Raw genomic sequence first — 72,089 nt, 5'->3', positions numbered from 1 at the left:
CCTCCCTCCCTCCCTCTCTTCCTTCTTCCCTTCTTCTTCCTCCCTCCCCTTCCTTCCTTCCTTTTCTTTCCCCCTTTCTTTCACCTTCTTCTAACTTTCCTTCCATCTATCTATCCATTCTCCTCCTTCCCTCCCTCCCTCCCTCTCCTTTTTAGGGAAGCCCTGATAGCAATTTCTAATCAACAGTGGAACACTTCCTTCCTTCCTTCCTTCCTTCCTTCCTTCCTTCCTTCCTTCCTTCCTTCCTTCCTTCCTTCCTTCCTTCCTTCCTTCTTTCCTTCGTTTTCACTCTCCCTCCCTCCATTTTCCTTTCCCTTTCCCCTTCCTTCTTTCCTTCCATCCTTCCATCCACCCATCCATTCTTCCCTCCCTCCTTTTTTGGGAAAGCCCTGATAGCAACATCCAATCAGCAATGGAACACCTCCCTTTCCTGGCAGCTGGGATGGGGCACCACTCAATGCTCAAGAGTTGAGGCGTGTGTTTGGAGCAGATCTGTTCAAAGAACTCCCATTAAACTCCATTTTTTCCCTCCTTCCCTCTCGCCTTAAGCTGTCCCAGAGGCCATTCCGGAAGATGAGTGGAATTTGCTGTACGTCGCTGTCACTCGAGCCAAGAAGCGTCTTGTCATGTCCAGATTTCTTGCCGATATCCTAAAAGTCACTAAGGTGAATTCAAGCCCTTCACAATGCAGGCGGTCCTCGACTTACGACCACTCATTTAGCAAAGTTACAATGGTGCTGAAAAAAAAAAACCGTGACTTATGCCCTGTTTTCCACATTAAGCAAACTGTTCCGGCATCCCCGTGGTCACACGATCCAAATTCAGACGCTTGGCAACTGACTCATAACAGATAACAGATCATCAGAATTGGGAGGGATCTTGTAGGCCCGTGATGGCGAACCTATGGCACAAGTGCCACAGGTGGCACACAGAGCCATTTGTGCGGGCACGCGAACCCCAGCCAAATTTTCCTGCACTGCGCATACGCGCACCTCCTGGCTGATTTTCGGCCCCTTTGAGGCCTTTTTCGGCCTCCCTGAGGCTCAAGGGAAGCCTCTGGTGGTTCGGGAGGCCGAAAAACGGGTCTTCTGGAAATACCGGAAGTGCCCATTTTCAGCCTCTGGAGTCCGGGGAGGCCGTTTTCCCCTTCCCAGGGGTTTGAGGGAAGCCTCTCCCGTCTTTGGAGGCCGAAAAACGGGCCCGTTTCGGCACTTCCGGTATACTGCCAAAACAGGCCCATTTTTCGGCCTCCCGAGGCTGCAGAGGCTTCCCTCGAGCCTCCGGATGGGTGAAAAAGGCCTCAAACGGACCGAAAAATCAGCTGGGAGGTGCGCGCATGCCCATTGCAAGTAAGGGGGTGGGGCGGGGATGTTATGGCGCGAGGCGGGGGCGGGGCTCATTAGGCACGTGCTTTCGGCCCACCACAACAAAAAGGTTCGCCGTCAACTGTTGTAGGTCATCTAGTCCAACCCCCCCACCCCCGTCCAAGCAGGAGACCCTACACCATTTCTGACAAATGGCAGCCCAGCCTCCAGCGATGAATCTCATCTTTATGACTGAGTCACAGGATGTGACCTTCTGGCTGGCCAACTCAACAGGGAAGCCAGGTTCACTGAACAACTGTGTTCCTAGCTTGAAGATTCACTTAACGACCGTGTCAAGGGAGGGGGGGGGTCAAACGGAGACAAAAACTCAATGTCTCGCTTAAGCGACCGAAAATTTGGGACTCTGAATTGCGGCCGTAAGTTGAGGACTGCCTGTGTTCCAGTGCTCAGGAAGGAGCCTCTCTTGTTTCCTAGCTGGCTAAACATTTCTGTGTTTTGTTTTTGTTTTTGTCCTCCCCTCCCTCCCGCAAGGAATACTACGTACGCTTTGAATTAACTGAGGAAGTTTGCAAGAATATGTCGCTTTGGTGTTCAGAACAGCTCTGCTGCAACTCCATCCCAGCGGATTCTGTGCTCATCCCAAAAAGGATAAATTTTGTTTACGTACGTATCTTGGTTTAGTAAGCAACTGGCTCAGTAACACAGAGTCATCTAGACAGATAGAATAGAATTCTTTATTGGCCAAGTGTGACTAGACACACGAGGCATTTGTCTTGGTGCAAATACTCTCAGTCTATACAAAAGAAAAGAGACATTTGTCAAGAGTCAAGCATCATCAGATACAACACTTAATAATGATAGTCATAGGATACAATAAGCAATCAAATCATACTAGGTGTCAGGATTCCGTTACCCCCATTAGAATAGAATAGAAAAACAAAGAATAGAATAGAAAATAAAAAGAATAGGCTAGAAAATAGAAAGAATAGAATAGAAAATAGAAAGAATAGACTAGAATAGAAAATAGAAGGAATTAGAATAGAAAATAGAATAAAATAGAATGCAGAATATAATAGAATAGAATAGAAATAAAACTAGAATAGAATAGAAAAGAAATAAAACTAGAGTAAAATAGCAATGCAATGGAATAGAATAGAAATAAAACTTAGAATAGAATAGAAATAAAACATAGAATAGAATTAGAATTAGAATTAGAATAGAATAGAATAGAATAGAATAGAATAGAATAGAATAGAATTCTTTATTGGCCAAGTGGACACACAAGGAATTTGTCTTTGGTGCAAATGTTCTCAGTATACATAAAAGAAAAGATCCATCAGGTACAACACTAAATGATAGTCATAGGGAACAATAAGCAATCAAATCATACCAGGTGTCAGGATTCCAGCAGTTACCCCAATTAGAATAGAATGGAAAATAGAATTAGAATAGAAAATAGAATAAAATAGAACGCAGAATAGAATAGAATAGAAATAAAACTAGAATAGAATAGAAAAAAGAAATAAAACTAGAGTAGAGTAGAATAGATTAGGAATAGAATAGAATATTGAGAATAGAATAGGAAATAGGAATAGAATAGAATAGAATAGAATAGAATAGAATAGAATAGAATAGAATAGAATAGAATAAAAACTAGAGTAGAATTGAATAGAATAGAAATCTTTTATTGGTCAAGTGTGATTGGACACACAAGGAATTTGTCTTGGTGCAAAAGCTCTCAGTGTACATAAAGGAAAGATACATTTGTCAGAGTCAAGAATAGACAACAGAATAGAATAGAATAGAATAGAATAGAATAGAATAGAATAGAATAGAATAGAATAGAATAGAATAGAATTCTTTATTGGCCAAGTGTGATTGGACACACAAGGAATTTGTCTTGGTGCAAAAGCTCTCAGTGTATATAAAAGAAAAGATACATTTGTCAAGAGTCAAGAATCATCAGGTACAACACTTAATAATAGTCATAGGGTGCAATAAGAATAGAATAGAATAGAATAGAATAGAATAGAATAGAATAGAATAGAATAGAATAGAATAGAATAGAATAGAATTCTTCATTGGCTAAGTATGACATAATTCCTTGGACACCCAAGGAATTTGTCTTTGGTGCAAATGCTCTCAGTGTGCATAAAAGAAAAGATACACCCATCAAGAGTCAAGAATCATCAGGTACAACACTTAATAATAGTCATAGGGAACAATAAGCAATCAAATCATACTAGGTGTCAGGCAGTTTCCCCCATTGAAATCATGAGTCTCGAGCCAAACTTCCAAAACTTCAAAAGGATTTATTGGGAGTTAACATGCCGGCACTGCCTGGGGGACTCTGAGACACCTCATTCATTGTCACCCTTGACCCTGGTTTCCCCCCTCACCCCCTGGGTGTATCATAATTCATATCCTCCAATGGGACACATCCATAGCCCAGAGTCATCAATCAGGCTCTCCAGTTAGAATTTTGCCCGGCATAAATTCCAGTCACCTAATTACTATCTTTGAAAACATTTATGGAATGCATTTTAAATTTCCAAGCTGCCGCATTTGTCTTCCAAACCCCTTCCCCCCCACCCTTTCTATAAAACGACCATATATATATTTTATGAGTGTCTGACACTAGGAAACAGTCAATATCAATCGTTAGGATACAAGCAACAAGGCTGCAGTCACACAGTCATAAGTGGGAGGAGGTGAAAGAAAGATGGTGTCAGGCTGAGCTCCATTCAAAATCCAAGAAAGAAATACTTAGACTCTTTTAGTTAGAGCAAAGATATCTTTTACTGGAAATGAAGTGGTAGCTACAATAGAATTCTGAATCTGAGAAATTAGGCGCGTAAATCGCATATACAAAGTGATGGAAATGATCCCACCCCCAATAGTTCAAATGATTCTTCCAATTAAAAGTTGTGAATATGATCATGTGGACATCTTCAGGTGGTGATGAGGCCTCTGTCCGTTGACCTTGGCATACTTTGATAAAAGTTTGCAGCTGCACAGAGAAAAAAAAGCTAAGCAAGAAATAGAAACCTAAGCAAGAATGCGCTCTCCCCCTCAGTTTATACAATGCCAGTTTGTACCACCTCCAGCTCGCTTCCCATACTTAATCCCCCTCCTCCCCCGTTACTTATGGCAGCTGAAAGATGCGAAGCAAAGGTAGATCTTGAAGGCTGACAGATGGGAGGATTAATAGTAATAGTAATGCAGACTTAGTAAATAGTTTGACAATGTTGAGGGAATTATATATACAATATGCAATAATCTAGTAAGGCCCACACCTGGAATCCTGCATCCAGTTTGGGTCAGCCGGTTACAACAAAAATGTGGAGACTTTGGAAAAAGTGCAAAGAAGAGCAACTAAGATGGTTAAAAGCCTGGAGACTAAAACATACGAAGAACAGTTGCAGGAATTGGGTTTGGGCAGTTGTGGAGAAAAGAAGGACCAAGGGTGACAAGATAGCAGTATTCCAGTATTGGAGGGGCTGCCCCAAAAGAAGGGGTTTCTTTCTCCCCTTCTCAACTTCCTTATGTTCATGGTTGTTCTGGGATAAAAATGTTGGCTGAAACTTATGGAGAGGAACAGTTTCTTCAACCCTGGACCTCGTGTTCTTCCTCCACCTCCTCTTCCTCCCACTCTGCAAACCCCATTTCCTTCTAGCAGGGATGATGTTACCTACTGTGGGTGGTGCAACATCTGCAAGAAAACTGCCAAGTTCAGAGACCACCAAGGACCCCATAGTTGTTCTCCTCCTCCTCCTCCTCCTCCTCCTCCTCCTCCTCCCTCCTCCTCCTCCTCCTCCTCCTCCTCCTCCTCCTCCTCCTCCTCCTCCTCCCTCCTCCTCCTCCTCCTCCATAACTCCATTCCCTTCTAACACTGATGAATGTTACCCAGTTGGATCCTCTGCAAGAAAATGCCAAGCTCAGAGACCACCAGGACCCCATAGTTCTCCTCCTCCTCCTCCTCCTCCCTCCTCCTCCTCCTCCTCCTCCTCCCCCTCCTCCTCCTCCATAACTCCATTCCCTTCTAACACTGATGAATGTTACCCAGTTGGGTCATGAAACATCTGCAAGAAAATCGCCAAGCTCAGAGACCACCAAGGACCCCATAGTTCTCCTCCTCCTCCTCCTCCTCCTCCTCCTCCTCCTCCTCCTCCTCCTCCTCCTCCTCCCCCCCTCCTCCTCCTCCTCCATAACTCCATTCCCTTCTAACACTAATGAATGTTACCCAGTTGGGTCATGAAACATCTGCAAGAAAATTGCCAAGCTCAGAGACCACCAAGGACCCCATAGTTCTCCTCCTCCTCCTCCTCCTCCTCCTCCTCCTCCCTCCATAAACTCCATTCCCTTCTAGCACTGATGAATGTTACCCAGTTGGGTCATGAAACATCTGCAAGAAAATCGCCAAGGTCAGAGACCACCAAGGACCCCATAGTTCTCCTCCTCCTCACTTTCTCCTCCTCCACTTCAGCAACCCCTTCCTTCTGGCACTGATGATGTTACCTGTTTGGGTCATGAATCATCTGCAAGAAAACCACCAAGCTCGAAGAGCACCGAGCACCTCACAGTTCAACCCTATAGAAGATTTTCTTCTATAGCTACTCCAGAGTCAGGACGGTGCTGTTTAGAGCCACGTCCCACAAACACTGGTGGGTAGAGATCATCGTCATCTTCCTAACCTCACTGTTTTCTGTTTTGTTCCCCCTCCCTCAACTTCTTTCTGGCAGGCCGACGGCACCAAAACCCCCGAGGGATTACTTTGCCATTCTTGCGCAGCGTGGACTCTTGGACCCATTGCACGGCTCATAGGATCTCCCACGACGGGGCAGGACGCTGCCTGTCCCCCGGAAAACATTGAGGTTCCATCCGTGGCTCGCATCCTCCTCGAAAGCCTTTTGAGTTCTTAAGGAAGGAAGGAAGAAAAGAAAGAAAGAGAAAGAAAAGAAAGAAAGAAAGAAAGAAAAAGAAAGGAAGGAAGTAGAAAAGAAAGATTGCACTGGATGTTTTTTAAGAAAAAGCAAAGCAAAGCAAAGAATTGTAAAAAAAAGAGGACTCAATAAGTCCACGACCATGAGAGCACCAGATTTTTGTTGCCAAGCGAGACGGGTGTTACGTGAATTTGGACCCCTTTTTATGACCCTTCTCCTGAGTGTAAAGTGAATCAGCGCTGTTGTTCAGTGAGGAACTTTGCTTGTCGGAAGGTCGCCAAAGAGGATCACTGACCGTGGGACACATTCGCGACCGTCATAAATATGAGCCAGTTGCCAAGCATCGGAATTCTGATCACATGACCAGAGGGGCTGCTGTAACTGTGCGATGTGAAAAACAATCGTCCTCCCTTTTTTTCCCCAGTGCCGTTGTAACTTTGAACGGTCACTGAATCATCCTCATAATCCCTTGCATCGGGGTGGAGTCTGGGCAACTGAATGGAGCTCAGTGTTTGAATGGCCAGATGCCCTTCCTGTCACCAGTACAGAGTTTTGTTCGGCAGATCTCTTCTCATCGTGCCCAGAGAGAAAAATATCTGCCTCTACCTAGGATCGAACTCACAGCCTCCTGACTGTGAGGCCAGAGCTCCACCCTCTAGGCCACCGCACCACTTTGAACAATCACAAAACAGGGGTGGGATTCAAAAATCCCAGCAACCAGTTAGCTGCCCAGTTGCTAGGTGGGCGTGGCCTAGTGAAACTTCCGGGAGGGCTGTTTTTTTGCCTTCCCCAGAGTCCGGAGGCTTCCCTCGGGCCTCCGGGAGGGCAAAAATGGCTTCCCCCCCGAGCTCTGGAGGCCCTCCGGAAGCCGGAAACAGGCCCGTTTCTGGACTTCTGGAAAGCCCGTTTTTCACGCCCTGAGAACCTCCATGCAGACTTACCCACCTTGAAAATGGGCTGCATGGAGACTGGGAGGAGAGGGGCATGGTGGGCGGGGCCAGCCGGTCATTTCAAATACCGCTTTGGGTGAACCAGATGCAAATTTAACATTCAGTTCGTCCGAACTGGGCTAAACCGTTAGAATCCCACCCCTGTCACTAAACGAACTGTTTTAAGTTGAGGCTGCCTGTAGATTTAACTGATCAGACCAGAGGTGGTATTCAGCTGGTTCTTACCGGTTCTACAGAACTGGTAGCAGAAATTTTGAGTAGTTCGGAGAACCGGAAAATCCCACCTCTGACTGGCCCCGCCAACCCCATCTCTTCTCCGCCTCCCATTGAGTCCCAGCTGATCACCTGGGTTTTCTTTGGTTGCCCTGCACAGGAGAACGGAGCTGGAAAGCAGGTTAGTGGGGTGGGGGAGGGAACAGGAATTTTGCAGTAACCTTCCCCCAGGAACGGGGAGGGAATGGAGATTTTACAGCAGAGCTCTCCAAACTTGGCAACTTTAAGAGTTATGGACTTCAACTCCCAGAATTCTCCAGCCAGCTGCCTGGAGAATTCTGGGAGTTGAAGTCCACAAGCATTAAAGAGTAATGAGTTGAAGTCCAGAACTTCATGAGTTGAAGTCCAAGAGTTGTGGACTTCAACTCCCAGAATTCTGGGAGTTGAAGTCCACAACTCTTTTTTAAAAAAAACAAATTTTATTGATTTTACAATTAAAAACAAATCAACAACACATACACGAATAGAAGAACAAAAGAAAAGAAAAGGAAAAGGAAAAGAAAGGAGAAAAAAAGAAAAAGGAAAAATGAACACTTAAAAACATTCTCATTTTCAACAGTTTGTAAGATCTTTTCTCTTCTTGACTTATGCCATATACGCACATCACATCCATATATATGTTTATATATCACTGGTATAGATTTGTCTTATTCTTTTTTACCTTACGATATAAAGTCTATCTTTGATCTAACCATTTATACCAGCAATTCCAATTGTTAAAATATATTGAAGAATCTTTATTTTTTAAGGCTAGAGTTAGTTTGTCCATTTCTGCACAATCTGAGATTTTTTGGATGATCATCTGTTCTGTAGGTATGTGAGGTAGTTTCCAACATTGAGCAAACGCTAGTCTGGCCGCTGTTAATATGTGTATTGTTATGTACTTCACTTTTTTAGGTAGCTGTTTATCGAAAATCCCTAACAGGAAGGACTCTGGTTTATACTCAATCTGTTCTTTTGTTATATCTTCTAGCCACTTTCTAATTCTCTGCCAGTATTTTTGGGTTTCTTTAGAAGACCACCACATATGAAAAAAGGTTCCATCTATTCTTTTACATTTCCAACATTTCGGGCTCATGTTGGGGCGCATCTTCGCTAATCCCGAGGGAGGAAGGTGCCATCTGTAAAACATTTTATAAGCGTTTTCTTTATATGCTGCCGATTTGGTGATCTTATTGTTTCTACTCCAGATCTTTTCCCATTCTATTAATGTGATATTCTGTCCTACGTTCCTACTCCAGGCTATCATATTCCCTTTAACTGTCTCTTCTAACTCTACTTCTAATAGATAGTTGTAAAATTTAGTTATATTTTTCTTGTCTGATCCTAGTAAAATTTTGTCTAATTGCTGGAGTTTATTGTTAATTCCGAATTCTTTTCTATCCTGTTTGTATCTACTATGAATTTGGAGATATACCCACTGATCTATTTTAAATCCCCGCTCTTGCAGCTCTTGTCGCGTTTTCAAATTTCCTTGTGCATCCAATCTTTATATTTGATCATTTTGCTAATGTCCAGATTGTTTGGATGAATCAATGCCTCCATTGTCGATAACCAAATCGGTACTTTTAGATAGTGTTTTTTCCGTATTTTTTCCAATTGGTTAATAGTGAATCTCTAATTAAATGTCTGTGGAAATATGTCTGGTTGACTTTCCCTACCTCCCATAAAAGGCGTACCACCCCTCTGCAAATCGTGGCCTTCTAATAATAACGTTTCTTTTATTGATTAAATTCACCCAATCTTTATAACCATACTAGAGAGGCTGCCATATAATATAATTCCCAATTTGGAAGTGCCAGTCCTCCTCTGCTCTTCAAATCCTGCAATGCCTTTAAATTTATTCTAGATTTTTTTCCTTGCCAAATAAATTTAAGTTATTTTGTTCTTCAAAAAATTTTCTGTGTAGTTTGATTGGAATAGTCTGAAATAAGTATAAAAATTTTGGTAGAATATTCATTTTGATAGAAGCAATCCTGCCCAATAGTGAAAGTTGCAGCCTACCCCATGATTCTTTGTCATAATTATTCTCTTTAAGTGTCTTACAATGTGGTGTTAGCCATATTCCTAAATATATCAATCTCTTTTCTTTCTTTCTTTTTAATTTATAAGATAACCATCTCCCTGGTTTATTAGCATGCTCAAAGTAAATTTGTTTAGTCGTTTTCAAATTTATTATCATTTTCTCTTGTTCAATTAAATTCAAATTATGTTTAACTGTTATTATCTGATTTTGTACTCTTTGATCTTTAGGGGTCTTTTGTAATTGGGTTTCTAATTCCTTAATTTGTTGTTGTAATTTATTTTGTTGAGCATATTTTTCTTTATTTCTCATAGCATTATAAGAGATTGTTATACCTCTTATTACTGCCTTCAATGTATCCCAAATGTTTTGTTTCGAGGTTACATCATTATCATTTTCCTTTAAAAGATAGTTTAATTCCTCCTTAAGTTTATTAGTATACTTTTTTTCTCTTATTAATTGGGTGTTTAATGTCCATCTTTTCTTTGGTTTTTCCCTACCTTTCCAAGTTATTTGAATTGGGTTGTGATCTGCCCATTCATTTGGTAAAATTTCGATTCCTTTTATTTCGTTTGCTATTTCCCCATTCATTCACGCCATATCGATTCTTGTCCATGTTTGATGCGGGTTAGAGTAAAATGTGAATTGTTTTTCTTCGGGGTATAGTCTTCTCCATAAGTCCACCAAATTTAACCCTTTCATCATTTCCTTACATGTCTTAGGAAACTCTCTTTCCCCCTTTTTATTCTTCCTCGCATTACTATGGTCCTTTTGGTAATCAGCAATAGAGTTAAAATCTCCTATAATACAGATATTCCTTTTTTCAAATCCTATTATTTTTTGATGTAAATATTTAAAAAACTCTTTCTGATCTTCATTTGGGGCATAAATTACTACTAATAGAATTGAAATAGTGTTAATCGAGATCTGTAAAACCAAAGTTCTTCCTTCCGGGTCTGACCAAACTAAATCTGCTTTCAGATCATCTTTCACGTATATTGCAATCCCTTTCTTTTTTTTCATATCAGCTGGTGCAGTAAATAGCTTCCCCAGTTTCGGGCAGTCTAAGTATCTTTCATCTACTTTCCTTATGTGAGTTTCTTGTAAGCATATTATGTCAGCATTTTGTTTAATTAATTTGGTTATTATCCTTTTCCTTTTTGTCGTCGAATTTAAACCATTTATGTTAATGGATAGAAGTTTCTTTTCTTCATCCATTTAATTAGTTCTGTTTCGCTCTTTGTCTTGTGATAATTCCGATCTATCCTTGTGCTTGCTGGGGACTAGTTTCTTCTCTCTCCTGAGGTGGGTAAACGCTCCCTTGCTTTCTTGAGGGTCCTTCTTTTTTATTTCTATGGTGACTTTGGTCTTCCTGTAAATTTCTTTCCAATTCCTCCTTACTACTTTGATCTCCCATACCTACTAGTTGTTCATAAAAGTCTTGAGCCCTTTCCATAGAGTCTATTTTGATTTTCCTTTCTTTCCATGAAACTAACATCCCCTCTGGGATTAACCATTTAAATAGAGTTCTTTTCTGATTTAGATAAGTAGCTAGAAATTTATAGTCTCGTCTTATTTCCCTTACTTTCCTTGGGATTTGCTTAAGGATCAAAATTTCTTTGCCTTTATACATAATTGTTCCGTCTCTGGACATCCTAAATATTATATCTCAGACACTCCTTCTCGCAAAACGAATGTGGACCTCTCTTGGGCATTTATGACGTCTCGCATAGTTGGTGCTGACCCTGTAGACTTCATCAAATTCCCTAAGTATATCATCTTTGTCCTTTCCCAGTAGTTCAGCCAATATTTCTGCCATTAGTTGCTCCAGGTCTTCTTCCTTGGATTCCTAACATTCTGGAATCTCGGGTATGCAGCTGCCTTGTCCATTTCTAGGTAGACCAATGAGTCTTCCATTTCTTTGCTCACATTTATTTAGTTCTTCGTCTACCCTTTCCAATTTCTTTTCCGTTCGTTCCGTCCTTGTCTCTACTTCTTTTATCGTTGCTTCGTTTTTTTCCAGGGCCTGTTGTAGTGTTCCAATTTTGTCCTCTACTTTAAGAATGTCCGCTTTCATCTCAGCTTTTAATTTCCCCATCTCTTCTTTTAATTCACTAATATCCGCTCTTGTTTCATTATGATTTTTTATTATTATTTCTTGAAGTTTTGTCATTGATTCTTGTAGGGTTAGCAAAGTTGATTGAATATTAGCATTTGAGACATTAGTTTGTTTTTCCCCTGGTAGCGATTCTTCTATGGTTTTTTGAACTGTAGGCGAAGCTGTTGCCAGGGTGGTTGTTAAAGTCGGGGTAGCCTTCCTTCCAGTTTTCAGGGCCATGGTCATTGTAGAAGTCATTTCTTTTAATATTTGTTTCTATAGTTGGATTATATTAGTTATGTTGTCCCAAATTACCATTCAGTAATATAACCCCTATATTAGAATTCCGGTATCTAATTGCTTAGTCCACCTAACTCAGGGGTGGGCAAACTACGGCCCGTGGGCCACATCCGGCCCGTTGGTCTGTCCAATCCGGCCCGCCCCTGAAAAAAAATCGCTGGGCGTGGCGTATTGCCCTGTGCCGCGTGGCCCCCAAAGCTGCAAAACAGTGCGGAGCCCTCTCGGGGTAGGAAAGAAAAGAAGAACTTTGCAAAGGCCTCGGCTGGGTGTTCGAAATCACCTTCGAGTGCGACCTCTCCGAAGGTGAGTCCCCGCCGATCCCCCTTTTTTTTCTGGGGCTTCCAGCCTTAAACTTTGCAAAGGCAAAGTTTGCAGGTGGGAGCGTCTTCCGGCCGAGGAGCAGGAAGGGTTCTGCCCGGCAGGCGGGCGGGCTGCTTGGAGCCACCTAAAGCTAGGCCGCTGCTGGTGGAGCCTTGCCCTGCCTTGGTGCCCGCTTTCCCGGCTTGGCGGTCCTGCTCGGGTGGCACTTTAAAAGCCTGCTCCCAGCACCCGAGCAACTTCCCAGCAACTTGCGGCTTCCTTTTTCTCGTGGGCGCTCGCGCCTGGCCCCGAGCCGCGGGCGGAGGGGAAACCCGAGCACCGCCGGTCGCCTCCTCCAAGCAGCCTGCCCGCCCCACCGGGCGGAACCTTCCTGCTCCTCAGCGGGAAGACGCTCCCGCCTGCAAACTTTGCCTGTGCAAAGTTTAAGCCTGAAGCCCCGGAAACCCGAGCAACTTCCCAGCAACTTTGGCTTCCTTTAACTCGCGGGCGCTCGCACCTGGCCCCGAGCCGCGCGGCGGAGGGGAAGCCCGGCGGGCGGGCGAGCTGCTTGGAGGAGGCAACCCGGCGATGCTCCGGCAGCAGCAACAGGCAGTTCCGCCCGGGCTCCGCTCAGGTGTCCGGCTGGGGCTGTCAGGAGTTGCTACCGCACGGCTCTGCGCGGCTCCAGTCCCGCGTTGCCTTGGGAAGGAAAAGGCAAAACCAGGAGCCGCTGAGCCTGAGCCTCCGGTGCCACTGCTGCCGTTGCAAAGCACCGCCGCGGCTCTTTTTGTCTTTCCCTTCCCGAGGCAACGCGGACTGGAGCCGCCATGCGGAGCCAGCGCCGGCGGTAGCAACTCCTGACTCAGGGGGCCTCCGAGGGGATAAGAGGGGGGGGAAAGGGGGGGCGATTCCCAAAAAATCTTGTGCTGACCCGGCCCGTCTGTCAAATTTTAAAAGTCAATGCAGCCCCCGAGCCAAAAAGTTTGCCCACCCCTGACCTAACTACTAAGTAGTTGAGTTCTGTACTCTTAACTAGTAACTAAAATATATAAATATATGTTATTTTTAATCCTCAATCCTCAATCACGTATATAATTTTATACAATCTATGTTCAAATACTATGCAACACTATACAACACTATATAACGTTCCATATAATAAATATATATAATAAATAGTATATCAAATCTAACCAAGTTTAGGTTTTGTAAGATTATAGGTATTGTAAATATATATGTATTTTTATCTAACCTTATCTAACCCTATTTGAGTATTAGATATTCTAAGTATTCTTAGTTACCAGTATTCTTGAACCTAAACAGTATTATTTCTTTCCCCAATAAATTGGTTATAATCACACACTAAATTATACTATTATAGCATTAAATATTTAATATTAAGTCTTATACTTATTGATTAAATAGTTCTTAACCTTCTTGCTATTTTCCCTATCAAACTGGTCGAAGTATGGCTATCCCTAATATTGTAAATTAATCAAAATAATTAAATCAGTTATCTAGCAGTTCAGTATAACAATCAGTATTCCTTTCCACAATAGATAAATTTATAGTCGTTATAAAGAGAAAGTGAAAGGAGAGAAAGAGTTCGTCATTACACCAAAAAAATCAGTAAATAGTAGATAAGGCAAAAAGTTAAACAGAATTATACCAAGAGAAAAAAAGAAAAGAAAAGAAAGAGGGGAGAACAATAAGAAGACGGGATTTTAGAGTCAGTTTTTAGTCCACCGTTTCTAGGATTCTGCACTTTTTCTTCAAACACACCGGAAGCAGGGAGGTAAAAAGTGCTGAATAATAACTGCCAGCAATCAGTCTCTGATTGTCTTTTTTTGTAAATGTTCCTAAGTTCAATACATTGATTTCCTTCACATGCGACCCCCACTTCAGTTAGTATAGAATAAGATAAGAGTTCTCCTCAGGATCGGTTAAACGGTCTGTTAAACGGATAATGTCTGATATATTGTTGCGATGACTTCGGAGTTTCTGTGTATCTCATCTGGCACCGCGTTACCTCTTCTTCACCAGCCTCGCTCCTCTTCACGTCTTTGCTTTAATAAGGTTTATCCTAGAAAGTCCATCAAAATTAACAGTCCACTCCAGTATTCAAAATTCCCCACCACTTTCCGACTCTTCCCAACAGTGTTTTCCTAACCTCGTAGTCTTCCCCTTTCGTTCGTTGTAATCCACACTTTCACTTCGGTCTGCCGAACCTTTTCGCCCACGCTTGTCTAGCCTTCGCTTTTTAGCCGCTTTTCTTTCAGTCTTCCGACAGACACTAGCACGAAAAATCACTTGCCGATCTTCCTCTCCACCGTTAAGCTCTTCCTGCCACCTTTTTATCCACCGATCTATTTATAAGATAGCCATCTTCCTGGCTTGTTGGCGTGTTCAAAATAGATTTGTCTGGTTAAGTTCAAATGCATAGTCATTTTCTCTTGATCAATTAAATTCAGTTTGTGTTTGGCTATACTTATCTGATTTTGCAGTTTGGATTCTTTTGGGTTATTTTGTAGAAGGGTTTCTAGCTCCTTAATTCTTTGTTGTAATTTGTTTTGTTGGGAATATTTTTCCTTGTTTCTCTTGGTATTATAAGAGATTGTTGTGCCTCTTATAACCGCCTTCATCGTATCCCAGACATTTTGTTTCGTGGTTTCTCCATTATCATTTTCTTTAATAAAAAATTCAATTCCTCCTTTAATTTATTAATGTATTCTTTCTCTCTTATTAATTGAGTGTTTAAGGTCCATCTTTTCTTTGGTTTTACCCTGCCCTTCCATATTACCTGTATTGGATTATGGTCTGCCCATTCATTAGGCAAAATTTCCACTTCTTTTGTCTCGTTTGCTATTTCCCCACTCATCCATGCCATATCAATCCGTGTCCATGTTTGGTGGGGATTTGAATAAAATGTAAATTGTCTTTTTCAGGATGTAATCTTCTCCATATATCTGTCAGGTTTAGCTCTTTCATCATTTCCCTACAAATCTTGGGGAGCTCTCTTTCCCCTTTTTATTCTTCCCGCATTACTGTGATCATTTTGAAATCAGCAATGGAGTTGGTCCCCTACCATACAAATATTTCTTTTTGCAATTCAACCAATTTTCCATATAGGTGTTTAAAAACTCTTTTTGGTCTCCATTTGGGGCATATATTACTACTAAAAGAATTGGAATATCATTAATCCAGATCTGCAAACCCAGAGTCCTTCCTTCTAAGTCCGACCATATTAGCTCAGATTTCAAATCCTCTTTCACATATACTGCGATTCCCTTCTTTTTCTCCTCATCTGCTGGTGTGGTAAATAACTTTCCTAATTTCGGGCATTCTAAATATTTTTCATCCTTCTTCTTTATATGGGTTTCTTGCAGGCACGTTATATCTGCATTATGTTTAATTAATTTAGATAATATCCTTTTTCTCTTAATTGTTGAATTTAAACCATTTATGTTTATTGATAGTAATTTTTTTCTTCTCCCATCTATTTAGTTTTGTTTTACTCTTTGTCGTGTAACAATTCCTCTCTTTCTTGCGCTTGTGTTGATGTAGTTCCTTCTGTCTTTTGTTGTGGATAGGTATTTTCTTGGTTTCCTACCGTTCCAGTTCTATTTTTATGTCCACTGTATTCTTGAAACTTTGTGTCCAATTTCTCCCTACTACTTTGCTCCTGTGGGCCCACCATCCGTTCGTAAAAATCCTGGGCTTTTTCCATAGTATCTATTTTGATTTTCCTCTCTTTCCACGACACTAACATTCCTTCTGGAATAAGCCATTTAAATGTGATTCTTTTTTATTTAAATATGCTGCCAAAAATTTATAGTCACGCCTTTGTTCCCTTATTCTCCTCGGTATCTGTTTAAGAATCACAATTTCTTTCTCTTTGTAGGTTATTGTTTTATCTCTTGAGGTTCTGTATATCATGTCTCGAACACATCTTCTAGTGAATCGTATGTGTACTTCCTGGAACATTTGTATGCCTTGCATAGTTTGTATTGACCCGGTAGACTTCATCAAACTCTTTTTGAATTTCATCTTTATCCATCTTCAATAAACCGCCAGTATTTCTGCCATCAAGTATTCCAGGTCTTCTTCTTTTGATTCTGCCACATTTTGGAATCTTAGGTAAGTTGCTGCCTTGTCCATTTCTAGGAGGACAAGGAGTCCTCCATTTCTTTGCTCATGCTTTTGAGATCTTCATCCACCCTTTCTAATTCCCTTTCCGTTCGTTCGGTTCTTTTCTCTACTTTTTTATTATAACTTCGCTTTTCTCCAAGGCCTGCTGCAACACCCCCACTTTATCCTCTACTTTGAAATGTCCGCTTTCATTTCTATCTTTAGTTTCCCCATTTCTTCCTTCAATTCATTGATATCTGCCCTTGTTTCACTGTGGTTTTTAATCATTGTTTCTTGCAATCTTGTCAATGAGTCCTGTAAAGTTAGGAACATAGCTTGGATATTCGCATTCGAGATGCTAGTTGACTGTTGGTAGTGTTTCCTCTATTGTTTTTTGTGCCATGGGTGAAGTTGTTGCCAAAGTGGTCACTATTGTGGGATTAACCTTCCTACCAGATTTCAAAGCAGTGGTGGTTGTAGTAGTCATTTCCTTTAAAATTTGTTTTTGTTGTTGTACAATACTAAATATATTATTCCAAATTGGCATTCAGTATTCTTAGTTCTGTAACTAAAATTGACCAAGATCTATCAATCTATTAAGTAGCTATATTCTTAACTAATTAGTAAAGTGTATATATTTTCCTCTAGTTTAACTTCAATATAAAGTAACCTTAACTACAAAATATATTACATTCACAGATAAACCCACACAATGAAATATAATATTGGTCTAGAGAGCTCTAAGATTGTTAAATAACTAATGCTTAATATTCTTACTGTCTCCCCTATATTCCCATTCAAATTATAACAATCTCTATTAATAATAACTTAACTAAATTAATTAATCCGATATTTTAACACTCTAATATTTCATTACTAAATGTACATATTTATCAAGAGGAAATCAGAGGAGAAAAAAAAAAAGCAAGCATATTTCAACGTAGCATACCATCAACAAGTAAGAAAGAAGAGAGGCTATTTTAGTAAGTATGTACACACAGAAAAGGGTAGAGGAAAAGAAAAAGAAAATTCCAAAGACAAGAGTTTTTGTTTCCGCTTTTCACTTTGGAAGCTTCCACTTCGAGCACACCGGAAATGGCAATGAAGATTTGCTGAGTAACAGCAGCCAGTAAGCAATGTTCCCACTCGTTTAAAGACTTCCTCTTTTACTTATATTTTAGTGTTCTTTAAATCAATTGTTCTGATCTCCTTCGAGTAGAAAAGGAACTGTCTCCTCTGCTAGGACCTGTTCTCAATTTTCCCAGAGTTTATAGATTAGATTGTGTCCCTTCAGACAGTTAGATCTGTTACTTTGTTGTAGACACTTCAGCGTTCTGGATACCGCCTATGGCGCTGCTCTGTCTTTCCCCTGATCGGCTTCGTTCTGCTTCTGGCTCCGATTTAATAGCTTCAATCCAAATGTTAGTGATAATAGAGTCTTTTAATCGCCCCCTGCTGGTCTTCAGACTTCCAAAATTCTCTTTACTTCTTTTTATTTCCGACTCTCTTCTGCCTGCCAAGCTCTTTCACTTTCACTAGACCAATTCTTTTGTAGCCGCTTTCTCTTAGAGCTCACAGCTGGCATTCGCACAGCATTTAACAGGCTGAAATCAGTCTATTGTCAGTCAAATCTCTTCTCTGCCACTGTCTTTAACTGCGACTCTCTTTCCCCACGAGCTTGCAAACTTTCACTTACTCTTTTCTTCCCATCGGTGGCAGTCCGGACTTCGAGCCTCCATTGTTAGGAGGCTGTTCTTGATCGTTGGGCTCTGGAGGGCTTCCTCTTCATTGCAGGGGGTTGCTTTCCCACACTGCAGCCCGAGGTTCCCCACACCGGCACGGGTCTCTCCAAGACTCGAGCACCCCAAAGATCGCACCAAACTCAAGAAAAGGGAGGCTAGAATCACGAGCGGATTTCTGCCCCTCTGACCGTCCTTGCCTTGCCACCGGAAGTCTCTTTATCCACCGATCTTACGAACTGTCACTTACTCGCTTTTCACATCGGAGGCAATCCGGACTTTGGAGCCGCCATTGACAGGAGGCTGTCTCTTGCACTCTGGAGGTCTTCTCTTCGCTGCCGGGGGGTTGCCTTCCCCACACTGCAGCCCGAGTTTCCCCCACACCGACACGAATCTCTCCGGGATTCGAGTACCCTCTGGGGATCGCACCAACCGCAAGAAGAGATAAGCTGAAACCGCAGACGGGCTTCTGCACCTCTACACGTCCTTATCCTGCCACCGGAAATCAGTTGAAGAATTCTGGGAGTTGAAGTCCACAAGCAGTAAAGAGTAATGAGTTGAAATCCACAACTTCATGAGTTGAGGAATTCTGGGAGTTGAAGTCCACAAGCATTAAAGAGTAATGAGTTGAAGTCCACAACTTCATGAGTTGAAGTCCAAGAGTTGTGGACTTCAACTCCCAGAATTCCGGGAGTTGAAGTCCACATCTCTTAAAAGTTGCCAAGTTTGTGGACCCCTGTTTTACAGTATCCTTCCCCTGCCATGCCCACCAAGCCACGCCCACCAAGCCAAGCCACACCCACAGAACCAGAGTTTAAAAAAATTTGAATCCCACCACTGGATCAGTCCTTGAATTCTGGTGGAAATGTGTTTGGGTTTTTAGCCCCTCCCCTTATCAGCCGTTGGCTTTCCATGCTGTGTTCCGAAAGGAAAATAGAAAGGATATCAATGTTTATTTCTGGTTCTCTTTTGGTCTTCCATTGTGAGAGGCTGTTTCAATGCTGGTGCTGCTAAAAGTTTTTTTTTTTTTTAACTGCTTTTTTAACATTTTGTAAAGTTTTTATAGATTTAAGCCCTTCCAGCAGCCTTGCGTGGCTGCATTTTTTTTATAAAGTGAGTTTTTTGTTTTTTAAAAAAAAACTTTTTTGCAAGAAGAGTAATTTCTCCCAAATTATTGTGCCTAGAAAGGGAAGGAAACCCTCGACCTTTTTCCGATGTCTCTTTCGCCCTTTCTCGTTCGTTCTTCAGGAAGAATGCAATGTTTGCAGTAATTTTGTTTTTAGTGTGTTTTCAATAAAAATAGTTCTGGTTGGACGGGTACTGGGCATGCTTTACAATATTTTAAAAGACTCTGACCATAAAAAATAAAATAAAACGGTAACGGAAGTGAGTCACGATGGTATGACGGTTCTTCATGAAATATGGATGGATGGATGGATGATAGAGATGATAGATGAGAGGGAGGGAGAGAGAGAGAGATGACAGAGATGCTAGAGATACCCTAGAATAAATGATAGATAGATAGATGGTGGATAGAGATGATAGACAGATAGAGTAGATACGTAGGTGGATAGGTAGAGAGAGAGAGAGAGAGATAGGTAGATAGGATAGAAAAACAGGGAAGGTAGGTATGTAGGTGGATAGATAGATAGATAGATAGATAGATGATAGAATAGATATAGATGATAGATAGAATAGATATAGATGATAGAATAGATAGATGATAGATAGGATAGATATAGATGATAGAATAGATAGATAGATAGTAGGTAGATAGATAGATGGTAGGTAGGTAGGTAGATAGATAGATAGATAGATAGATAGATAGATAGATAGATAGATAGATAGATAGATAGAGGGAGGATAGAGTGTCAGGATTCCGGAAGTAAATCATGAGTCTCAAGACAAAACTCCCAAAACTTCAAAGGATTTATTGGAAGTCAACATGTTGGCATGACCTGGCCATAGCCGACTCTGAGACACGTAATTCACTGTCACCCTTGACTCTGCTTTCCCCCACAACCCTCTGGGTATATCATATAATTCATATTCTCCAACGAAACACGTCCATAGCCAAGAGTCATCAATCATGCTCTCCAATTAGATTTTTGTGCAACAGAAGCTTCAGTCATCTAATTAGTCTCTGAAGAAAATATGAATGGAATGTACTTTTGATTCTGCACTGCTGCCTGCTCTTTGAAATTCCCCCCTTTCTTTCTGTTGGCAACTATAAAACATGTATAGGAAATGTTTTATGAGTTCACATTGAGATGATAGATAGATAGATAGATAGATAGATAGATAGATAGATAGATAGATAGATAGATAGATAGATAGATAGAAAAAAAGAAAGAGATGATAGATGGACATAGAGACAGAAAGAAATAGGTAGGTAGGTAGATTAGATACTTAGGTAGGTAGGTAGATGGATGATAGAGATAGATGGATGGATGGATGGATGATAGGTAGGTAGGTAGATTAGATATTTAGGTAGGTAGATGGATGATAGATTAGATAGATGATAGGTAGGTAGATACGTAGATACATAGATCGATATGGATGGAGAGATGAGATGATGGATGAATGGATGGCTAGGGATAGATAGATAGATAGATAGATAGATAGATAGATAGATAGATAGATAGATAATAGAGATAGATGATAGGTAGATACGTAGATACATAGATTGATATGGATGGAGAGATGAGATGATGGATAGATGATGGATGAATGGATGGCTAGATAGATAGATAGATAGATAGATAGATAGATAGATATGGATAATACATGATGGATAGATGGAGGATGGATGGATGGCTAAAAAGATGCATGGCTAGAGAGATGAATAGATGGAGATGGATAGATTAAATAGATAGTGATAGATATAGATGATACATGATAGATGATGGATGGATGATATAGAGTGGATGGATGGACAGATATACACAAAGTGCATGGACAAAATTCAGAATCCATTGGCCACTAGATGGCAGGACAGATATATAAAAGGGAAGATTGTGTTACACACACATACACACACACACACATACACACAGAGAGAGACAAAATTATTTCTTTTTGAAAAAAATATATTTGGAAGTGCTCCATCCCTTTGTAGAGTTTTTTTTTTAAACACAGTTCAAAGTCCAGCTTGTTATCCAGCTGATTTCAAGGAAGCCTCAAGGAAGCCTCAGCGGCAAAAGAGGCGTGCAGTTAGTTCTTCCTGGACAGTTTTGGCTTTTTAACCTCTCGGTTGCCTTTATAGCCCTGGGATTTTGCAGCAGTGCCTCCCTCCCCCCATCCAGTGAACTGGATCTGATCCTGCCGAAGTTTTCCAAACTCAGCCAATACCAACTTGGCACTGCCAAACTCTCAGCTTACAAGGATGATACTCTTGGTTACAATCCCCTGTTGAGGGGACCTCGTGAAAACTATTTTTTTTTTTGGCTTTCTCACTTCCCTCTCTCCATAAAAAAATAGTAAAAAATACTATTAATTCTTAACAGTATCAAGAAGTAGCTTGATACCGGTCCTTCACTACGAAACTATGTGATGGGGCTTAGTTTTTGGGGAGGAAAAAAATTCTGCCTCTGCCTACCAGCATCCATCGGTATTCATCTGGCTAGCATCCTGTCAGTGTGTGAGAGAGTGGAGGGCTGTTTGGAAACTGAAACAGTATTTGCTGTGTGAGCAAGGAGACAGCAAGGAGCCTGGGCGTGGCTTAGCTCAACTGTTCTGTACTAAAGCTGCTTGCTGCTGTGAAACAGACTGAAACTGAAAGTCCTCTCCTCTGCTTGTGTTTTGTATTTGGAAGAGATTTCTTTTCAGGTGGGGAGGGAGAACAGAACTCCTTAGCATCAGAGCGTGTTAATAATAATAATATAGGAAATACTAATGCTCTGATGGTCATTTCGAAAAATCCTTTCTTAGCGAACACCTAGAAGCCAAGAGGAACATACGTGCCGAATTTCAAGTTTACGGTTCTGGAGATTTTGTGATGATGCGTGAGGGGTCTTTCGCTTTTATATATAGATACAGAATATAGATACAGATAGATGACCATGAGAGTAATAGTTATAACCAGGATGTATACCATGATGCATTTTTACATCAAGGGACTTCATATAGCCAGTACACAGATGTTGTAAAATTGGAAACGTGATGAATGTATAATAAAAACGTTAAAAGAAAAATTACAAGCAGGTGGGTTGCTTTATTGCCTCTGGACCCAAGTGTCTAAGAATTTTTCGGGTTGATCTACTACTCAATATAGAAAGTTAAAGTTAATAATCAATTCCTGGGATGTTCCTTGCAGATTTAACCCCATTGTGCAGTTCTCTTCAGGTTGGGAGTGGGAGTAGAACTCCTTAGCATCAGAGGCTGTTAATAATAATAATAATAATAATATAGGAAATACTCTAAAAGCTCTGATGGTTATTTGGAAAAATCCTTTCTTAGTGAGCCCCAAGAAGCCAAGAGGAAAATACGTGCCCAATTTCAAGTTTGTAGGCTTTACAGTTCTGGAGATTTTGTAATGATGCGTGAGGGGTAATTCACTTTTATATATATAGATTTATTATATATTTCAGACACCTCTCCATATTTTCTTCCTATTTTTACAGAGAAATAGGGAACACTCAAATGTATTTTGTTAAGATAGTTAACTCTGGGGAGTCCTCGACTTACGACCACAATTGAGCCTAAAATTTCTGTCTCTAAGCAAGACAGTTGTCAGTTTTGCCTCAGCTTTATAACCTTTCTGGCCCCAGCTATTAAGCAACATGGCTTTTTCACACTTATGACCGTCGCAGCAATTCCCACAATCACGTGATCAAAATTCAAGGTGTTTGGCAACCGACTCGTATTTATGACGGTTGCAGTGTCCTGGAGGTCAGGCTGTCCCCTTTTGTGACCTCCTGACGAGCAAAGGGAATGGGGAAGCCGGATTCACTGAATGACCGTGTCCCTAAACTTAACTGCAGCAGTGATTCACTTAACAACTGGGGCAGGGACTGTCGTAAAAAGGGGGCAAAATTCACCCAACAGGCATCTCGCTGAGCAACAGACATTGTGGGCTCCATTGTGATTGTTCAATTGAGGATTAACCACGGTTAACTATCTTATGGCTGTGTTTCGCTGGCTGGGGAATTCTGGGAGTTGAAGTGTACTAGTCTTAAAGCTGTATTACACAAGAGGCATAACAGCTTGCCGGCTCATTTATGCAAGAGCTGAAATGGCAACACAACAACACAACACAAATGGCTTTGGCACAAACCAATGTCAGCTGCTTCATGCAGGCCACGAAGCAGCTGACATTTTATTTTATTTTATTTTATTCATAAATACTTTTTGAATATAGCGTTTTGTCTGGATATATTATTTACAAAAAGAAAGAGAAAGAGAGAAAGAAAGAGAGAGAAAGAAAGAGAGAGAGAGAAAGAAAGAAAGAAAGAGAGAGAGAGAGAAAGAAGAAAGAAAGAGAGAGAGAGAGAGAGAGAGAGAAGGAAGGAAGGAAGGAAGGAAGGAAGGAAGAGAAGGAAGGAAGAGAAGAGAAGAGAAGAGAAGAGAAGAGAAGAGAAGAGAAAGAGAAGAATAGCTGACACTGTAAAAAATATTGTCCATTTACTAATAATATAATAACACCTAAATTAACAGCTCTGGTAATACTACAGTTCCCATATAATACAGTTTCAATTTTTTGTATTTAACTCATTCATATTTTTTAATATTTATAGCAATTATAGTTGTATATCTTCCCTGTTTTTAATAAGAATGTTCATTGTTTTTCTACCCCTTGTTTTAAGCCACTCATAAAATCTACTCCATATCAAACAGTATTCCAAGTCTTTCATTTCCTTTTAAAGTTGATCTGTCCATATAGCCTGTTTTTCCAAGCCAAGAAGCTGAGATCGGAGGCCTCGCAGGGAAGGGCCTACGATGAGCTTCCTCAAAGCCAAGATTGTGGGTTTGTTCAACCAACCAACCAACCGACCAACTCTTGTTGGTAGTGGGGTGTCCAGGAAGACACCCCTGTTCCCAACCCAATATAATCTTCAAAGAGAACCTCAAAAAGTGGCAAGCTGTTCCACTGATTAATTGTCCTGACTAAATTGTCAGGAAATATCTCCTTATTTCCAGGTTGCTACTCTAGATGAATTTCCACCCCTTGCTTCTTCTCCTGCTTTCTGGTGCTTTGGAGAAATAGGTGGATCTTCCTACAAAGAAGAGGGAGTCAACATATTCCCCAAAGTACCTGAAAGGCAGGACAAGAATCAAGGGGTGGAAACTCATCAAGGAGAAAAGCAACCTAGAAATAAGGAGATATTTCCTGACAATTAGTCGGGACAATTAATCAGTGGAACAGCTTGCCACCAGAAGTTGTGGATGCTCCATCCCTGGATGTTGTAATGACGAGGCAGTCGAGTTGTTTGATCATGAACAACTGAATCATGATGATCTTTATTGGAGTCTAGTCTTGCATTTATACACATTTTTAGTTATCCTCCATCACTGGTTAACTTTGGTTACTGCTTAACTTTCATTACTGTTTAGCACAGTAATCCATACAATTAATTATCTCTAGTTAAAGTCTAACATATGTTTACTTCCTCTCTCTAATCGTCCTTTAGATTAGTGACTTTGTTTACCTGAGTTGTATTTGCTTGGAAACATTCTTTATCGGAGGTTTGCCATCCGAGATTGGAACATTCCTGCAATTACAACTCTATACCTGGAGGTTTTTAAGAAGAGGTTGGGTAACCATTTGTCTGAAGTGGGGTAGGGTTTCCTGCCAAAACAGGGGGATGGGACTAGAATAGAATAACAGAGTTGGAAGGGACCTTGGAGGTCTTCCAGTCCAACCCCCTGCTTAGGCAGGAAACCCTACATCATTGCAGACAAATGATTATCCAAGTTTTTAAGAAAAGTTCCAGTGTTGGAGCATTTACAACTTCTGGAGGTTAAGTTGTTCCACTGGTTAATTTTTCTCACTGTTAGAAAATTTCTCCTAGTTCTAGGTTGCTTCTCTCCCTGATTAGTTTACACCCGTTGCTTCTTGTCCTGCCCTCAGGTGCTTTGCGGAATAGCTTGACTCCCTCTTCTTTGGGGCAGCCCCTCAAATATTGGAACACTGCTATCATGGCACCCCTAGTCCTCCTTTTCATCAAACTAGACATACCCAATTCCTGCAACCATTCTTCATATGTTTTAGCCTCCAGCCCCTAATCATCCTGGTTGCTCTTCTCTGCACTCTTTCCAGAATCTCAACATTCTTGTTACATCATGACGACTAAAACTGAATGCAGTATTCCAAGTGTGGCCTTTACCAAGGCCTTATAAAGTGGTATTATGAACACTTAACGTGGTCCTGATTCTATCCCTCTGTTTATGCAGCCTAGGACTGCGTTGGCTTTTTTTTTTGGCAGCTGCAGCACAAGGCTGGCTCCTATTTAAGGAATTGTCTACTAGGACAATTCCGAGGTCCCTTCCAACTCTGTTGTTCTGTTAGATGGCTCTTTGCAGTAACAAGGACTCTAATTTCCCCCCCTCCCCCTTTAAAACTGCATGGGTCACTTTCCAAATGTTTTCTTTTCAAATGTCTTCGTGTGCGTGAGGGTTGTGAGGGTGGGTTTTGAGACAAACCAGAAGTTTGCAAACTTACTTTAGAAAGCCAGTTTGGTGCTTCTCCGATTCTTCCAAAATCTCAAAACTAACTGGAATCTTGATGATGTGGGAGAGTGCCTCCCCCCACCCCAAAAAATAAACTAAAATAAACCCAGCTTTTTTCTCCCCTCTTAATAAACAAACTTAATACATACACTGGCTTTCGCAAACTAAACAAATTGCATGCCATTTCAAACATACTTTTTCACCATGTCAGATTTCAGTCCTTCCTTCCAGCTTCTTTCTGTCTATTCACTTCCCCCCTCTGGATATTCAGCTCCCCCTTTAAATCCACTTTTCCTCCTACAGGGGAGTTTTTGACTTATGACCACAATTGAGCTCAGCATTTCTGTCGCTAAGCGAGACACTGGTGAAGCGAGCTATGCCCCATTTTTCGACCTTCGAATCATTGCAGTTGGTCACCCGGTTGTTAACACTGGGCCATATCTAACAAAATGAAAAGCAATGTAGAGAAAAGTAAAGTCATACACTTAGGCAAGGAAAACCCAAAGGATCCATATAGATTGGGTGAAACACTATCATTAAGTGTTGTACGTGATGATTCTTGATTCTTAACGAATGTATCTTTTCTTTTATGTATACTGAAAGTATTTACACCAAGACAAATTCCTCGTGTATCCAATCACTTGGCCAATAAAAAAGAATTCAATTCAATTCACTCTACTCTACTCTACTCTACTCTACTCTACTCTACTCTACTCTACTCTACTCTACTCTACTCTATTCCATCACGGAGTGGAGTGCTGCCTTTGGAGATTGTGGAGTCTGGCAGCAGTGAGGAAGAGGTCCCCGAGGAGCCTGTGCCCCGTGTGCGTGCACGCAGGGCTGCTTGAAGGAAAGAGCAGCTGCACCAACAGGGCGACTCGGGAGTAAGGCTGCAAGGGAATGGCCCCTCCCTCCAGAGAAAAAAGCCAGCTGAGAAACCGGAGTTCTTTGCAGGAAGTTTTTGCACTCAAGCCTTGTGGACGTTTGGGATATCTTGGTTTGTGTTTGGAGACTCTTTGTGTTTGAAATATTTCTTAGCAACTTTATCTAGTGTTCTTGGCAGCCTTGCACCACCTTGGCAAGGCTCGTTCTTATCAGAGACAATCAGTTTGAAACAGCCTTTTCACCAGGAAGGAACGGAATTCGTAAAGAATCATTAAAAGGTTTTGCGTCTGGTGTTTTATTTTATTTATTTTATTTATTTGATTTGTCAATCGCTTACAAGATACTAGGTATAATTATAAACATCAGTAAGAATGCAGGAAATAGGTATGAATAAATGGGGACAATAGGACAGGGATGGTAGGCATGATGGTGCGCTTATGCACGCCCCTTACAGACTTCTTAGGAATGGGTATTCTCTCCCTTCCTTTCTCTCCTCCCTCCATTCTTTTCTCTCCTTCCTTCCTTCCTTCCTTCCTTCCTTCCTTCCTTCCCCTTCCCTGTTCTCCTTACTTCCTTCTTTCCTTCCTTCTTTTATTTCTTGTTTCTTTTATTTATTTGACTTGTCCATCGCTTACAAGATAATAGATGTAAGTATAAACATGAGTAAGAATACAGGGAATAGGTACGAATAAATGGGGACAATAGGACAGGGACTGTAGGCAAGATGGTGCACTTATGCACGCCCCTCACAGACCTCTTAGAAATGGGGTGAGGTCAATAGTGGATAGTTTGAGGTTAAAGGAGTGGGAGGGTTAGAGGATGCAACAACAGAGTCAGGGAGTGCATTCCAGGCATTGACCACTCTGTTGCTGAAGTCGTACTTTCTGCAATCGAGTTTGGAGCGGTTTAGGTTGAGTTTGTATCTGTTGTGTACTCTTGTGTTGTTGCGGTTGAAGCTGAAGTAGTCATTGACTGGTAGATCATTGTAGCACATAATTTTACATACTACGCTTAGGTCCAACCGTAGGCGGTGTAGTTCTAGGTTGTCCAAGCCCAAAATCTCAAGCCTGGTGGTGTAGGGCAGGGATCCCAACCTTTTCGATGCCGCGCCCGGTTCCGACATCAGCTGGGCGCCGCGCCCGGTACCGGCGCAACTGGGCGCCGCCATCTTTTATGAAAAGGCGCTTCGTGCGCCACCGAGCGCGCAGCTCATAAAAGATGCGGCGCGCTGCTTTGGTGAGCTTTTTCGGAAATGGCTTTCTACCCGGAAAAGCTCACGAAGCTGCGCCGCCATCTTTTATGACGAAACAGCGCTTCGTGAACTTCTCGGAAGCGCTTTTTACCAAAAAAGATGGCGGCGCCAGCAACCAGCGCCCAGTAAGGGTTGTTCGCTGGACCGGTACCGTCCGCGGACCGGCGGTTGGGGACCCTGGTGTAGGGTATTCTGTTGCGAGCAGAGGAGTGTAGTAATACTTCTGGACTCGCTCGATTGTATTCATGTCTGATATGCGGCCTTTGTTTCCTTGGCACCAGGTTTGGGTCAGAACAGACAGGAGATCCTACACCATGACATACAAATGGCTTTCCAATCTTTTCTTTAAAACCTCCAGGGATGGAGCATCCGCAACTTCTGGAGGGAAATCATTCCACCGATTCATTGTTTAGGAAATTTCTCCTTAGTTTCAATTTGCTTCTCTCTTTGATGAGTTTCGTCCTGCTTTCAAACACCTTTGGAGAACCAAGCTTCCTGGCTGTGTGTATCAATTCCCTTTAATTTATTTCTCTCCTTGATTGGCAGATTTTTTTAAAAGGGGTTTCTATGGATTGAATCTTCTCTCTGTTGGTTGTTCAGAGGTTCCTGGATTCTCCCTCTGCAAATATTGGACTCTTTGACATTTTTAAGTTTCCCATTTAGTCAGAAAGTCAGCCCCACTTGCCAAATCATGTTCAGGAAATTTCTCCTTAGTTTCAATTTGCTTCTCTCTTTGATGAGTTTCGTCCTGCTTTCAAACACCTTTGGAGAACCAAGCTTCCTGGCTGTGTGTATCAATTCCCTTTAATTTATTTCTCTCCTTGATTGGCAGATTTTTTTAAAAAGGGGGGGTTTCTATGGATTGAATCTTCTCTCTGTTGGTTGTTCAGAGGTTCCTGGATTTTCCCTCTGCAAATATTGGACTCTTTGACATTTTTAAGTTTCCCATTTAGTCAGAAAGTCAGCCCCACTTGCCAAAACGTAACAGGAGGCCAAAGGTCTCCAGAAAAAATCCATCTTGAGGTTACTTGAACTTGTCGGCTTCTTGAGAACCCAAAAGATGGCGACTCGGACGAGAGAATGTTCTGGAACCACAGACTGGCCCGGCCCCCTGGGAAATAAAAAGAACATTTCAAGTCAGTGATGCAATTTTTTTTTATTTATTTTTTTTGTGCTGCTTCAAGCAGGAAATTTGCCAAGGTGGATTTTCGGGACCTAAATGGGATTTTCTTTCCCCTTCTTCTTCTTCTTCTTAAAATAGAGGTTGGATGTCTTGCTGCCAGAAAACCCAGAAAACAGAGATAAGTCCTCAATGTATGACCAAAGTTGAGCCCAAAATTTCTGTCCCTGAGCGAGACATTTGTCAAGTGGAGTTTTGCCCCAATTCACGACTTTCCTTGCCTGAGTTGTTAAGTGAATCATGGGAGTGGTTAAGTTAGTGACACGGCTGTTAAAATGAATCTGGCTTCCCTACTTACTTTCTTCATCATCACTGATGCTGTTACCTCGTTGGGTCATGAAACGTCTGCAAGAAAACCACCAAGGTCAGAGAGCGCACCAAAGACCCCACAGTTCTCCTCCTGCCCTCTCTCCTCCTCATCTTCCTTCTTCTCTTCCTCCTCCTCCATTTTCTCCTCCTTCTCCTCCTCTTTCTCTCAGCACTGATGATGTTACCTCATTGGGTCATGAAACGCCTGCAAGAAAATCTCCAAGGTCAGAGAGCGCACCCAAAGACCCCACAGTTCTCCTCCTGCCCTCTCCTCCTCATCTTCCTTCTTCCTTCCTCCTCCTCCATTTTCCTTCCTTTCTCCTCTCTCTCTCTCTTTCTCCAGCAACGCCCTCCCTTCTAGCAGTGATTATGTAACCTAGTTGGGTCATCTCCACCAGCCAGTCCTCCTCCTCTTCCTTCCTTCCTTCCTTCCTTCCTTCCTTCCTCCTTCCTTCCTTCCTTCCTTCCTTCCTTCCTTCCTTCCTTCCTTCCTTCCCAGTCCTCATCTCTCTCTCTCTCTCTCTCTCTCTCCCCAGAGTCTCTCTCTCAACTCCAAAAACTCCACTCCCTTCTAGCACTGATGATGTTAGCTAGTTGGGTCATGAAACATCTAAAAGAAAACCACCAGGCACAGAGAACATCAAGGCCCCCAGAGTTCTCCTCCTCCTCCTCTTCCTCCTCCTCTCCACAAACCTCACTCCCTTTTAGCACTGAAGATGTTACCTAGTTGGGTCATGAAATGCCTCCAAAGATACCACCAAGCTCAGAGAGCACCCAGGACCCCAGAGTCGTCCTCCTCCTCCACTCCACCAGCCTCCCTCCCTTCTAGCACTGATGATGTTCTCTAGTTGGCTCATGAAACGTCTGCAAGGAAACCACCATGCTCAGTTCCCCATAGCTCTCCTCCCTTCCTCCTCTTCCTCTTCCTCCTTCTCCTCCTCCTTCTCCTCCTCTTCCTCTCTGCAACCCGCCTCCCTTCTAGCACTGATGATATTACCTACCATGTTTCCCCAAAAATAAGACCCTGTCTTATTTTTATTTATTTATTTTTTGCTACCAAAAAAGGCACCAGGTCTTATTTTCAGGGGAAGTCCTCCACTGACTAACCTCACTTGCGCATGTTGCCCCCGGCCTCCTTTTCGCTCTCGGAAGCCTTCAGGAACTTCTGTGGCTGGCCAGGGCTTCCCTGAAGGCCTCTGCAGCCGATAACAGAGCTCTGGATTGATCTTATTTTGGGGGTAGGTTTTATATTGGGCGCACATGTAAAAATCAAGCTAGGATTTATTTTCAGGATAGGTTGTATTTTTGGGGAAACAGGGTAGTCGGATCACGAAACATCTCCAAGAAAGCCACCAGGCTCAGAAAATGACATCACAGTCCTCCCCCCGGCCCCCTCTCCCTGTCTTCCTTCCTTTCTTTCAACTCCACAAACCCCACTCCCTTCTAGCACTGATGATGTTACCTAGTTGGGTCATGAAACGTCTCCAAAAAAAGCCACTAAGCTCAGAGAACACCTCCGACCTCATAAGTCGTCGTTCTCTTCCTCCTCCTCCTTTCTCCCCTCCACAAATCTCACTTCCTAAACCTCACTCCTTGCAGCACTGATGATGTTCCCTAGTTGGGTCATGAAATGTCTGCAAGAAAACCACCAAGCACAGAGAGCATAAAGCACCCATAATCCTCCACTTCCTCCTCCTCCTCCTTTCTCTCTTTCAACTCCACACACTCCACTCCCTTCTAGCACTGATGATGTCACCTAGTTTGGTCATGAAATGTCTCCAAGGAAACCAGCAAGCTCAGAGGGCACCATGGACCTTATAGTCCTCCTCCTCCTTCCCCCCCATCTCCTCCTCTTCCTCCTCTCCACAAACCCCACTCCCTTCCAGCACTGATGATGTTCCCTCGTTGGGTCATGAAACGTCTGCAATAAAACCACCAAGAACAGAGAGCACAAAGCACCCATAATCCTCCTCCTCCTCCTCCTTTCTCTCTTTCAACTCCACACACTCCACTCCTTCTAGCCCTGATGATGTCACCTACATGAAATGTCTGCAAGAAAACCACCAAGCTCAGAGGGCACCATGAACCTATAGTCCCCCCTCCATCTCCACAAACCCCACCCTTCCAGCACTGATGATGTTCCCTCGTTGGGTCAGAAACGCTGCAATAAAACCACCAAGAACAGAGAGCACAAAGCACCCATAATCCTCCTCCTCCTATCTTCTTCAACCCACAAACTCCACTCTTCTAGCACTGATGATGTCACCTATTTGGGTCATGAAACTTCTCCAGTAAGCCACCAAGAGAGAACACCCCCTCCCCCCCAAAAACGATATATTTCAGCTCACCTTACGTCTCTTCCACTGTCTGCAGTTGAAGCTTCCGCTACACTCAATCTCTTCTTCCTCCTTTCTTCTCCACGTATGCCTCTGTTGATCTCACCAGGGTGTTGTTTCCTCGTCCTCTTCCAACTCCCGCCCACCGGTTCTTCTCGCCTCTCGCTCCCTTCTCGTGTTCTCAGCTCCCTCTCACACAGATACACTTGTTGGGATTCTCCATGCCGCTAGTCGGGGAGAACTCTAGGCGCCCCAAAGAGATTTAAGGGCTCCTTTACGGACAGACACCACGTTCACCCTGACTCTTGGCATCGCGCTTAGGGCCTCTTTCCCAGAGCTCGTCGATGCTTTCGATGATCGGCCCAGCAGGATTACTCCACCGGCGGAGGTAATCCTGTTAGCATTGGGTCGTCTTCGTTAACCGGTCCTGGGTCTGGAGAATGGCCGGTCGATGTTGGTCTTCCTTCTTCAGATCCCATGGGATCCATTGGGATCTCTTCTACAGAAGGGATCCTGGGCTGCCTCCTGTGGGATGGAAGGACATTCATTCACACCAGGGTGGCAATCTTACCTCGAGAATCTTAGGTCGAGAAGACGTTAAGACTGGCAGGATTTGTTAAGGCTGGCTTAATGAATACATTTAATCCCTTTATTTATATTTTGCAGTTTGGGATAATCTCTTGTTTTTAACCGGAATGTGACAGTGTAAAACTACAGGAAGGATTTAACCTGGGGGGGAGGGGGGAGGTCCAATTTGGCAACTTTAAGACTTGTGGACTTCAACTCCCAGAATTCCCCAGCCAGTGCTGGTTGGGGAATTCTGGGAGTTGAAGTCCAGCCATCTTAATCTGGCCCAGGTTGAGAAACAGCCAATAAACCAATAAGCTCCAGGAACCATAGAGTCTTATCTAAAGAAGTCAGACCCGGGGGGAATTCTGGGAGTTGAAGTCCAGCCATCTTAAAGTGGCCCTGAGAAACATTGGCTTAAAACATTGGTTAAACAAAGCCAATGAAAAACCAGAAACCACAGAGTCTGTTATCTAGAGAAGCCAGACTCGGGGCAATTCTGGGAGTCCAGCCATCTTAAAGTAGCCCAGGTTGAGAAACATTGGCTTAAAGCCTCAGTTAAAAAAAGCCAATAAGTTCCAGAAACCATAGAGTCTGTTATCTAGAGAAGCCAGACCCAGGGGGAATTCTGGGAGTTGAAGTCCATGCATCTTAAAGTGGCCCAGGTTGAGAAACATTGGCTTAAAACCTCGGTTAAACACAGCGGTCCAGAAACCATAGAGTCTGTTATCTAGAGAAGCCAGACCCCGTGGTGGTGGTGGGAATTCTGGGAGTTGAAGTCCATGCATCTTAAAGGGGCCATGCTTGAGAAACGCCGCTTTAAACCTATCGCCAACATTAAGAATGAACAGAGCTGAGCTTACCGTGACCTTCTACAATAGCAGTAGTACATGAATCCTGCCGATAGGATTACCGCTACTAGAGAGAAAAGTGAATTAAAGGGAATAGTCAGTCCTCAAAAGTTCTAAAAAATTTTTAAAAAATTATTTAAATAAATAAAACCGGGCAAAGCGCACCAACTCCCCATCCCATTTAGACCTGAATAGACCAGGAATGTCTAAAAATTGAGATTAAAAAAAAATACATCCAGATGCCAAGTGCAATTGCCAAATGAAAGCCGTTTTCCATTGTAAAAAAAAATAATGTTAAAAATAGACAGGGCTTTACTAGGTGAGGGCCGGTCTCTTTTCATTTTCCCTTTTTGACAGTGTCTCGGATCATTCCTGGGGCCAATTTTTTAGCCTGGAGGGTAACAATTCTATTTTTAATTACTATTTTGATATATTATTGCGATTATTAATTGGAGTGGTACAGTGTCCCGGAGATGGAGCTCTCGCCTCACCATCAGGAGGCTGTGAGTTCGATCCTAAGTAGACACAGATATTTCTCTCTTTATTCATGATGAGAATATATCTGCTGAACAAAACTCCGTACTGGGGACAGGAAAGGCATCCGGCCATTAAAACAACTCTGCCAGCTCCATTCAGTTGCCCAGGGATTCCACACCGCAAGGATGACTATTGTGGTCATTAAAAGACGACGGCAATGACTATTGTGACGATTAATCCTTTAAATTAAAAACAATTAGATCAGGCCATCCCACTTGGATGGCTGCTAAAAATGCTATATATTATTATTCAGAAACCTTCCTTACCTAACAAAGGGATTCCAGCTCCGAAGGAAACAGAAGCTGCAAAAGAAACAAAAAGAAAATTAAGGAATTAAAAACGACTGGCTCTTTCTTTTCACCAACAAGCAAACGCATAGCTTAGTTTGTGAGATGCTATTATTTGCAGAAAATGCAAAAAACAAAACAAAAAACCAAACAAACCTATATGTTAGAAGCTGATATTATGACACACAGGCAGTCCTCGATTTACAACCATTCAAAGTTACAACAGCACTGGAGAAAGCGACAATGGTCCTCGGATTCACAACCGTCATAGCATCCCTAAGGTCCCACGACCAAAATTTGAAGCTCAGAGAGCATCAAGGACCCCACAATTTTCCTCCTCCTCCTCCTCCTCCTCCTCCTCCTCCTCCTCCTCCTCCTCCTCCTCCTCCTCCTCCTCCCAAACCTCAATCCCTTCTAATACTGATGAAGTTACCTAGTTGGGTCAAGAAACATCAGCAAGCAAACAACCAAGCTCAGAAAACACCAAGGTGCCACCATTTCTCTCCTCCTCCTCCTCCTCCTCCTCCTCCTCCTCCTCCTCCTCCTCCTCCTCCATTTTTCCTTCTCCTTCACTCCACAAACCCTGCTTCCCTTCCAGCACTGACAACGTTACCTAGTTCGGTTATGAAACGTCTGCCAGAAAACCACCAAGAGCTCAGAGAACCCCCACCGTCCCACATTTTCAACCCTGAGCTACATATACTCTCCTCTAAGAGATACAACAAGGCGAAGGGAAACGTATCCACCTGGGGGTTACCCTACTCTTCAAACCAAGAGGGAATCCGAGCCGCGAAGGGTTAATGCAGACACGCTAAAGGAGGCGGTTGTTAGGAACACGCATCGATGCCCGGAACAAACCTGTCAGGTTCTGCAGAACACTCGTATCGGAGGGGTCTGTGGTAATTCCAGGTGTTTCCTCAGAGGGCGTGAACATAGTTAGGCGTGGCGTCCACTGCGTCTTGCTAGTTTCGTCTGGGGGAAATGGCGTCGTTCTCGGGGAGGGGGTTATGCTTTCAGAAACTGTCCCCGGAGTCAACTGTCCACCCCCTGGGGTAGGTGTCCCCGTTGACCCAAGGCTATCGGACGTTGGCTCAGCCGTCCTACGCGGAGTGTTGGTTAAACGTGACGTTTCCGGTACTACTGGTGAGTCGGTCTGACTTCCGTACGGACGTGCAGAGGTGCTCACTGGATTTGTACGCATTGGGGTCTGCGTAGGCCGGGCCGTTTCTGCTTATAGAAATATGGGATGAAGTCAAAATTCTTAGCCACATCTGAGGGAAGATTCTCTGACGTGGTTTTTTTAGTCGAGACACAGAACTCGAGAGGTTAGTAACTGGCTCCTCAGGCAGTTGGCTTACAGAATGGAAGAATTCATCGCGGCCGACCCACCATGGCACATTGGCTGAGGTGAGCTGGCTGAGGTGAGTTGGCCAAGGCAGGTTGCCCAAAGGAAGTTGGCCACAGCAGATTGGTTGAGGTGATTTGGTCAAGGCAGATTGGTTGAGGTGATTTGGCCAAGGCAAGTTGGCCAAGGCAGGTTGGCCAAGGCAAGTTGGCTAAGGCATCTTGGCCAGGGCATGTTGGTCAAGGCGAGTTGACCAAGGTATGTTGGCCGAAGTGAGTTGGCCAAGGCAGGTTGGTCAAAGCGAGTTGGCCAAGGTGAGTTGACTAAGGCATATTGGCCAAGGCAAGCTGGCCACGGCATGTTGACAAAGGCAAGTTGGCCAAGGCAGGTTGGCCAAGGTGAGCTGGCCAAGGGAAGATTGGTTGAGGTGATTTGGCCAAGGTGAGTTGGCCAAGGCAAGTTGGCCAAGGCAGGTTGGCCAAGGGAAGTTGGCCAAGATAAGTTGGCCAAGCCAGGTTGGCAGCAAGTTGGTCAAGGCGCGTGGCAAAGGTTAGCTGGGCAAGGTTGGCCAAGGCAACATTGCTAGGATATTTTTATCAAGAGAACTCACTAGGAAAAAAAAGAAATATCTACGCTTGTGATCTCAAGATAACACAACTGTCATAAGTATACATGCCAGTTGCCAAGTCCACAATTTTGATCACGTGACCATACGGATGCTGTGACAGTCATAAGTGTGAGGACTGGTCACTCCTGTTGTACCTTTGAATGGTCACTGACCACTGATGGTTGTAAGTCAAGGACTACCTACATTATTGAATATTAGGAAGAACAGAGTTGGAAGGGACCCTGGAGGTCCTCTAGCCCAACCCCACACTCAAACAGGAAATCCTACACCATTTCAGACCAACAGCTATCCAGTCTCTTCTTGAAAACCTCCAGGGATAGAGCACCCACAACTTCTGGTGGCAAGGAGTTCCACTGGTTAATTTCTCTAACTGCCACAAATAACATCCTGATGGTCCCAAAAGTTTGATGGTTGACCCAACGACCTGGAGAAGGACCATCCCCTCTTCCCCCCTCCCTGGTTCCCCGTGGAATAAGCAAGGAAGACAAGCTCTCCTACCTTGGATGGGGCCTTCAGCTGCGTTGCCGAGGTCTTTGGGGGAAACAGAAGGGAAAGAGGAGTCAAGGGTTGGTTGGTCATGAAAGCAGCTTAGGATGAACTCAGAAGGGCGACTTCTCATGAAACCCTCCAGAGACATCGATTATTTGAAAGGACGAAGAGTTCAAAAGGCACCAGCACGCTTGGAGCAGAGCCGCTAAATGTGATTATTCTCTCTCGCTCTCTCCACCTCCCATCGATCGATCAACTATCGATTTATCTATCATCTATCTATCTATCTATCATCTATCTATCATTTATCATCTATCTATCTATCTCTCTATCATCTATATATCTATATATCTCTATATATCTCTATATATTTCTATCTATCTATCTCTATCGAACTATCATCTATCATCTATCTCTATCTGTCATCTCTATATCTCTATATCTCTATATCTATCTATCTATCTATCTATCTATCTATCTATCTATCTATCTATCTATCCATCTATCTATCCATCTATCTATCTATCTATCATCTATCTCTATCTATCTCTATCGAACTATCATCTATCATCTATCTCTATCTGTCATCTCTATATCTCTATATCTCTATATCTATCTATCTATCTATCTATCTATCTATCTATCTATCTATCTATCTATCTATCTATCTATCTATCTATCTATCTATCTATCTATCTATCATCTATCATCTATCTATCTATCTATCTTTCCATCTATCTATCTATCTATCTATCTATCTATCTATCTATCTATCTATCTAATCTATCTATCTATCTATCTACATTATATATCTCTATCTCTATCTATCTATCTATCTATCTATCTATCTATCTATCTATCTATCTATCTCTATCTCTATCTATCATCTATATATATATATATCTCTATTTCCATCTCTCTATCTATCTATCTATCTATCTATCTATCTATCTATCTATCTATCTCTATCTATCTATCTATCTCTCTATCTATCATCTATATATCTATATATCTCTATTTCTTTCCATCTATCTATCTATCTATCTATCTATCTATCTATCTATCTATCTATCTATCTATCTATCTATCTATCTATCTATCTATCTATCTATCTATATATCTATATATCTCTATCTATCTATCTATCTATCTATCTATCTATCTATCTATCTCTATATCTATCTATCTATCTATCTATCTATCTATCTTATCTATCATCTATCTCTATCTCTATCTATCTATCATCTATCTCTATCTATCTATCTATCTATCTATCTATCTATCTATCATCTATATATATCTTCTCTATATATTTCTATCTATCATCTATCATCTATCTATCTCTATATCTATCCAACTATCTATCTATCTATCTATCTATCTATCTACTATCATCTCTATATATCTATTCTTCATCTATCTATCTATCTATCTATCTATCTATCTCTATATCTATCTATCTATCTATCTATCTATCTATCTATCTATCTATCATCTATCTATCTATCTATCTATCTATCCCTCTATATCTACCATATATATATCTCTATCATCTATCTATCTATCTATCTATCTATCTATCTATCTTCTATCTATCTATCTATCTATCTATCTATCTATCTATCTATCTATCTATCTATCTATCTATCTATCTATCTATCTATCTATCTATCTATCTATCTATCTATCTATCTCTATATATCTATCATTCATATATATCTATCTATCTCTATCTCTCTCTATCTATATCTATCTCTATCCTCTCTATCTATCTATCTATCTATCTCTATCTATCTATCTATCTATCTATCTATCTCTATCTATCTATCTATCTATCTATCTATCTCTATCTATCTATCTATCTATCTATCTATCTATCTATCTATATATCTATTTCTTTCCATCTATCTATCTATCTATCTATCTATCTATCTATCTATCTATCTATCTATCTATCTATCTATCTATCTATCAGGAATATAAGTCACCTAACAGGTATTTGGGTTAGAAATATATAAACCAGGATAAACATTTTAAAACTGTATCTTTAAGAAAATGCAAAACTGTAATTAGGTGTGGTTTCTCAAACGGCCATAAGATGGAGCCAGAAACCTGGATTGTCTTAGTCTTAGTCTCAGAAGAGACTGTGTCTGAGTAGTCTCTGTTTCCTTCTGTTGGAAAGTATTGCTGTTGCTCCATTTCTTCTAATTGACTGATATTACTGGATTTAATGTAAGTCTGAAACTGAACTGTTTTTTGACACTGGAATTTGATATTTGGATTATCCCTGGATGAAAACTGACTGATTTTACCTGTGAATGATTTTGGACTGCCTATTTTGGACTTTGCTTAATGTTTCTGGAAGTAAAAACCTACACTTACTGTATAGTATCTGTGTGCTGTATGTGTATTATTCAAACACTCCTCTCAAATACGTCTCCCTGTATGCGCTCATTCTCCTAACGGGGAATTACCTCAACACTATCTATCTATCATCTCCCTTCCCCCTTTCCTTTCCTTTTTTTCTTCCTTCTCCTTCCTCTTCCTTCCTTCCTCTTGTGTGTTTCTCTCTTTCCTTCCTTTCTTCCTTCATTCCCCCCTTCTCTCCTCCCTTCCCCCCTTTCTGTTCTCCTTCCTTCCTTCCTCCTTCCCTTTCTTTCCTTTCTTCCTCCCTCCCTTCCTTTCTCTCTCCTTGCTTCACTCCCTCCCCTCCCTCCTCCCTTCCTGTTCTCCTTCCTTCCTCTTGTCCTTTCCTTTCCTTCCTTCTTCTTGTCTATTTCTCACTCCTTCCTTTATCCTTCCTTCTTTCCCTCCCTCCCGCCCCTTTCTGTTCTCCTTCCTTCCTTCCTCTGTCCCTTCCTCTTCCTTCTTTCCTCCCTCCCTCCCTTTGTCTCGGGGCCTTTAATCATCCTAGTTGCCATTTTCTGCACTTTTATTTTGTTCTTTAAAAAAAAAGTTAAGTCTTGTGGACTTCGACTCCCAGAATTCCCTAGCCGGTCATGCTTAAAGTTGCCAGTCTGGTCTACAGTTAGACCCACTTTCCTCAACACAATGCCCTCCAGCGGTTTGGAGGTCTGGCTTTCTAAGGATCTCCTCCACACCCAGCCGCCTTGGAGATGATGCTATGGGACCTTCTAGCCCACGGCCACAATACTCACTGATGCAAACCAGTGCGGGTGGACTCCATCTGTACTCCCGGGTGGTTGGGTCTTGCTCGCAAACGATAAGGTTGGACCTGCCAGCTTTCCTCTTGAAGTTCGTCAGGCAGGCATATCGCAGCCTCCTGTCGCTGCTGTTCACGGGGTCGATGCGGGCGTTCGGCACCTGCCAGGGGACGCCGCATTTACCTGCGTCAGGTAAAAAATATGGGTGCCGTCAGGGTAAAGATTTGTTTTTATTTTTTATTTATTTATTTTGTCAAAAGCTTACAATACAATAGAAATAAGAATAAACAGGTTTAAATATAAGAAATAGGAACTAATAATTGGGGACAATAGGACAGGGACGGTAGGCACGATTGTGTGCTTATGCACGCCCCTTAAGAGCTGACCAGCTGCTACAATGATGTAATGCTGCATATGAATCAGCAAAGTTTTGGGGTTGATATCTCTTTAAGAGCCTGTAATAAGAAGAGGCCCTGTTGGGGCGTATCTCTCTCTCCATGTGTGCTTCCGTGCTGTACTTGTTGCTTGCTGCTTGTTTGAGGTCTGACTAAGGAACGTGTCTGTATATATTCATTGCAGATGAAACCACTGTTTAAATACAAACCTCTATTTGCTGTATTGGCTCCTGGGTGGTCTCACATAGGCATACTGTGCGCACTCTGAGATAGATGATAGATAGATGATAGATAGATAGACAGACAGACAGGTGAATGGGTGGATGATAGACAGACAGACAGAAATGATATAGGATAGTGATAGAGAGATAGATAGATAGACAGACAGAAATGATAGAGATAGGATAGATAGATAGATAGATAGTGATAGAGATCGATAGATAGTGATAGAGATCGATCGATCAACCGACAGACAGACAGACAGACAAACAGATAGATAGGATGATGATAGATGATAGAGATAGACAGACAGATAGACAAGAGAGAATGAAAGAGTATCAGGGTAAAGATTTAAGAGCTGACCAGCTGCTACGATGACGTAATGCTGGGAAGGTGTCAGCAAGGTTTTTGGACTGATATCACTTTAAGAGCCTGTAATAAGAAGAGGCCCAGTTGGGGCATATATTTCTCTCTCCATGTGTAATTGCTGATTGCTGTTTGTTTGAGGTCTGACTAAGGAACGTGTATGTATATATTCTTTGTAGATAAACCACTATTTAAATACAAACCTCTGTTTGCTCTATTTGCTCCTGGGTGGTCTCACATAGCCAAACTATGCGCACTCTGACGGTCAGCTCCCACCAAAGGCCACAAGGGGGCATCGTATCAATTGAAATCTAGCCTTAATTTCTTTTATTATTTTTTTCATAGATCTGGTGGCCTTTCCTTTATTGTCTCTTGATTACTGTACTTACAGGTAGTCCTCGACTTGCAACAGTTCACTAAGCGGCCGTTCAAAGTTATGACGGCCCTGAAAAAAATGACCGATGAGCCGTTTTCAGCGTTGAGGCCTCGTCGTGGTCATGTGATCAAAATTTGGATGCTTTGGCAACTGACGCATATTTATGACGGTTGCAGAATCCCGGGGATGTTATGTTTAACCTTTTGTGACCTTCTAACAAGCAAAATCCATGGGGAAGCCAGATTCATTTAACAACCATGTTTCTCACTTAACAACCACAGTGATTCACTTAACAACTGTTAATGAGAGTTTAGCAACAGAAATTCTGGCCTCAGTTGTGATCATAAGCTGAGGACTGCCTTTAATTTATGTTCATTTATCTTTTCTTCTTATCATTTTCATTATTTCACTTAATGTTTTTTTTTCTATTAATTTTTTAATTCGGTTTCGCTATCCTTTTTCATTATTTCCATTACTTCATGTGTTGATGACTATTACTACATAGGATTAAATTTATCTTTCTTTTTCTATTAATTGTCTTTTATAATTTTCATTATTTCATCTACTTCCTGCTATTTATTGCTATGCTATTTGTGGTCTTTTCGTTTCCCTCTTATTTCTTCTTTTGATTATTTCCATCGTTTCGTCTCTTTATTACTGTTTATGGTTTTATATTATTTGTTTTCGTTTAGCTCATGCGGTGGGAGCTTCTGCGGCTGAGAGTTTTGAACCTAACCTCCAGCACCCTGGACTATATAAACCTATTTTAAGGTAGAATAAAAGAGTTGGAAGGGACCTGGGAGGTCTTCTAGTCTAACACCCTAGTCTTCCCCAGGCAGGAAACCCTCTACCATTTCAGGCAAATGGTTATCCAATCTCTTCTTAAAAACTTCCAGTGTTGGAGAATTCACAACTTCTGGAGACAAGTTGTTCCACTGGTTAATTGTCCTTAATTAAATTAATTTCTCCCTCGTTCTAGGTTGCTTCTCTCCTTGATTCGTTTCCATCCGTTGCTCCTTGTCTTGCCTTCAGGGGCTTTGGAGAATAGCTTGACTGCCTCTTCTTTGGGGCAGCCCCTCAAATAGTGGAAGATGCTATCCTGTCTCCCCTGGTCCTTCTTTTCATTCAACTAGATATACCCAGTTCTTGCAGCCATTCTTATTTATTTTATTTTATTTATTTTATTTGCCAATTGCTTACAAGATAATAAGTATAAGTGTATACATAGTTGTGAATACATGAAATGGGTACATATAAAAAAAATAAAAGAAGAATAAGAGAAACAATAGGACGGACGGTAGGCACGTTGGTGCGCTTATGCACGCCCCCTACAGGCCTCTTAGGAAAGGGGTGAGGTCAATAGTAGACAGTCTAAGGTTAAAGTTTTTGGGGTTTGGGGAAGAGACTACAGAGTCGGGTAGAGTATTCCAGACATTTCTTCATATGTTTTAGCCTCCACCAAGAGTGCTATAAATCATCCTGGTGGCTCTTTTCTGCCTTCCGAAAATCATTTTTTCCCCCCCTCTTCTTCAATTTTTTCTGTATTTCCTGTTTCACAACTACGGGGATTGCAACTGCTGATTTCCAACAATGGTGGTCAGCTAAGGAAGGAAGTTCTCCTTCAAGGGACAGGGAAGAAATCTCAGCAAAAGGACAGTGTTACGTCAAGGGCCCCAAAAAGCACGCTTGCAAGTTGTGCGTGGTCTTGCCATCACGAGCTCTCCCCACCCCTCTTCCTCCTGGTAGCCCTTCTGGTGAGCTCCTCTACTCGTTGTAGAAGACCTTACGCCACCAGACTTGAAATTCTAGAACTTGAAAACCTTGAATTACGCCGTCTTCGGTCTGACTTAAGCATGGTATATAAAATCATACATTGCAATGTCCTGCCTGTCAATGAATACTTCAGCTTCAACCATAACAACACAAGAGCACACAATAGATACAAACTCAAAGTTAACCGCACCAAACTTGATTGCAGGAAATACGACTTCAGCAATAGAGTGGTCAATGTCTGGAATACTCTACCCGACTCTGTAGTCTCTTCCCCAAACCCCAAAAACTTTAACCTTAGACTGTCTACTATAGACCTCACCCCTTTCCTAAGAGGTCTGTAGGGGGCGTGCATAAGCGCACCAACGTGCCTACCGTCCCTGTCCTATTGTTTCTCTTATTCTTTTATTTTTCTTATATGTACCCATTTCATGTATTCACAACTATGTATACATTTATACTTATTATCTTGTAAATAATTGGCAAATCAAATAAATAAAATAAATAAAATAAATCTCCTTGCCCCTTCGAAGACACCAGTTCTCCCCCTCTCGCCCCCTGACTCTTAAAAGCAGATCCTTAAAGGGACATTCGCTCGTTTCAAGGTTTTTTTTTTTTTAATCCAGCTCAGAAATGGAGACGCTGCTTCATTGGGTGGCTAAAGGGAAATTGCAAAAGAGAGATTTCCTTATTTAAATTTTTTCTTTCTTTCTTCTTCTTGTGGCTGCTTCATCACTGGTGGCTTTTAAGAAGAGATTGGACAACCATTTGTATGAAATAGTATAGGGCTTCCTGCTTGAAGGGGGGTGGACTAGAAGACCTCCAAGATCCCCCCTGACTCTGTTACACTTTGCTTTATTGTATAAATGGCTAAATAACAGGTGCAGAGATTAATATTCAATAATGAAAGAAGATTAACGAAACAGAAATGAATACAGATGCATAGAAACACGTAAGAATACACAATGTAAGCAAGGCCACTATTGGACTGCACATGAATATAGTTTAAAATGTATAGATTGGTAAATGTAATAGCGTAATATGGTACAAATATATAAAAACCAGTTTTAATTATGATGTACAGCGCTATGTAGTTAAAAGAGATTATATTGTACTAACTGGATACCCGTGCTTCGCTACAAAACTATGTGGTGGGATTTAGTTTTTTGGGGGAGGAAAATAAGGGGGGGGGGAATTCTGACTCTGCCTATCAGCATCCATCGGTTATTCATCTGGCTAGCGTCCTGTCAGTGTGTGAGAGAGTGGAGGGCTGTTTGGAAGCTGAAAGAGTATTTGCTGTGTGAGCAAGAAGGAGACAGCAAGGAGCCCGTGCGTGGCTTAGCTCAACTGTTCTGTCCTAAAGCTGCTTGGTGCTGTGAAACTGAAACTCCTCTGCTTCTGTTTTGCATTTGGAAGAGATTTCTCTTCAGGTGGGGAGGGGGAGTCAAACTCCTTAGCATCAGAGTGTGTTAATAATAATAATAATATAGGAAATACTAATGCTCTGATGATCATTTTGAAAAATCCTTTTTTAGTGAGCCCCTAGAAGCCAAGAGGAACATACGTGCCAAATTTCAAGTTTGTAGGCTTTACGGTTCTGGGAGATTTTGTGATGATGCGTGAGTGATATTTCCCTTTTAAATATAGATATAGAATATAGATACAGATAGATGACCATGAGAGTAATAGTTATAACTAGGATGTATACTATGATGCATTTTTACATCAAGGGACTTAATATAGTCAGTAAACAGGTGTTGTCAAATTGGAAATATGATGAACAATAATGGAAAATGTACAATAAAAACATTAAAAGAAACATTAAAAAGAAAAATTACAAGCAGGTGGGTTGCTTTATTGCCTCTGGACAATATGCCTACCCAAGTGTCTAGGAATTTTTCGGGTTGATGATCTACTAGTCAATATAGAAAGTTAAAGTTAATAATCAACTCCTGGGACGTTCCTTGCAGATTTAACCCATTGTGCCTACACCCAGCCTCTCCAGTTCTTTTAAGGACTCGGAAATATAACGCAAGCTCTGAATGTGGGCTAATAATTCAGTTTAAATCAGGGTTCAGGTGATCAGGAAAATATTAGACTGTGCAGAAATGAGCAGGTTAACACTTGCAATTAAAGAGAAGGAACAAACTGAGTATTATATGACAAGAGAACTATTTTATCGATGGCTAGAGAGTAAATATGAAAGTTAAAAACCAAAGAAGACCAGTGAAATATAAAAAATAGGTTACTAGAATTAAATATGTTAAGATGAGGATTGTTATAATAGTTAAGATATATTATGTATATCAGTATTAAATCAAGAGTGGAGAATTCATATTAATGTAATGAATAAGGCTGTAAATTCTCATTGTTATTGCACAAGATATTTGTGTATCCAGATGATACACCATTGAATGGAAGATGGATTGTTTCGTATTAAAAATAAAATAAAAAATTTAAATAGCTCACATTGGAAATGAAAGACAAGAAGGATTCCGAATATTACCTAATATGGGATAAGTGGTATGAGTGGTTAAAAAAATAGATATAAAGATTAGGAAGAATGGATGATTGTTATAAAATAAGAGACCTTAAGAGATGACAAATGTAAATGTGTATATATAAAAAAATAGGTATTAAGACTAGGAAGAATGGATTATTATAAATAAAGTAAGAGACCTTAAAAGATTATTAAAGTAGATGTGTAGATAACAAGATGTATAAGATGCATGTATCTGTTGATGCCAAAACGCTGTTACGAATATAAATGCGATTTGTATTTTTGAAAATTGCAAATAAAAACATTTTTTTTAAAAAAATTAAATACTAAAGAAAAAAAAAGTTTAAATCAGGGTTCCATTCCATCCAAGCTACTCTGTACATTCTTTCCTCCCCCCCCCTGCCCTCTTCCGACAGAAGAAAATTATCTGTGATTCAAGATGTTGATGCTGTCCAGTGGTGGTATTCAGCGTTCGCACCGGATCAGGCAATCCGGTAGCAAAGATTTGGCGTGTATTAAGTTCTGGCTGGCCACGCCCCTGATCCGGTTGCCCAGTCGCAGCTGGCTCGCTTGCTCTGCCCGCCCAATGCTCATCTGTTATGTCTCCCCTTTAATTGCAGGCGAGCAAAACAAAAAGCAGCCGTTTCAGAATTAATTTAAATTAAAAACAAACCCCCACAAGAGAACGGCTGGAGTAAATTCCAATACACAGCAATAAATCCACACTCTGTCTGGCAATCCTGGCATGGCATTAAATCACAAGCCTCAGAGAGTTTGCTGCATGTCTTCACTCCCAATTAGTCACTTTGCTTCTGGCGAATTCCACCAGCCCAGCCGTGTCCTTTTATTCACTTATGGAGCGTGCTAATTTCCCTAATTAATGACTAGCTCAACGCTTCCTTTCTAACTGAGTTTGTCGTCTCAGCCTCCTTCTGTTTCTGACGTCTAGCCATAAGTTCTCCAAATTTTCATCTCCACTGGAAAACTCTCTCATGCCTTCCCTGTCAGCCATTCCCGGCTGCTGATCAGATAAAGAACCAGAGGAGGTCGAAGGTCCTGACAACTCTATTAATTCAGGTCTATCTTCCCTTGTTACATCCATCTCCTCATCCTGGTTACTATCCCAATCACTAAGCAATGCCGGCTCATATTTTGCTGCCATATCCTCATCACTTGAACTCATATCTGCCACAGGAGCAGAATCCAAACCCGTAGTCACAACACTCACCCCTTAAGGTATTTCTGTTCATACAATCAGCTGTGCTGGGTTTCCCCTTGTTGAGGCCCAGGAAGGTGAAAAATGGAGGGAGGGGCTCAGCCCTCCTCTCCATTTTTGGCCTTCCTGAGTCCCGGAGGAGCCTTACGGGAGCAAAAATGCCTCCCCCCCAGAGCAGGGGTCACCAACCTTTTGGACCTTAGGGACCACCAAACTCATAATTTTAAAACCCGCAGACCAGAGACACTGGGAAAATCCCCCAAAAAAATCTGCAGGAAAATCCCCCACCCCATTTTCCTACTGATCAATCATTCTTTATTTGGGATCGCAGGATACTGTCTCCAGCTCCATTCTCGGGGGGACAGAGAGAGAGAGAAAGAGAGAGAGAGACTTTTGGCTTCATGCAAGGAAAGCAGCAGAAGCAGCAGAAGTCTTTCTTTCTCTCCCCCAAACTCTGCCAGAAATGAGTCTTTGCCGGCGCAGCCTCTTGGAGGAGGAGGCCTTGCAGGGTCCCAAAGACTCATTTCTGGCAGAGTTTGGGGGAGAGAAAGAAAGACTTTGGCTGCTTTCCTTGCGTGCAGCCAAAAGGAGAAGAAGGAAGAAGCAGAAAGAAGCAGCCCGGTGGCCAGGCCAGGCGCGTGGGACGCGTGGAGCAAGTTCCCCCTCTCCACCCTTTCCCCCCTCCCCTCACTACCTCGTGTTGTGTGCAATGCAAGCGACGCAAGCCTTGTGTTCCCGTGAGCCATGTGGGCAGCACAGCCTTGTATTCCTGCGCAGCCTGGATTCATTGCTTTGGGGGGGGGGGACATTTTTCTGCGGACCACCAAAATTTTGACGTGGACCACCAGTGATCCCCGGCCCACTGGTTGGCGACCACTGCCTTGGAGGCTCCTCTGAGGCTCAGAAGGCCCCCAAAATGGTGGGGGGTTGGCTGCAAAAAAATAAAAATAAATAAACCATGCCCACCCAGTCACATGGCCACACCTACCTAGCCAAGCTCACAAAACCGGTAGTAAAAAAATTTGAATCCCACAATTGGTGACGTCGGTACTTTGAACTGTTGTTAAGTCAAGGACTTAAGGACGACTCGTACAAGTGACTTATGAAGGTTTTTTTTCAGACTTACGACCATTGCAGCCTTGCCCCCCGCCTGCCCCCCCAAGGTCACCCAGTCAAAATTCAGATGCTCGCCCCCACCATCTCACATTTATGACGGTCGCTAACATCCCGGGAAGGGTGTCACACGATCCCCTTTTGCGATCTTCCCACAAGTCAAATCAATGGGGGAGCCGGATTTGCTTAACAACCGTTAAGCTACTAACTGAACTGCCACAGGGCTTCCCTGAACCACGGTGGCAAGAGAGATTTTTGCCACTGGTGGATGAAATTTGCTGAACAACGGTCTCACTTCACGACACGGAAACCCGGGGCTCCTTTGTGGTCATATGTCTGAGGACTCCCCCGTGCAGCTGTTTGCAGTCAGGGATTTTAAAAAAACAATAACAACAACAACAATAATAATAATGCCAACTGCACGAAGGGAGGAGGTGGTAGGACATGCAGCTGGCTGGCAACCTTGCCTCTGTTTCCTTAAAATCACATGTCCTTTGGAGGAAAACAGGAGAAGGGGAAAGAAAAAAAAATCCTTTTATTTATAATTGCAAGTGCTTAACCGGGGTGGAGAAAGGCAGAAGTGTGTTTGTGTGGTTTTTTCCCCCTCTTTATTTCAAGGCAATGAGTTCATTTCAGGAAAAAGGAAAGTGAAAAATTGCTCCAGATGTAGAGATTGTGTCATGCCAGCTGGCTTGTGATGACCTGGGGCGTGACACAAAAACAACAAAGTCACGGAACTAGAATAAGTTTCCTTTAATGCCTCCAACTTGGCCCTCAATGTCCAATTATCCTCAGCTGGACATCAAACTCTTTAAAAAACCAGTCTACTAAGGGAAGAAATGCAGTCCTGACCCAAAGCAAAGATAATTAGAAATTAAAAAAAAACCAACACAAACCACACTGAAGTAATTAACACAGCAGGCCAGGATGATAAATTGCAGACTTTCAAAGGATAACGCAGCAACCACAGTTGGGAGGACGCCAAAACCCAGATAAGCCTTGACAAAGATAATGCACACTTTGCTTCCAGCAAGGAGCTGTGTGCAAACCACCCCACTTACATCCTGTTTTCCCAGCTGCAGCTAATGAAGGGAATCAGGGCCTTTTCCTCCCCCGTAAGCCACGTTGCTCCCTTATCCATTCCTCCGTGTGTGCCCTAGGATGAAGAGGGGGTGGCCCTGGATCTTCCTCTGAATGCCCAGCTGACCTATGTCCTTCCCCAGGTTTCTCCACAGCCACTGGAGCCGCACTCCCACTCCCTGTCAGCTGCTCAATCTCCCCCTCAGAATCAGACTCCAACAGGGGCATGACACATTTATGACGGTTGCAGTGTCCCATGATCCCCTTTTGTGATGTTCCAACAAACAAAATCCATGGAGATGCCAGATTCACTTAACAACTGTGTTACTCCCTGAAGAACCACCCTGATTCACTTAACAACGGGGGCAAGGGAGGTTGTAAAATGGGGCAAAAATTACTTAACTCCTGCCTTGCTTAGCAACAGAGATTAGGGGCTCATTGGTGGGTCGTAAGGTGAGTATTACCTGTGAAAAGGACCCCAAATTGAAGACCCCTCCCCCAAGAATTCCCTTCACAATTCCCTTACAAATAACTTTTCAACATGTACAGGTGAAACTCAAAAAATTCGAATATCGTGAAAAAGTTCATTTATTTCAGTAATGCAACTTAAAAGGTGAACCTAATATATGAGATAGACACATTACATGCAAAGCAAGATAGTTCAAGCCGTGATTTGGTGTAATTGTGATGATTATGGTTTACAGATCATGAAAACCCCAAATCCACAATCTCAGAAAATTAGAATATTACATGCAATCAATAAAACAAGGATTGTACATAGAACAATATCGGACCTCTGAAAAGTATAAGCATATGTACTCAGGACTTGGTTTGGGCCCCTTTTGCAGCAATTACTGCCTCAATGTGGCGTGGCATGGAAGCTATCAGCCTGTGGCACTGCTGAGGTGTTATGGAAGACCAGGATGCGTCAATAGCGGCCCTCTCATTCACCCACTCAGCCTGGGAAGGAGGAAAATGTTTCCAAGCAACCAAATACCGGAGTCGACCCCTTCGTTTTCGAGAATCCAAAATTTCTTTAACTTCAAAATGTTGTTCACCTTCAATTAGCAATGGTACAGGGGGATCAACCTGAGTTGGTCTCAAGTCGGAGGTATGTTCAGGTTTTAACAAACTAACATGGAAAACAGGGTGGATCCATCGAAGAGTTTTTGGTAATTTCAGTTGGACTACCACAGGGTTCACAATCCGTTCAATTGAGAAAGGTCCAACATACTTAGGTCCAAGCTTTTTTGACTTTTGTGTAGTCTGCAAATATCAGGTGGATAAAAAGACCTTGTCACCCACTTGATATGGTTTTTGTGGAGTTCTCTTTTTATCTGCAAATTTTTTATGAGCTTGATGAGCATCATCTAATGCTTTACGGGTAACCGGCCAGGTAAGCTGGAGCTGTGTTATCCATTCATCTAATGACTGAATGTTAGGTTTCTCCCATGGAAGCACAGGTATGGGTACAAAGTCTTGTCCTGAAGCCACTTTAAACGGAGTAAACCCAGTACTACTATGTACCGAATTATTATATGCCACCTCAGCGAATGGCAATAGGTCAGCCCAATTATCTTGCTGATAATTTATATAACATCGAAGATATTGTTCCAATACCGAGTTAGTCCTCTCACAAGCCCCATTGGTTTGTGGGTGGTGGGCGGAGCTTAAGCCCTGGGCGGAGCCCAATAACTTCAGGAACTCCTTCCAAAAGTTTGAGGTAAACTGGACACCCCTGTCTGAGATTATGCGTTCAGGAACTCCATGTAACCTGTAGATATGTAAAATAAACAGTTTAGCCAATTTTTTCACAGATGGGATTTTTGGACAAGGTATGAAATGTACCTGTTTGGAAAACAAATCAATTACTACCCAAATAACTGTATTCCCCCCACTTTCAGGTAATTCCACTATAAAATCCATAGATATTTCCTTCCATGGAGCCGTTGGTCTAGCCACATTTTGTAGTAAGCCTGCTGGTTTACCAGGAGGCCGTTTGGCTGAGGCACAAATAGGACAACTAGCTACATAAGTCTCAATGTCCTTTTTCAAGGTAGGCCACCAAAATTGCCTTTTAACCAAGTGTAAGGTTTTCACAAATCCAAAATGACCAGTGGCTTTAGAGTCATGAGCTTGCTGTAATATTTGGTTTCTCAGCTTCACTGGCACGTATAATTTGGCCCCCACCCATGCCACTCCATCTCTAACCGTACAGTTATTTGAGTGAGCAAGGAACCAATCATCAAGTTTTAGAGCATCTCTTAACTGTGCAGTCAAATCATTTGATAAATCAAACTCCTTCTTTTTCTGGGCTCTGGTAACCACTGGAGCTGCCAACTGTTTGGTTGGGACAATCGGCCATACCACTTCTTGGCGAGCACTATTATATTGAGGTAATCTAGATAAAGCATCCGCCATGAAGTTCTTCCCCCCTGGAATGTACTTCAATGAAAAATTAAAGCACTTAAAGTACTGCGCCCAGCGAACTTGCTTGGGAGACAGCTTCTGATCAGTTTCAAAGCCTCCAAATTTTTATGATCCGTCCACACCTCAAATGGGTTTTTCGCTCCTTCTAAGAAATGCCTCCAGGTTAACAGAGCCCAACAAACTGCAAAAGCTTCTTTTTCCCAGATGGCCCATCTTCTTTCGGTTTCTGTTAGTTTACGGGAAGTATATGCACACGGTTGCAGAGTCCCCGTCTCGTTTGCTTGTAGTAATACCACCCGACTGCTACATCACTCGCATCGGCTTGGATTACAAAAGGAGCATCCATGTCCAGATGCTTGAGTACTGGTTCAGTAGCAAACAGTCGTTTCAGCTTCTCAAAAGCGGCTTGACATTCCATGGACCACTTCAGTGGTTTACTAGACTTCGGTTTCACCTCCCCTTTGGTTTTTAGGAGATTTGTGATAGGCATTGCAATCTTTGCAAAAGCAGGGATAAATTGATGGTAAAAATTAGCGAATCCCAAGAAACTTTGAAGTTGTTTCCTGGTGCGGGGAGGGGCCCATTCCAAAACGGCACGAACCTTCCCCGGATCCATTTCTATGCCATCATGTGAGATGCAATAACCTAAATAGTCAATTTTTTCCTGGTGGAATTCACACTTGGACAACTCTGCATACAGCTCAGCAGCTCAAAGTTTTTCCAGAACTGACCGCACTAGTTTCACATGTTCATCACGAGTCTCCGTGTGGATAAGAATATCATCAAGATAAACCAACACCCCTTTGTATAGATGTTCATGCAACACCTGATTGATCATTTGCATGAATACTGCAGGGGGCCCCTGTAGGCCAAATGGAAGAACGTTGAATTGGAAACAACCCATTGGGCAGTTAAAAGCAGTTTTCCATTCATCCCCTTCCTTAATTTGAACCCGGTAGTATGCTTCTCTCAAGTCGAGTTTTGTAAAAAATTTCCCTTTGGCCAAGTGGACCAACATATCCTTCATCAAGGGGAGGTGGTACACATTCTCCACTGAAATAGCATTCAGGTTTCTATAGTCAACACATAAACGAAGGGAGCCATCTTTCTTTTCACGGAACAATACTGGGGCTGCTACCCGGGGTCTAGCGGGTTGGATGAAACCACGTTCCAAATTCTTATCAATAAATGACTGCAGCTCTTCTAGCTCCCGTGGTGTCATCGAGTACAGTTTCGGTTTTGGGAGTTTCACCCCGGGTAGAATTTCAATACTGCAATCTGTTGAACGATGGGGGGGAAGCTCTTCCGAGGCCTTTTCACTGAATACCTCCTTTAAGTCCCAATATTCTTCCAGAATTTTCTCCTCCCCCTTCAGGTTCTCAGTGCCAGTGGAGGCCAGTTCAGTGGGATTCTTGAGTTTCAGTTGAGATTGCCCCTCCCCTTCTGGGCGCTGGTCAGTACGTATGTGCAATGACCCTCTCCTCCAATCAACGTGGGGTTCCATTTCCGGAGCCAGGGCAACCCCAGTATTAGGGGCCGCTCCATCCCAGGAGCCACAATAAAACACAAAGTCTCTCTATGCTTCCCCATCATCATTTCTATTGGTTCCATTATGAAATGTGCAGGGCCGCCCCCAGCTACCGATCCATCCAATTGGCAAAAGGCTATGGGCGTTTTTAAAGTCTTCAGCCTTAAGCCCATTTTCTCCACTACCTCCGAGCTGATTACACACCTTGTGCACCCAGAGTCTAACAAGGCCAGCATTTCCCCTTTGGCTCCCGACGTGGGTACCCTTAATCTCACTGGAATGGTCATAGGGCCCTTGTTTGGACTTACCAGTGAGTCGTCTTCCGATTCGGATTCACTCTCTTCAGAAGAGGTTGGAGTTCCCAGCTCCTCTCCTTTCGGAGGGGCGATCTCTACAATCTCCTCTGCTTTAAGCGCTGTTTCGCGAGGCTTTGCTGGGGTTTTTTCAGGTTTTCTTCCTCCTCCTGGCACCCCCTTTGGTTCTAGCTTGGCATGGCAATCTGCAGCCCGGTGACCTTCCTTCCCACATCGGAAGCAAGCCGTGGTCTTGGATTTTGCCGCCATTCCTCCCTTTTGAGGTTTTAAGGCTTCTCGAAGGCTGATGGTGGAGGACTTGCTCCAACCAACCCCCTCCCCGGCGTCTGTTTCGGGTCAGATCAATTTCCACCTCTGCCGCCAGCACGTACCACAGCTGCAGCTCACTGGGGTCTCTTCTGGCAATACAGCTTTGATATACATCTTCATTTAACCCATCATTAAAAGCTTCTATCAGGGCTCCCTGGGACCAGCCTCGAATATGACACACCAGCTCTCTAAATTCCTGGGTGTAGTTGGCCACTGATCTCCGCCCCTGATTTATGGTCTTCATCCTAATCCTGGCCTTACGTTCAGCAAGTGGGTCTTCAAACCTGGCCCGCAGCGCAGTCATGAACAGGTCATAATTCATCAGCTGAGGGGCATCATCATTAGGCAAAGTCACCATCCACTTTGCAGCTGTTCCCTCCAGAGCCCTGGTAACACATCTAACTTTGGCTGCTTCTGAGGAAAACCCCCCTCCGTATTCCTCCACATGGCTACAGACTTGTGCCAGGAAGAATCCTAACTCCTTGGGATACCCCCCATATTTTACTTCCAACGGGGGCACCTTTGGAGTTCTACGTCTTCTGGCAATTACTCCTCCCGCTGGGGACCCCTGGGCTGCTGCTGCCTGTTGCGCTAGCCCGGGTTGTTTTATGGGGGTGGCTGCTCTGATTCTTCTGGCTGGGGCTGCCTCCCCCTCCTCTCCCTCATTCCTTTGATCAGTTTGAGGTTCTCCGATAGCTTCGTTTAAAAGATGCATGGCTTGAGTTAGTAAAAAATTCTTTCTTTCCTTCTCTTGCCATGGCTCCTTCTCTTCCACGCCGACGGGTGGTGGTCACTCCTGGAGGAGGCTTTTCCTCAGGATCCTTCCAGCCGACTCCCAGGGACCATTTGGGTTTTACAGCTGGTTTTTCCCCAATATTTAGTTCCGCTAACAAGTCGGCTTCCCCTGCTTCCTCTAGCAGCAGAGAATCTTGTCCTCCAGTTGCGCCCAGGTCTTCTTGGTCGCTGGCTGGATTTGGCATGGTGTTCAGACCCCCTCGGAAGAAAATTTATTATTTCTCCGGGTGGGCTGGTAATGGGGAGATTCAGAATAATGTCAGCTGGTGCCCCATTCAAAATCCAAGAAAGAAATACTTAGACTCTTTTAATCAGAGAAAAGATATCTTTTACTGGAAATCAAGTGGTAGCAACAAAAGAATTCTGAATCTGAGAAAATGGGGCGTAAATCCCATATACAAAGTAATGGCAACGTTCCCACCCCCAATAGTTCAATTGGTTCATCCAATTAAAAGTTGTGTAGATCATCATGTGGGCATCTCCAGGTGGTGATGAGGCTTCTGTCCGTTGACCTTGACATAGTTTGATAAAGGGTTGCAGCTGCGCATAGCATAGGATAGAAACCTAAGCAAGAATGTACCCCCCAGCTTATACAGTGCTGGTTTGTAACACCTCCTGTGAAAGTCCCCAACACTTTTGAATGGCCTTTTCCTGACAATCCTCTCCAGGCTGCGGTCATCCCTGCTGCTTGTGCACCTTTTTCTTCCACACTTTTCCCTTCCACATAACTTTCTATTCATGTGCTTTGATAACAGCACTTTGGGAACATCCAACTTCTTTTGCAATTAACTTTTGAGGCTTTCCCACCTTATGGAGGGTGTCAATGATGGTTTTCTGCACAACTGTCAGGTCAGCAGTCTTTCCCATGATTCCTACTGAACCAGACTGAGAGACCATTTAAAGGCTCAGGAACCCTTTGCAGGTGTTATGGCTGAATTGGCTGATTAGATATTCTAATTTTTTGAGTTTCACCTGTATTATTAAGTGTTGTACCTGATGATTCTCGACTCTTGACGAATGTGTCTTTTCTTTTATGTACACTGAGAGCATTTGCACCAAGACAAGTTCCTTGTGTGTCCAATCACACTTGGCCAATAAAGAATTCTATTCTATTCTATTCTATTCTATTCTATTCTATTCTATTCTATTCTATTCTATTCTATTCTATTCTATTCTACTCTACTCTACTCTACTCTACTCTACTCTACTCTACTCTACTCTATTCTTATTGTACTCTGTGACTATAATTAAGTGTTGTACCTGATGATTCTTGACTCTTGATGAATGTATCTTTTCTTTTATGTACACTGAGAGCATTTGCACCAAGACAAATTCCTTGTGTATCCAATCACACTTGGCCAATAAAGAATTCAATTCAATTCAATTCAATTCTATTCTATTCTATTCTATTCTATTCTATTCTATTCTATTCTATTCTATTCTATTCTTATTGCACCCTGTGACTATTATTAAGTGTTGTACCTGATGATTCCTGACTCTTGACGAATGTCTCTTTTCTTTTATGTACACTGAGAGCATTTGCACCCAGACAAATTCCTTGTGTGTCCAGTCACACTTGGCCAATAAAAGAATTCTATTCTATTCTATTTTTGAATGTTCAGTTGACTGAGTTTCATGTTTAATGAATAAAGTATATAATAAGAATATATTTTATATTAGCTCATCTGGATGGATTGTCTGTCTGGTCTGCCTAGGAAGGCTGAAAACCAGGGAGATTCTGCCGTGGAGACATTTGAACCGAACCTCTCCATGGCTCGTTCAGCACCCTAGACTTATTTTAAGCCAGAATAACAAGAGTTGGAAGGGACCCGGGAGGTCTTCTAGTCCAACCCCCTGCTCAGGCAGGAAACCCTGGACCATTTCAGACAAACGGTTGTCCAGCCTCTTCTTAAAAACTTCCAGTGTTGGAGAATTCCCAACTTTTGGAGGCAAGTTGTTCCACTGGTTAATTGTTCTACAGTCAGGAAATTTCTCCTTAGTTCTACGTCGCTTTGCTCCTTCATGAGTTTCCACCCATTGTTTCTTGTCCTGCCCTCTGGTGTTTTGGAGAATAGCTTGACTCCCTCTTCTTTGGGGCAGCCCCTCAAATACTGGAATAGTGCTATCATGTCCCCTCAGTTCTTCTTTTCATTAAACTAGACACCCCCAATTCCTGCGATCATTCTTCGTACAGCTCCTTAATCATCTTGGCTGTTTTTCTCTGCACTCTTTCTAGAGTCTCAACATCTTTTTTTCTTATCCTGGTAACCAAAACTGGATGCAGGATTCGAAGTGTGGCCTTTACCAAGGCATTATAAAGAAGTATTAACATTTCACTGTCATAAAATGCCCAAATTTTGATCGGACATAAATTGTCAAATCAAATCAAATGAATTTAAAATATTAAGGACAAGAAATTGTGTGGGATTTTGAGATAACATTTCCAGGGTTGATTAAATACTGTTAATATTTAGTTTTATTATTAACCCTTAGCAAATTGGAATGTTGAAATTATGATGGAATTATGAATAATTCTTTAAAAAAATATTAAATAATAGTATTTAGGGACTATAAGTACAAGGCGCAAAGAAATGTTATTTATGTTGAGATGAACAAATGGGAAAATGAGAAATGGATTATGAAAAGAGATTAGCTCTGTTGAAGTTGTGGAAGTTGGAAGATTAGAATTACATATACCTATTTGTATTATGATTGTTACTGTTGCTTAAAAAAATTTGACACAGTCAATGCAATGTCCACTAAATATGTATATTTATATTGGAAAATAAAAAAAACTTCTTTGAAAAAAAAATTGCCAGAAGATTCTAAGTGTGAGAAGAGTCGTTTTAAGTCTTTTTTTTTTTTTTTTCAGAACTATGGTAACTTTGAACACAGTCTCTAAACGAATGCCTGTAAATTGAGGATTTTCTATCCTCCTTTAAATTCCACCAGGAATGCACCAACCACAATTATAATCTTTGAGCCTGGTATTATCATGAGAGACTTCCAAAATAATTAGATTTGCAGGGCTCCAGAGAAAATGAAAACAACACAATCTCATCACCCTCTAAAAATAAAATAAAAACAGAGATAAAAATCTTGAGTCTTCCTGATACATAAACTGGTTCACCATTTCCATGGAAAAAAACGTAAATAATTATAATAATAATAATAATAAGTTTTTCTTTCTCTTCTGATTTCACAATCTCATATACAGAGAAAAGGAATTTGCTGCGCTTCCCACCCAAATACCAACCAAGCCCAGCCTTACTCAGCTTTTACTCCCCACATAAGGTCACGTAGTAGCAACTACCTTCCTTACTGTTTGTAAAAAAAAGTTTAGGTGATCCTATACACAAGAAAACCTCCACTTACAACCCTGACCGAGCCCCAAATTTTCCATTGCTCCATGAGACAGTTGACAGTTGAATTTTTCAGCCTTCCTCACCACACGTTGTTAAACGAATCACTGCAGTGGTTAAGTTAGTCACACGGTCGTTAAAGTGAATCTGGCTTCCCCTTTGACTTGTCAAAAGGTCGCAAAATGGGGATGACATGACCCTGGGACAATTGCGACCGTCATAACTACGAGGCAGTTGCCACACAGCTGAATTTTGATCATGTGACCACAGGGAATGCTGCAACGGTCCTAAGTGTGAAAAACGGTCATAAGTCACTTTTTCCAGTGCCGTTGTTAACTTTCAACTGTCGTTGTAAGTCGGGGATGCTGCCATGGTCATAAATATGAGGCAGTTGCCAAACGTCTGGATTTTTGATAACGTGGGGATGCTGCAACGGTCATAAGGGTGAAAAACGGTCATAACTCAGAAGCCATTTTTTTTAATGCTGTTGTAACTTCGAACCATCGCTAAATGAACTATTGTAAGAAGTGAATGATGTGTACTTGAATGTTTCCTGAACTGGACGGGACATTTTTTCCTCTCTCTCTCTGCAAAGATGTTGAAAGCAAGAAGAGAAATAAGAGAGAAAAAGAGAAATAATTTTGAGTTTCCAATCGTCTTTTCTCTTCCCGGCTTGTGCAATTCAGCCCCAGATTGAAAATATAATAATAATCTATCTATCTAAAAGCAAAATATCCCTCACGCATCATCACAAAATCTCTGGAACCCTAAAGCCTACAAAGTTGAAATTTGGCCCTTATGTTCCTCTTGGCTTCTAGGGGCTCACTAAGAAAGGACAGCGCTCCAGAGGGTTCATGTCATTGCCCAGAGGATCATGGGTTGCCCTCTCCCCTCTTTGGAAGAGCTTTAGAGCTCCCGCTGCCTTAAGAAAGTTCAAAACATTCTCAAAGATCCATCTCATCCTGGGCACCCTTTTTTTGAACTATTACCATCTGGCAGATGGTACAGGAGAATAAAAACAAGGATAAATAGGCTGAAAAACAGCTTCTATCCCAGGGCAGGAGCTCTGTTGAATTCTGCTATATAATGCAGTGTTGGTGCAGTGTCGGGGGGGTTTCGGTTCAATGTGTGGAGGGTGAAGGATGTGTTTTTGTGTTTATTTTCACGGTGAATGATGTGCACTGAAGATGGTGTTTGATTTTGTTGTACGAGGTGCAGTGACAGTAAAGTAAACTAAACTTTTAAAACAAGTTTGTGTTTAATTACATTTGACAAAGCCTGGGTCAGAACAATTCTGGCCACCTGACCCATTCCTTCCTTGTAGTCCTGCATTGGCCATGCAGCAAGGAAGGGGGTGGAGGGTTGCTTAGCAGCATAGGTATTTGCCCTTAGTAACTCTGCCAAGCTATGAGGTATTTCATGCCAAGTACCAGAGTTATACAAAAAAAAAAAATTGCAGAAGCGAAATAGCAAGTTATTATTATGTTCCACTAATTCTACCTATTCTACTGAAGGATAACAAATAAAGAAATAAAATATATTATAGCATTAAGTAGAGAGTTACACTATAGGCATGTCTTATCTTGATGTTAGGCAGTTGTTTTCTTATATATGTAGAAGTATTTATCTCTATAGGCATTTCTTATCTCGCTGTTGTGAAAAATATTCCTTTAACTTTTCACTTGTTGTAAAACAATTACAATTCATGATACATGATTGTCCCATCTAAGTCAACCTTGTTAGGAATATGAGTCACCTAACAGCTATTTGGGTTAGAAATATATAAACCAGGATAAACATTTTAAAACTGTATCTTTAAGAAAATGCAAAACTGTAATTAGGTGTGGTTTCTCAAACGGCCATAAGATGGAGCCAGAAACCTGGGTTGTCTTAGTCTGAGTCTCAGAAGAGAGTGTGAGTCAGTCTCTGTTTCCTTCTGTTGGAAAGTATTGCCGTCGCTCCATTTCTTCTAATTGACTGATATTACTGGATTTGATGTAACTTTGTTACTGAACTGTTTTTGACACTGGAATTTGTTATTGGATTATCCCTGGATAAAAACTGACTGATTTACCTGTGAATGACTTTTGGACTGCTTATCTTGAACTTTGCTTAAACTGTCTGGAAGTAAAAACCTACATTTACTGTACAGTGTATCTGTGTGCTCTGTGTGTATTATTCCAACACTACTTTCTATACGTCTCCCTGTATGCGCTCATTCTCCTAACGGGGAATTACCTCAACACACCTAAATCCATCTGTTTTCCTTCATGAAGAAAGCTAAATACTGCTTGATTGGAATCTGTCTGTTGCAGGAAGACGTAAATCTTAGTTAATTACATGACTAGAGATTTACAAGGTAATTAGAGAACTAAGAACGAAGACTTTTCCGTGTATAAAAAGGACAAGACATCATTCTGTATTTTGTAGAATTTTCCTCCCATATCCCTTGTAATGTGCTAGGAACTTCTTCCCAGATTCTTTAACTTTGATCAAAGAATAAAAATCTGCTTTATTTAATTTGCAAGCCTCCGTTTAAGTCTTTGTTTCGGCTCATTTTTTGACTTAAGCGTACTGCCAGACCTTACACTACTATTATGTTCCTTCACAATCTCTTCTTTAAAATCTCCAGTGTCGGAGCCCCCACAATGTCTGGTGGCAAGCAGTTCCACTGGTTAATTGTTCTCATTGTCACGAAGTTTCTCCTTAATTCCATGTTGCTTCTCTTCTTGTTTTGTTTCCATCTATTATTTCTTATCCTGCCCTCTGGTGCTTTGGAGGACAGTGTTCTCACCTAAACCTTGTTCCAAGGAAACAAAAACGAAGCAGAGGTAACAGCAAAACCCTTTAATGTTTCTTTACAAATACCATTCCTTCCCAGTGAAAAGGCTGTTTCAAACTAATTGTCTCTGATAAGAACGAGCCAAGGTGGTGCAAGGCTGCCAAGAACACTAGATAAAGTTGCCAAGAAATATTTCAAACACCAAGAGTCTCCAAACACCAACCAAGATACTCCGAACATCTACCAGGCTTGAGTGCAAAAACGTCTTTGCTTCCTGCAAAGAACTCTGGTTTCTCAGCTGGCTTTTTTCTCTGAAGGGAGGGGCCATTACCTTGCAGCCTTACTCCCAAGTCACCCTTGCTGTTGTAACTGCTCTCTCCTACGAGCAACCCTGTGCGCACGTACACTGGGCGCAGGCTCCTCGGGGGCCTCTTCCTCACTGCTGCCAGCCTCCACAACCTCCAAAGGCAGCACCATTCCCTTATGGTCCTGGCCCCATCCCTGCATCACACGCAGGCCCCTCATCTGAGTCCTCGCTCTCCAAGACCTCAGCTGTCTGCACCTGCTGCCGGCGAACCACAGCAGACAGATTGAGTCTCTCCTTCTCTGGGACAGCCCCTCAAATACTGGCAAGATGATTTATTATTATTATTATTATTATTATTATTATTATTATTATTATTATTATTATTATTATTAAATCTTTAGTGAGATTCACAACCTTTGGGGCTGGTTGGTCGCTCAACAGCTCGAGTCCTAACCAAGGACCTAGGAACTGTTCAGGTAGCATCGGAGGATATAAGCTGTTCCACGTCGGGTGGTTTTTTTTGTAGAATCAGGGTATTCAAGTCTGATAAATTCAGGATTTCCGAATAGCGAGGCAGCCCTTTAGGTATTGCTCCAAGGGCTCCAGTTACAATTGGGATAATACATGATTTCTTTTTCCAAAGTTGCTCAACTTCAATTTGTAAGTCCCGGTACTTTGTGATTTTTTCTTCTTCATTTTTTTCCTTGTTGTTGTTGTTGTTATTATTATTATTATTATTTTCACATTTTTCAACCACCCCTCTCCCACGGAGAGAAAAAGAGAAAAGATTAAAAGAAGGACTTGATTAGGAAAGCATCCTGCAAACTCTCTCTTGCCCAACCGACAACATGGAAGAATGTAAAAGAACAACGACCACGAACGCGAAGCCAAACAGCAGGATCACAGCTCACCAGCTCAAATCCCCCAGCAACTAAGACTAACCTGAGCACAACCAAGCCCCCACCTCAACAGAACACACCCCCAGCCAATCAGAACACAGCCAACCCCCCACCCAATCAAGTCACACCCCCACTAGCAGTTAAAAGGAAGAAGCAGCTGCAAGCTCACTTTACTCTGAGAAGCACAGAGCCGAAGACAGAAGCCTGAAGATGATGAATGAGACTTTATCGAAACGTTGCCTAGATACTTCCAATTTTACGCGGGAGAAAACCCAAATAACCAAAGATCCACATACAAATACCCGCGAAAACCTCAGAAAACATGTATGTACGTATGTATTTATGTATGTATGTATGTATGTATGTATGATATTCAGCTTTGTTCGGGTATTTTCCCACGACCTTATAGCTGTGCTTTTAAAGTTGTAACAACGTTTTGGCAGAATCTCATCTGCCATCATCAGGCTTCTGTATTGAGTTCGTCTGGACGAACACAATACAGAACACAATACAGATGAACACAATACAGAAGCTTGATGATGGCAGATGAGATTCTGCCGAAACGTTGCTACAATTTTAAAAGCACAACTATAATGACGTGGGAAAATACCCAAACAAAGCTGAATATCATACATGTAAGTACCCGCGAAAACTTAACACACACACACACACACATATACATACATCATACATACATACATACATACACATACACATACACATACACACACACACACACACACACACACACACACACATATATATATATATACAGTATATATATATATATATATATATATATATATATATATATATAATACACACACACACCCCATTTCAGACAAGGGACTGTCCAGTTTCTTCTTAAAAACCTCCAGGGAAGAAGCATCCACAACTTCTGGAGGCAACCCGTTCCACTGGTTAATTGATCCGAGATGAAAGACTAACGGAATAACAGAGTTGGAAGGGACCTTGGAGGTCATCTAGTCCAACCCCTGCTCAAATAGCAGATCCTCTTCCATTTCAGAACAATGGATATCCAGACCCTTCTTTAAAACTTCCGGGGATGGAGCCCCCCCCACGATGTCCGGAGGTCACAAGAGAAGCTTCAATCCAGATCATGGGGAAGTATAGATAGTCCTCGGCTTACGACCCCAAAGGGACACCCCACGTTTCTATTTGTTAAGTGAGTTTTGTCCCACTTTACGACCTTTCTGGCCACGGCGGTGAAGTGAATCCCCCGCAGTCATTAAGCGAGTAACATGTAGAGTTGTAATTGCAGGAATGTTCCAATCTCGGATGGCAAACCTCAGATAAAGAATGTTTCCAAGCAAATACAACTCAGGCAAACAAAGTCACAAATCTAAAGGAGGATTAGAGAGGGGAAGTAAACATATGTTAGACTTTAACTAGAGATAATTAATTGTATGGATTACTGTGCTGAACAGTGACGAAAGTTAAGCAGTAATCAAAGTTAACCAATGATGGAGGATAACTAAAAATGTGTACAAATGCAAGACTAGACTCCAATAAAGATCATCATGATTCAGTTGTTCATGATCAAACAACTCGACTGCCTCGTCATTACAACAGTAACACGGCTGTTAAGTGAATCCGGCTTTGCCCCTTGATTTGGCTTGCCAAACGGTTGCGAAAGGGGAATCACGTTACACCACCGTCATAAATCCGAATCAACTGCCGAGCATCCCAATTCCGATCCCATAACCACAGAGGATGCGGCTGCAATGGTCGTAAGTGTGAAGCACAGTCCTCCATCACCTTTTTCAGTGCCGTTGTAACTTCAAACGGCCACTGAATGAGAATGGTTGTTAAGCTGTTAAGCTAACGATGCTACTCTTCCCAGTCTTGGTTATGCCTCACTTGGACGACCAGTAGTCCTCGACTTACGATGGCAATCGGAGCCAGAATTTCCAGGGCTAAGGAAGGCCCTTAAGGGAGTCATGGCATTTTTGCCACAGTTATCATGTGGATCACAGTGGTTGTTAAACGGATCACACCGTCATTAAGCGGATCTGTCTTCCCCCACTATATTTGCCTATGGGAAACCGGCCGGGACAGTCCCAGCACACAGAATGCCGCAATCCCCATATATACAGTTAGTCTTCAACTTACAACAGTTCGTTTATTGACCATCCAAAATGGCTACGTGACTGAAAAAAATAGGTAACTTAGGGACCCTGTTTCAGACTTACGACCATTGTGGCATCTCCATGGTCCTGTGATTTACACTTGGCAACTGACTCGCACTTACGGTGGTCGCAGCCACTCCCGGGGGCTCAACTGATCCCCTTTTGCGACCTCCCGACAATCAGGAGTCAACGGGGACACCCGATTCACTTAATGGCCGTGTTCCTAACTGAAAAACCGCAGTGATTCGCTTTAACAACAGTGGCCAGAAAGATCGTAGAAATGGGGCAAAACCCACTTCACAACAATGGTGAGGGAAAAAAAGTAGAACAGGGCAAAACCCCACTTAAACAAATGTCTCACTTAACGACAGAAATGTCGGCCTCTGTGGCGGGCGTAACTCGAGGACTACTTGCATAAAAAATCTCCAGAGACCGTTCTCATCCTGGTCATTCATATTTTGAACTGTTACCATCAGGGAGGCATTATAGGTGCCTTAAAATGAGGACTAATAGACTGAGAAACAGTTTCTTTTCCAATGCAATAATTGTCTTGAATCAAACAGTGCATTTGTGATTCAGTCTTATGTATATAGTGGCATTTTTAAACTATTTAACTTAATAAATGTTTAGATAGGTTTTAGACTAGGTTTTTTATTATTATTATTATTTTAATTATTTTAATTTTTAAATACTCTGTAGTATGATTGTGATGTGGTGTTTGGGGCTCTGTGCTGGAGTAGCTTTCAAATTTCATTTTATTTGTGGAATGCAATGACAATAAAGGTATTCTATTCTATTCTATTCTATTCTATTCTATTCTATTCTATTCTATTCTATTCTTACTCTATTCTATTCTATTCTAAATTCTATTCTATTCTATTCTTACTCTATTCTATTCTATTCTATTCTAAATTCTATTCTATTCTATTCTATTCTATTCTATTCTAAATTTTACTCTATTCTATTCCATAATTCTATTCTATTCTATTCTATTCTATTCTATTCTATTCTATTCTATTCTATTCTATTCTATTCTATTCTATTCCATTCCATTCCATTCCATTCTATTCTATTCTAAATTCTATTCTATTCTATTCTATTCTATTCTATTCTATTCTATTCTATTCTATTCTATTCTATTCTATTCTATTCTATTCTTACTCTATTCTATTTCTTATTCTTATTCTTATTCTTTTCTATTCTATATCCGTTGAGAAGCATCGGGCTTTTAATCCCCCTGACTGCAAAGGACGGTCGTATGAACCTTTGATATCTTTTTATATCTTTTCATATTATAACAAGAGTTGGAAGGGACCTTGGAGGTCATCTAGTCCAACCCCCCCATGCCCGAGCAGGACAGTCTTTCTATTCCAAATATTAGCCTCTACCTAGGCTCAAACTAACAGCCTCTTTGATTGTGAGGGAGAGACCTCCACATCTAGGCGCCTCCGGAGCTGCCCTATGTGATACATATGTATATATGTACGTATGCCACATGTATATATGAGAATCTGGAGTAAGTCTCTTTCTTCAGTCACTAAATGAAACAATCATTCATTCAGAGACTGAAAGTATTGACACTGGGGAAAAAACCCCACCCTGATTTAATGCCAGGTCCAGATTTACCTATGTACATATTTCAATTATTTCACCATTATAAATGATGTTCTTCTTATCAAATCTAACAAATACAACAATAATCACATTCCCATATACATAATAATATCACGTATAATTTCTTCAAGGGCTCTAATTTAATGAATTTCTTTAATTTAATTGCTTTAATTTCTCAAATTGCTCTATAAATATATCAAATCTCTTTTAATTCGTTTTATTCCCTATCCATTGATAAAACAGATTCCATACCATTCCGTTCCTTCTTTTTCTTTGATTTCTAGTCTCAATCTCTTCATTTCTGCACATTCAAATATTTTTTTCAATTATTCTTTCCGCTCCATTGGTATCTTATCATTCTTCCAGTTTTGGGCAAATAACAATTCTAGTCGCTGTTAAAAACATGTATAATTAAATAAATCTTTTCTTTACTATAGCCTTCTGGTACTATTCCTAGTAGGAAAATCTCACATTTTAAATCATGTTTAATCATTTTTCCCAACCATGTGTGCCTTTTAGTCCAATACCTTTTAAGTCCAATACCTTTTAAGCCTCCATGCAAGTCCACCACATATGATAATATGTTCCTGGCGTTTGATGACATTCCCAACAACATTTGAACTTCTTGTCTTCAGATAACAGATAATCAGAGTTGGAAGGGACCTTGTAAGTCATCTAGTCCAACCCCCTGCCCAAGCAGGAGACCATACACCATTTCTGACAGAGGGCAGTCCAGTCTCTTCTTGAAAGCCTCCAGTGATGAAGCTCCCACAACTTCCAAAGGCAACTTCTGTTCCATGAGTTGATTGTTCTCACTGTCAGAAAGTTTCTCTTTATTTCCAGGTTGAATCTCTCCTTGTTCAGTTTCCATCCATTATTCCTTGTCTGGCCTTCGGGTGCTTTGGAAAATAGCTTGACCCCCTTTCTCCTCTCTGTGGCAGCCCCTCAAATATTGGAAGACCGCTATCAGGTGTCCCCTGGTCCTTCTCTTCCCTAGACTAGCCAGGCCCAGTTCCCACAACCGTTTGTCGTATGTTTTAGCCTCCAGTCCCCTAATCCTCCTGGTTGCTCTTCTCTGCACTTTTTCTAGAGTCTCAACATCTTTTTATAGTGTGGGTGACCAAACCTGGATGCAGGACTCTAGGTGTGGTCTTACTAAGGCTTTATAGAGTGGTATTAGTACCTCCCTTGATCTTGACTGTATCCCTCTGTTAATACAATTTAGGATTGCATTGGCTTTTTTGGCTGCCGCTGCACACGGCTGGCTCCTGGTTGTCCACTAAGACTCCAAGATCCCTCTGACAGTTCCTGCTATTGAGCCTGGTTTCACCCAGTCTATATGTGTCCTTTGTAGAGTTGTAATTGCAGGAATGTTCCAACCTCGGATGGCAAACCTCAGATAAAGAATGTTTTCAAGCAAATACAACTCAGGCAAACAAAGTCACTAATCTAAAGGAGGATTAGAGAGAGGAAGTAAACATATGTTAGACTTTAACTAGAGATAATCAATTGTATGGATTACTGTGCTAAACAGTAACCAAAGTTAAGCAGTAACCAAAGTTAGCCAGTGATGGAGGATAACTAAAAATGTGTATAAATGCAAGACTAGACTCCAATAAAGATCATCATGATTCAGTTGTTCATGATCAAACAACTCAACTGCCTCGTCATTACAACAGTCCTTTGGGTTTTTCTTGCCTAAGTGTAAGAGTTTAATTTTCTCTCCATTGAGTTTCATGTTGTTAGATACGGCCCTCTTCCTACCTACCTACCTGGACTCTCCAGGTGTTGCAAACCCAACCAACAGCACCCAACCAACACCCAACCAACCAACAACAATGAAGAACAGTTATAGGAACTGGGCTTGTCTTGTCTAGTGAAGAGAAGGACCAGGGGAGACAGGAGAGCATCTTCCCATATTTGAGGGGCTGCCACAGAGAGGAGGAAGGGGTCTAGCTGTTTTCCAAGGCACCTGAATGCCAGACAAGGAACAATGGATCAGAAACTGATCCAGGAGAGATTCAACCTGGAAATAAGGAGAAACTTTCTGACAGTGAGAACAAGCAACCCATGGAACAGAAGTTGCCCCCGGAAGTTGTGGGAGCTTCATCCCTGGAGGCTTTCAAGAAGAGACTGGACTAGCATCTGTTAGAAATGGTGTAGGGTCTCCTGCTTGGGCAGGGGGTTGGACTAGATGACCTACAAGGTCCCTTCCCACTCAGATTATCTGTTGTCTGTTATCTGTTACCCCAGCCCGATAGGACAGCAGGGCCCAGTCCAAGGACGCTGTCAGCAAAAGCCAGTGCCTGACAGCTGGCTGGGAAAGCGATTCTCTCCCCCAGCAACCTCCCCACCGGCCGGCTCTGGGTTCGAGGGAGGGAGCGGCACTCTGCACACGCCCCGGAGCCCCACTTACCGGTCCCGAGCTCCGAGAAAGCGGCGCCATCCAGGACCAGTGCCAGGAGGAGAAGCAGCAGCACCAGCCGCCGTCCGGACAGCGGAGGAGAAGACCCCGGACCTTTCCCCAGGCCGGGGGTGGCGGGACCTCCGAGGCCAGCCCAGCGCCGCATGGCCACCTCCGTCGTCGTCACTGAACGGAGCGGCAGTTGCCCTGCGCTCGCTCCCTCGCGGCGAAGCTCCGCTTTCTCTTTCGCTTTGCGCTCCCGGGGCGGGGATTGCGCGCAGGAGGAAGAATTCCTTTGCAAAAGGCGGCCGAGGTCTCTGAGCGTGGACAGAGGGCGGCTTAGAGCCCCATCCCACCCCGGTCGGGGGGTCGCAAGCGCTGAGAACCCCATCCCGCTCCTTCTTTGCAGCGGGCGCCAAGTTGGGGATGGCAAGGCGGCTGCGCCCTGGCACTGAGAACCCGGCGAAGGGGAGGGATTTTTAAGCGGGGTGGGGGTGGGGGGGTTGAACTAGATGACCTACCAGGTCCCTTTCCAACTCTGATTATCTGTTATCTATTGCAAGGCGGGCGGGCGGGAGGAGGGAAGAGGGAGGGGCGCGTCAAGCCGGGTTCCCACGACCCTGGGTTGGCCCGCGGGGCTGATGCGTGCAAAGGAGCTTCGTGGGTTGCGCACACGCGGGGCGCGGGGGTGGGGAAGTGCACGTCCATTGCAAGCTGGGCTTGGCAGGACCCGGGTTGCCCTCAGCGAGATGTAGGTTCTCCTGCTTGGGCGGGCGGGGTGAGGGGGCTGGGGGGAGGTTGGACTAGATGACCTACAAGGTCCCTTCCAACTCTGATGATCTGTAGCTGTATCGAGTCAGCCTCCCGGCGAACCAGAAGGGGAACCTTGCGGGCTCAAGGCCAGTAAGCCAGGCTATCCCGGGTTATTGGGGGGTGGAATGGATGGGGTATTGGCTGCTGGAGAGAGGATGTTGTGGTCGTTTTGACTTTTTTTTTTAGCTTTTTTATTGCGAGAAAAGGGTCAAGCAGAAAAACAATAGCTAAATCAAGGAAGTACCAAGGAGGGGGAAAAAAACCCATCCAATCACAACTGACAAGGCAAAGGTTGAATATAATAAATAGGGAGCAAACCCCTTGCAACACTGATGGTGTTACCTAGTTGGGTCATGAAAGGTCTTCAAGAAAACAACCGAGCTCAGAGAGCACCAAAGATGCCACAGTTGTTGTTTCTTCTTCTCCTTCTCCCTCTCCTTCTCCTTCTTCTCCTAATCCTCCTCTTTCCCCCTTCTCCTTTCTCTCTCTTCCTGCTTCTTCTTCCCCTTCTCCTCCCCTCCTCCTCTCCCTCTCCCCCTCCTCCTCCTCCCCTTCTTCTTCCCTTTCCTCTTCTTTTCTTCTTCCCTCCCTTCTCCTCCTCTTCCTCCTCCTCTCTGCAAACCCCACTTCCTTCAGCACTGACGATGTTACCTAGTTGGGTGATAAGATGTCTGCACGGAAAACAACTGAGCTCACAGACCCCAAGGAGCCTACAGTTCTCCCCATCTTCTCCTCCTCCTCCTCCTCCTCCTCCTCCTCCTCCTCCTCCTCCTCCTCCTCCTCCTCCTCCTCCTTTCTGCAAACTCCTCTCCCTTGCAGCACTGATGCTATTACCTAGTTTGGTCATGAAACGTCTGCAAGAAAACCGAGCTCAGAGAGCATCAAGGAGCCCACAGTCCCAAATACAATCCTAGCCGCTGTTAATACATTTATAATCAGGTATTTCAAGTCTTTACTATATATTTCAGGTAAAATTCCCAATAAAAATATCTCTGGTTTCAAGTCTATATGTTTTTTCGTCATTTTCTCCAACCACACATGGATTTTGGTCCAGTATTTTTTGGTATCCGCACAAGTCCACCACATATGGTAAAATGAGCCAGGTGTCTGATGACATTTCCAACATTTTTTGGATTTATTCTTGAACATTCTTGCTATTCTTGTTGGGGAAAATGCCACCTGTAAAACATCTTATACAAATTTTCTTTATATGCTGTTGACACTGTCATTTTAATATTTTGAGACCACAATTTTTGCCATTTCTCTAAATCAATCCCATATCCAAAATTCTTCCCCCAAGCAATCATAGTTTCTTTAACTTGTTCTTCTTCTAGTTTAATTTCTAATAAATATCCATACAATTATTTAATCACCTTTTCATCAGTACCTGTCAAAATCTTAAGTCAGTCAATTTATCATAAAAACCTTCTGTTTTAGAATCTTTATCATACCTTGAATGTATTTGCTTATACGAAAACCAATTCATCTTCATACCTTGTTCCTCTAGTTTTTGCATAGATTTAAGTTCGCCCTTTTCATTCAGTATTTCACCGTATCTAACTGTTTGTTCCTTTTTGTATATTATAGGATACGAAAATGCTTCAATAGTCGATAACCAGACTGGAATTTTCAAATAACATTGTCTTCTAACCTTCTCCCAGTTTAACCACAGGGACTTCTGTATATAATGTCTTCTAAAATACCCCTGTGTTTTAGTTCCTTTGTACCATAAAAAAGCATGCCACCCCAACAACAAATCATGTCCTTCTAATGTCAACAATCTAGCATTCCTTAGTGTTATCCATTCCTTAACCCACATCAGATTTGTAGCTTGGTAGTACAATTCTCAATTAGGCAAACTCCTAATATTCCTTCCTCCACAGCCAATTATCCCCACAACAACAACCCTGTGTGGTGGGTTGAGCTGAGAAGGAGGGACTGGCCTAAAATTAACCAGGCGGCTTTCATGCCTAAAGTGGGACTAGAACTCACCATCTCCTGGTAATTGGCCCAAGTCACCCAGTCAGCTTTCATAAGGCGGGACTAGAACTCACAGCCTCCTGGTGACTGGTCCAAAGTTACCCAGCCAACTTTCATGCCTAAGGGGGGGGGGGGCGGGACTAGAACTCACCATCTCCTGATGATTGGCCCAAAGCCACCCAGTCAGCTTTCATAAGGCGGGACTAGAACTCCCCGTCTCCTGGTTTCTAACTTTGTGCCTTAACCATTAAAATAGATATTTTCCAGGTCTGTGTTGTAGTAGCCAAATAAATATTTTCTCCCAGATTTTCATTTTTGCCCATGATGTCAACATTTCTGAAAATTGCACATTTCTAAAGCTTCATATTTTTTTTAAAAAAAATCTGCAACCAAGACTTATATAGCTCTTTTGCTTTCAAATGCACCCCTGAAATGGATTTCTCCCTAAAATTGTTCACTAAACCTGTATCTTCCATCAGTAAAAATAAAATAAAAAATAAAAAAAATAGCAGAAACCCAAAAGGCAACTGGTAAAATTTTCATACGGGAAGGATGAGAATAAAACAAGAACTGGCAAAGAATAAGTTTCTGAAAGTCCCATAAAGATTTCAGGGGAAATTCTCAGGAAAATCCGTTGGATGAGCAGCTGTGTTTTCCCTACGCAAAATATTGACTGTAGATGTCAAAAATCCTCTCTTCAAACAGCGAATGATAAATAATGTTGAGATGGTTGCTAGGGCAAATATTGTCCTGTTTATTCTGGGATAACAAACACAGTGTCAGAATGCAGAACTTTTTTTCCCTACAAAAGTAATTCGAGGCCAAACGGGAATTCTTATCTGAATTTTGTATACAGGCCAACTTCCTAAAGATTTTACATTCAAGCGAACAAGAAAAGCAGAGATGATTTACAGCTGTGTTTCACTGTGTTTTATAGTTTCACTCGAGATTTCTCAATTTTTATTCCATCTGTCAAAAGCTGTAAATTTATATATATATATATATATATATATATATATATATATATATATATATATATATATATATATATATGTGTGTGTGTGTGTGTGTGTGTGTGTGTGTGTATCTATGTACGTACCTACCTGCCTACCACACACACACACACACACACACACACATATAAATAAATAAATAAATAAAATGTTCTGGGTCCTAGTTAAAGGTAGCCCCCCACAATTCATTTAGTGACTGTTCAAAGTTACAATGGCACTGAAAGAAAAGGGACTTACGACCGTTTTTCACACTTACGGGTGTTGCAGCTTCCTCCTGGTCACCTGATCAAAATTCGGACACTTGGCAACTGACTGATATTTATGATGGTTTCACTGGTTAATTGTTCTCACTGTCAGGAAGTTTCTCCTAATTCAAGGTTGCTTCTCTCCTTGATTAGAATAGAATAGAGTGGAGTGGAGTGGGGTGGAGTGGAGTTAGAGTAGAGTAGAGTAGAGTTGAGTAGAGTAGAGTAGAGTAGAGTAGAGAAGAGAAGAGAAGAGAAGAGAGGAGAGGAGAAGAGCTAGAATAGAATATTAGAAAAGAATAGAAGAGAGAATAGAGAAGAGCTAGAATAGAATATTAGAAAAGAATAGAAGAGAGAAGAGAAGAGCTAGAATAGAGTATTAGAAGAGAAGAGAATAGGAATAGAATAGAATAGAATAGAATAGAATAGAATAGAATAGAATAGAATAGAATAGAATAGAATAAAATAGAATAGGATAAGGAATAGAATAGAATAGAGTTAGAACAGAATAAAATTTTAGAATAGAATAGAA

General features: G+C 42.1%; 2 protein-coding genes across 5 annotated transcripts in view; one reads left to right on the top strand and one right to left on the bottom strand.

Moving 5' to 3' along the window:
* Nucleotides 1-6,274, top strand: part of LOC113429319 (F-box DNA helicase 1) — a 55,886-nt gene extending 49,612 nt beyond the window's left edge. For 2 of the 3 annotated variants that reach the window (XM_087968925.1, XM_087968926.1), the window contains 3 exons: nt 550-665; nt 1,857-1,988; nt 6,068-6,274. In XM_087968925.1, the coding sequence (XP_087825051.1) occupies nt 550-665; nt 1,857-1,988; nt 6,068-6,247 (428 nt within the window). In that variant the 3' untranslated portion in view covers nt 6,248-6,274. The remainder of the gene's footprint in view (nt 1-549; nt 666-1,856; nt 1,989-6,067) is intronic. The other variant, XR_015750180.1, reaches the window with a different exon arrangement.
* Nucleotides 6,275-31,723: 25,449 nt separating this feature from the next.
* IL15RA (interleukin 15 receptor subunit alpha) lies at nt 31,724-67,728 on the bottom strand. 2 transcript variants are annotated; one of them, XM_087968929.1, is made up of 7 exons: nt 67,519-67,728; nt 39,572-39,760; nt 36,423-36,455; nt 34,810-35,178; nt 33,931-33,966; nt 33,140-33,194; nt 31,724-32,234 (listed from the first exon to the last, which is right to left on the bottom strand). In XM_087968929.1, exons 1-7 carry the CDS (start codon nt 67,670-67,672, stop codon nt 32,081-32,083), a joined length of 990 nt encoding a protein of 329 aa, XP_087825055.1. In that variant the 5' UTR covers nt 67,673-67,728; the 3' UTR covers nt 31,724-32,080. The 2 variants fall into 2 exon arrangements, with proteins under 2 accessions (XP_087825055.1, XP_087825056.1); XM_087968930.1 differs by lacking the exon at nt 34,810-35,178 and having other exon boundaries at nt 67,519-67,722.
* Nucleotides 67,729-72,089: the final 4,361 nt, after the last annotated feature.

This window comes from Notechis scutatus, chromosome 6 (genome assembly GCF_049901735.1).
Source record: "Notechis scutatus isolate UNSWTSFEM ecotype Mainland chromosome 6, rNotScu1.2, whole genome shotgun sequence".
Taxonomy (NCBI): domain Eukaryota; kingdom Metazoa; phylum Chordata; class Lepidosauria; order Squamata; family Elapidae; genus Notechis; species Notechis scutatus.
Note: the sequence above shows the minus strand (reverse complement) of the source record. Positions and strands in the feature narration are given on the sequence as shown.

Excerpts from the sequence above, each read along its gene's own strand:
- IL15RA (XM_087968929.1), bottom strand. The coding sequence starts at position 67,672 with ATGCGGCGCTGGGCTGGCCTCGGAGGTCCCGCCACCCCCGGCCTGGGG. Across the intron at positions 39,761-67,518 it reads TTTCTCGGAGCTCGGGACCG|GTAAATGCGGCGTCCCCTGG; the intron begins GTAAGTGGGGCT and ends TACCTGACGCAG. Across the intron at positions 32,235-33,139 it reads TGCTATTGTAGAAGGTCACG|GAGGCAGCCCAGGATCCCTT; the intron begins GTAAGCTCAGCT and ends TCCATCCCACAG.